The sequence below is a fragment of the Emydura macquarii genome, unplaced genomic scaffold (assembly GCF_026122565.2).
Source record: "Emydura macquarii macquarii isolate MOO-44397 ecotype Brisbane River unplaced genomic scaffold, CSIRO-AGI_Emac_v2 contig_3067, whole genome shotgun sequence".
Classification (NCBI taxonomy): Eukaryota; Metazoa; Chordata; order Testudines; family Chelidae; genus Emydura; species Emydura macquarii.
In genome coordinates this window covers 7,239-69,427 of record NW_027133204.1, presented here as the reverse complement: position 1 = coordinate 69,427, position 62,189 = coordinate 7,239, and the positions used below count along the sequence as shown (strand labels likewise).

The following is a 62,189-nucleotide window of genomic DNA, read 5'->3' as shown; positions in this document are numbered from 1 at the left end:
GGTAGGGGACTGGCCACGCTTGTCGCCCCTCCTCTCCTTCCCACCCCCGCATGACTTGGAGCAATGACGTTGCTTGCTCCTTTTTCCCCTCCTCCCCCCTCCGATCTGGTCGTTCCTCAACCAATAGGAAGGCAGCGTGTGGCAGAGCCAATAGCAGGGCTGGGAACCTGCAGCACTTTTTAAAAGTCCCAGAGGGGAGCCGGGTTAGTCTGTGCACAGCAAAACCAACTGAGTCTGTAACACCTTAAAGACGAACACATTTCTGCTTTCCTGGGCTGCAACCCAAGTAGTCAGATGCATGAAGTGGAAATCACAGATGGGGGTACATATATATATACATCTAAGGGTAAGAAACATAACAATGGGGAGGGCAAGTGCTAACCAAATCAGTTCAGTGAGGGTAGCTGAGGCCTATTCACAACCATTGATTGGGAGGAGGTGAGAATGTGTGAACAGTGATAATTACTTCTTGTAATGAGAGAACCAGTCCAAGTCCCTGTTCAGACCCAGTCTGATTGTGTCAAGTTTGCAGATCAGTTCCAGCTCTGCAGTTTCTCGCTGAAGTCTGTTTTTGAAGGTTTGTTGTAGAAGTGTGGCAACTTTCGAGTCAGCTACAGAGTGTCCTGGGAGATTGAAGTGCTCTCCCACTGGTTTATAGATGTTCCCATTTTTTATGTCTGATTTGTGTCCATTTATTCTTTTGCGCAGTGACAGTCCAGTTTGGCCAATGTACATGGCAGTGGGGCATTGCTGGCACATGATGGCATATATTACATTAGTAGATGTGCAGGTGAATGAGCTCTGATGGTGTGGCTGATGTGGTTAGGACCTGTGATGGTGTCAGTAGAGTCCATGTGCCGGCAGAGCTGGCAATGGGGTTTGTTGCAGGGATAGGTTCCTGGGTTAGTGTTTTTGTTGTATGGTGTATGGTTGCTGGTGAGTATTTGCTTCAGGTTGGGGGGCTGTCTGTAAGCAAGGATAGGCCTGACTCCCATGGCTTCAGCGAGAGACGGATCATCTTCTAGGATAGATTGTAGATCCCTAATGATGTGTTGGAGAGATTTTAGCTGGGGGCTGTAGGTGATGGCCAGTGCTGTTCTGTTGTTTTCTTTGTTGGGTCTGTCCTGTAGGAGGTACCCAGAAGCCCACGAAAGCTGATGCCTGCCGAACTTTGTTAGTCCTTAAGGTGCTACAAGACTCTTGTTGTTTTTACTTTTTAAAACGTTCACTCTTGAAGCAATCACTGACTCTGCTGGAGGGCAGCTCTCAGCCGCAGGCTTTGGGCTTAGTCTGAAGCTGCTGCAGATTTCACCGTGATCTGCCCCCACCTTCACATGCTGACATGTTAGAAAGGCTGGAGCAAGCGCCTTGTGACACCGGTAGAGACAGGGCTGCTCAGGCAGTGGAGGGAGCTGCTGCCCCAGGGGATGATTATCCTCGCAGACAGCCCAGCTTTGGAAGTTTAAGGACACCACTGGGCAGCCCAGGGGCATCTGCCCCCATCCCGCTCCCAGCTGCACCCCTGTGTGCGGGGACTAGGGGAGGGCGGGAAATAAGCCCACAGATACCTTTCCCCCTGTGGGGCAGTGCCACTGCTGCTGATAGGGGAAGAGGAGGTGCAAATGCAAGCATTGGCCCTTGGGCACCGGAGACCCACAGTGCACCAGTGCAGCAACATGATCCTATAATCCCAGGATAAATGTGTCTTACTCTGAGTACAAACTTTGCTTTTGAGCTCTATATTCAAAATGCTACATGCTCTATTTTCTCCTGTCATTGTAATTTAACAACAACCTATTTTGGTTATTGGATTTAACAATTTATTTCTTTCCTTTTATATTTTATTGAAGAAAACTGCATCTGATCCTGCTCTCAATGCATTCAAAGGGAGATTTGAGATGAATGAATTCACTGTATGTTTCTGTTTTGTAAAGTAAGTTACAAACTCATGCAAATCCAACTTTATGGGGGAGCATCTTACTCTGTCATGCCCTTTACTTAATAGCTCTGGTTATGGGACTGAATCTTTTTGCCTGTGATATGTTGAAAGAAAAGAAATAGGTAAAATAACCCAACAAGAATCTCTCTCTCTCTCTCTCTCTCTCTCTCTCTCTCTCTCTCTCTCTCTCACACACACACACACACACACACACACACACACACACACACACACACACACACACACACACACACACACACACACACACACACACACACACACACACACACACACACACACACACACCTTAACATTTTTTTCTCCATTGATGGAATTATTACTGACTCTTACACTGATCTGACTTTTTTTAATGTGGATTTTGTAGGGATGGGACAAAATCAGACTCATAAAGGAAATACATTTTCAACTTTAATTGAATGGCTGTTCTAACTCCATAGCATGAAAGAGTTCACTTAACAATATTGTTGCAGGGTCGGTTGAAGAGAGAGAAATTGAGCTGGGTGGAGTGGTAAGGATCATTTATTCGGTTACAGCTTCTAATCCACTCGTTTCTCTTTGTCATGAGTGTCCAACAAAGTGAGCCCCGAGTTCACTACTTTACAACTTTTTATCTAAAATAATAGGTAAACACACACACTTCTACAATGCCCCATAAAATCCCTATTTGGTGATATAAAAGATTATAAAATAAATATTCATGGCTAGGGGAGGCATATAATTATATCTGCCCCTGTTTGTTATTTCCCACGAAACTTGCGTAGCAGATACATTTATCTTAAGAGCAGGAATGACCATGAAGTCCCTTAACAAACGAGCAACAAGGGAAGAACTAGGAGGAGAGATCCCGAGCCTTCCCTAACAGGCATGCTGCCTGGGAAAGAGGAGAGACCAGCCTTTCACCACATTCTTTGTCCAGGTGGTGAGGGGAGGAATGGTCAGGGTTGGGGGGGAACAGAGCCTGCCCGTTACCATGGTGCCTATTGGGCAGGTTTGCCCTGTTCTGGACACTGCTAAAAAGTTGCTCTGATTTGCTCCCTTCTTCCCGAACTTCAAGACTAGAGAAGTGCTGTGGTTTGCACATGATTATTGCTTGGCTAGTACCTGGCCTTTTTAACCCAAGTCAGGGGTCCTGCAATGGACAATTTGTGTCCAAAGCCTGGGCCCAACTCCCAGCCCCCCAGGAATGCGGCCCAGCGCTGAAATCCTTTGTCCCCACGCCCACAAATATATTTACTCTTTTTTTATTTAATGTGTCCTCTTTAATGTTTGACTTCAATGATTTGATGTTAATCAGTCTTATGCTCACTATAAGTTTTTTCCCTCCTTCTTCCTGTTGTCTAGATCAAGTTGCAGTGAAGATGAAGGTTCTCTCCTTCTGCCAGAGCTTCAAAGCCAACTTCCCTCTCCCTGGTTTTATTTTTTTCTTCCTTACTTTTTACGTTCACTACATGGAATCAGGTAGGAATCCGCAATGTGTCTGTTGTTTCCAAGAGCATTGCTTCTCAACGACCAGTCCATGGACCGGAAGGGTCCCTGAGATTTCCCTGACACAGTTTAGGAAGGCTGCAAGCTGGTCCAAGCTGGTCTCTGGTATCAAAAAGGATGAGAAACACTCTCTTAGAGGATATATTTAGGTCCATGAAGTGTCATATCAACATGCTTCACTCAAAGTCAATAGACCTACACACAGTGTGTAAACTTAACCACACAGCAATATCAACACCTTCATTATTCAATTTTTGCTCTGATTGTGTTGCTCCTGGGTTATTTTATTTCCTCCTGGGACAGTGTACAGGGCTGTTTCTTAAAACAAATATTTTTAAAAGATTGTCAAGGATGTCCAAAGCAGTGGATGAACATTTATTGAAGAGTTGAATAATAATAAATAATAATAATAAAAAATCAATAAATTAAGTTAGTGGGTTTCAGATGTAAAAAAGAACAGAGCCATAGTTTGAGATTCACATGTTCTCAAAAAATCTAAGAACCAGAATATATTGATGTCATGTGACTTTTATTGTGCCTGTTACCTACTGCATATAGGTTAGGTGTAGTATACACCATATTATTAGGTATTATGTGCACAATAGTCCAATAGTATGCATTATATATATATATATATCTGTAAAGTGTGGGAAAGTTAAATTAACGGAATGTATTATGCTCTTCCCACAATTCTGTTGACCAATCTCAAATATCCCACAAAACGTTGCAAAGCTGAAGTTAGCGTTCACAAAAGAAAAAACGAAGTCTATCAAAGCCAAGACACATGAATGGTGTGTCCTAGCACTGCTTGGGATGTACCTCTACCCACCTGGTTTGTATGTAGTGTCCACACAGAGATAAGGAAGTTATTGAACACGTTGAGGAACTGGTGGGTTGGATCGTAGGTGATGTATGAAGTGCTTTTTCACTTGTAAACGTAAGTGGGTTTGGGGAGTGTGTTTTTGAAGCACAACTTCTGTGTAAAGTGAGCACACTGCCAGATGAGAATTGCTGCCAGGAGAGAGGATATGTGTGCCTCCTTTTCATAGTGAACTCTTTTCTCTTTAGGCAACACATTTGGTTAAGTTCAGTTATTTGGTCTCTTGATCGTATGAAGTATTGAACCATAATAGACCAGCCATTGGCTGTAGCAGTAGGGCTCTGTCTCAGGAGCACCTTGGTGAAAGAACACCAGATATGGCCCCCACCAACTCTGTTGAGGCCCAGCAAATTTCATAGCAGTGTCAGTAAGCATGTCTGTGCCATGCACTGCGACTGAGTGTTCTTATAACACAGCCCCACCCCCACTGCACATGAGCACTGCTCTCCCTGAAACATTCAGGCTGAAATTTTCCATGCCGGGTGTCTGCCTCTGGCTGAACTTTTTGGAAATGGAACCTGTTGGATGTGTCCTTCCTATCCAATTCCCACCTTCCTCTGAGCTACATTTGTTGTTGTCCTGGTGCTTTTTTCCAGCAAAGTTCACAGTGATTGGATCCTGTGACCCTGTCATTGCCATTCCTGGCCAGGACACTGTGTTGCCCTGTCACCTGTCCCCCAGGATGAGCGCTGCAAACATGGAGGTGAGATGGTTCCGGTCTGAGTATTTATCCTTTGTGCACCTGTATCGTGATGGGAAGGATCAGTATGAAGGGCAGATGCCAGAGTATCGGGGAAGGACGGAGCTTTCAAAAGCTGGACTCACCGATGGAAATGTTCCCTTGAGGATTCTCAGTATCAGACACTCTGATGAAGGACAATACCGCTGTTTTGTTCAAGATGACACTTTTTATGAAGAAACCCTATTGGAACTATGAGTAGCAGGTCAGTGGCTTGTGTCTGTTTTAGCTTTGTGTGGTCTTTGGGCTTTATTCTTTCCTATTACAACAACTGTGACTCCCTGCTTGTGAAATATTTCACAATAACACAGTGTATCTAAGTTTCAGCAAACAGCCACTTTCATACTAGGGGAAATATGCTGACAATTTTCCCAACTTGTTATTAAAAACATTTTCAGGATGGCCGAGGCACTTTCTTGCTATATCTTGGTTGACTCCAAAAGGGGTCTTTAGTTAAGGGGAAAGGAATTGTGGGCAAACATGGCCTTCCAGTTGCTCTGCAGTCATTTCTAGGATGTGTGGCTAAGGTGCGATTTCCAGACTTTTATGGCCGCCTGATTGGTTCACTACCGGTTGTTACTTAGGGGTGTAGTTAAAATCAGATGCAGCCTTCTTATTTGCTGAGACTGTATAATGGTAATGATGGTGGTGGGGAGTTATGTATTTATGACGCTTGGACAAGATGGAGCATTTCTCCCTTCCTGCTTTGACATTGTAACCATGAAGCTAATTAGATTTTTTTTTTCTTTTGATAAATATATCTATCCAATACACTTACTTACCCTTACTTTCAGATTTTTGAAAAGTTCACATCCCATTCGGGTATCAAAATGAAGGGGTCATATCTCCAAAGGTGCTGAGCACTCAGGTGCTCCTGTGTTGAGAGAAGAATATTTACAACTCACTCAGTCAAATCATGTTAAATATTTGTTGACTTTTTTGTGTCTCCATGAGCATTGGGATTTCAGAGATTCCAGTATCCATTGATCTCTTCAACTGGCTACCCACATGAATTAGTGCTTTCTAGTGTAAATAAGGGAACCACAAACTGTCCCCTCTCCCTTGTGCCTTATAAAATAACTCACGGAATTAACACCTTTCTGTATTTCCACCTTAGCTCTAGGCTCTGCTCCTCTCATCTCTGTTGAGGGTCACCAGGATGGAGGGATCCGGGTGGTTTGTCGATCAGCTGGTTGGTACCCAGAGCCTGAGGTGCTGTGGAAAGATCTCAATGGACGACATTTACCATCACTCTCTGAAACAAAATCCCGAGGGGATAACAACCTGTTTGACACAGAAACTGCTATCGTTGTAAAAGAACAGTCAAACCAAAACTTATCCTGTTGCATCAGAAACACCGTTCTCAATCAAGACAAGGAATCGGCAGTTTATATAGCAGGTCAGTTACCATTCAAATCCCACCCTGAACTCACCATCGCTAGAAATAAAACATGACCTAGGAAGAAAAGAACTGAAACATCTGTGCTGGGTATTTCATAATCCACATACAAAGAAAGAAGATGGGAGGCTGGTATCTTTACGTTATGGGAACAGAATTTAGGCAACTTGATTCGCTTAATTATGAGTATTCAGACTGTTTTGGATATCATGTAAATGTAATGTTAAGTCTGACTTTCTGATATTCTTACACACACGCACACGCACACACACGCGCGCACACACACACACACGCACACAGTCCACCATTTTTAGAAGAAGCTTTCACTCAATGCACTGACACAATATGTTCCTGCAACCTTAATGATTTTTTGAATGTGTTAAATTTTGTAGTGTGGCTTGTTTGTGATCTTGTCGTTACACCATCTCATTCTTCATTACTTGTGTGAAATGTCACCTAAGTCATGTGATGTTCTTTCTACTGACTTTCAATGGGACTTGTGCGCCTTGAGTCACTTTGGTCACGATCCAGAAAGGGACTCATTTTACCCTTGTCTGCACACAAAAGTTGCACTAATTAACTATTAAGTTAATCAATGCCACTTTGCTGGGTGAATGCTCAACATTAAGTTCAGAGTGCCCTATATTTTAGATTGAGTCAATTCCTTACTGAGTTCAGCTAAAAGGAGGCAGGGCACTATTAAACTGATTTATGATTTACGGTTTTGTGCATTCATTTATTTCAATTGGTGCCACCCTCATAGGTTGTCAATTCTTGAACCAATTTAAGAATGACCCCGTGAGAGGATTGTCCCAGTTTCACTAAATTAGAGCACAAACCATGTGTGGAGAAGGCCTGAGGCACATTTGAAAATTCCATCCTGGTTAAAGGACTGAATCACTGTGAACACAAGAACAGCAAATGAAAACTAATTAGTTTGCTTCACCAATGTTTGGAGGAATTGTGATTATGATTTCTCCAAATATTTAAGAGTAATAGCAGATTATTCAAAAATATTCTAATTAATCTGGAAATTTTTGAATTTTGCTAAACAGTGAGGGCCAAATTCCTTTCTGGTGTAACTCTTTTGAAGTCAGTGGGGTTTTATGAGCTGAAAATTTCCCCCTGAAGTCTATGCACAAATATCTTTAGTAATTGTGATGATGATTTCTCAGAATTCTGGAAGGTAATAGCAGACTTTTCAAAAATATTCTAATTAATCTGGCAATTTCTGAATGTTGCTGAACACGAAGGGACAAATTATTTGCTGTGTAACTGTATTGAAGTTAATGGGGTTTTATGAGCAGATAATTTGGCTCTGAAGTCTACGATCCTCTGAATAGCAATGAAGGTTAAAGGTTAATGAAGGTTAAAGGTCTTCTGGTTGGAGCCGTTTTAAAATTAGTTTCTGGTCTTTTGTGTAGTACACACATGGCCATTCTTTCACTCTTGTCTCGCACAAATTCTGCTGGGCACTATTTATGTATTTGTATGAAATAAAAACATCTGCTTTTAGTCACCGCTACTAAACTAAGGAAAGTCCTGGGTGTTTTGTTTTTCAGATCCTTTTTTCCCGAGGGCGAATCCCTGGATGGTGGCTCTGTTTGTGATCCTGATGGTTTTGTTTGGTTTCATTGGCCTCACTGTTTATCTCTTTAAAATGAAAGGTAACTATCAGAGGGAGAAATACACTGGACATGAAGGTTTTATTCTAATAAATGAATAAAGGCAATTTAGGGATTTTAGATGAAATGAATGTGTGAGCTGCTGATTTTGTCCTAAATAAAGAGGAATGTGTGTGTGTGGCGGGAAGGTGAAGGATGGGGCAGAGGTGGGGAGTAGACTAGGAGAGAGGAGAGTCTCAGGCAATGGAACTGAATAAGAGAATCAGATCATAGCAGATACAGCTGTGTTCTGCTCGGTCCTCCATCTCTCCCTCTTCCCAGGTCTCAGGGGGTTACAGCTGTCTGTCTCTGGTCCCACTTGAGAAAAAGTTCTGCAAAGTCTCGGCTCTCATATTTGTACTTCAAATCTCTTTTTTGCTAATAAAGTGTAGTGCATCTTGAAATTACAGTGATGTGCCCTATAGAAATACTCCTCTGGTAAATCAGTAAATAAGCACATTTGTTCTTCAGTTAGGAAAAAAAGATCCTGTCAACTTTCATATAATTCAGGCATCCCTGTCCATGCCCAGGGTTCACTTAATCCATTAAGAATATCTGCCCAATTTCCAAATAAATAGGACATGTCCCTCTATGCACCTAATGAATTTTGTCACTATAGCATGTGTTTTTTTTAACTTTGTTTCATGCAGCAGAAGATGAGACTAATTTGTTTATTTCTGTATTTTTTTAAGGAAAACTCACAGAAGAAGTTGGTAAGTTTCAATTTTCTTTTTTCCACAAAAACAATTTTTGACCACAGATACACAATTGTATGTAAGCTTGTTGGCTTCTTTGGTTTATTTCTGTGTGTGTGTTCGGGCAGGCAGGGGGGAAGGGGTTGATGCGTGTGTTAGACTGGACCGTTTTAGGGCTCATTTAGGGATTCCCACAGAGCCTTTCCCCTTAATAGTCCTTCCAATTAGGGAGTGAGGTTGGCCTAGCTACGTGTCTCAGGGCTGTGGATTTTTCACAGCCCTGAGAGAAGTGGCTATGCCGAGCTTTCAGTGCAGACCAGCCCTCAGTCTTGGAATTTTTCAAAATAATCTATAGAGGTCTGGCTTGTCAATGAAGGGGAATTTTCTGTAATATCAAGCCTATGTGTGCCTCAGTTTCCCCTATAAGCGGCATTGTTACCCAGTGTGGGGAAAGGACTGTTTGCTCTCAAAGCAGGCTAGGAGACATAAGTGCAGGTGCTGCCTGGCTGTCTGGGCTTTAGTCCCTATATTGATCTGAGAAGACCATGGCAAATCCAGTCAGCTGGACATTAGCACCTAGCAACCAATGACCCAGGGGCAGAAGGATTTCCCCACCCCTGAGCAGGGAAGCTGAGCAACATCCCCCAGCTGAAGAGGTGGGGACAAGAGGTGTGAGGTGGGGGATAGATGGTGGCTGCTGGAAGGAGTCGGGGTTCTCACCTGGGGTCTGACCAAGTGGGTCAGACAGAGAGACAGACAGAGCTAGGACAGTGGGGTTCACTACAGCTTGGCTGGGCTCTGGGCTGACCAGAATTGTCTGTGCTTTAACCTTCCATTCTCGGTGACAACCTGAGGGCTTCCTAGGCAGCTGTGTCCAGGTAACCAATACCCCTGACTTGCTGAGTGTCACTGTGAACTCTTGGCGAGGTGTGTTTATCCCTGACGAGTGTGTGAGTCTCTAGCAGGAGTATCTCAGTGTGACGCGCAGAACAGAGCTCACAGTGCACAGCAAGCAGTGGTTCCCAGCCCATGGCCCGGCGGCCAAAAGTGGCTCGTGGGGTCTTTCAAAGTGTCCCGCTGCTCCCCTCCCGCTGGCTGCAGAAGGGTTGTGCTGCCTAAGGACCCAGGCAGAGCACGTTGCCGCGGGGCTACAAGACCAGTACAGGCTCCTTGCTGCACCCAAGGGGATGGGAGATCAGTGCGCCCCGCCCCCAGCTGTAGCAGGGAGCATGGGAAAGTGCTCCACCTGGGTCCCTAGGTGCTGGGGTCCCTGCTGGAGGCAGAGGGAGGGGAGCACTGATCTCCTGTCCCCCTAACTGCAGAAGGGAGCCACTTGCCTAGGGACCCAGGTGGAGCGCACGGGGCTACAGGACATGTGAGGTTTCCCTGCTGCAGCCAGCGGGACGGGAGATCAGCAAGGAGGCAGCCTCCTCAGTGAACTCCTTCCGTCTGGCTGCAGTGGGGTGCTGCTAGTGGAGCAGCCAGGACCCACCATGCTTGAGGAGGGGCAGGAATCTAAAAATCAGTGCTTCCCAGTTTGGCCTGCATTTAGCAGGCCACCCACCATGACTTAGCTGCCAGGCCATGTGCTTCAGTGTGCTGTGACAGTCACTCATCTACACTAGAGCTTTGTCCGTGAGTGTGTGACACTGAGTAATTTGTAGGTGTAAAATAGTGAATGTAAAAATGAGCACAGTAGCATCAACATTTTTACATTAAATATGTAGTGATTTGTAATCCTTAATGGTGACTATGTCAATATATTTTTTATGAGTTGATGGACTGGTGGCCCTTCAGGACTATAAAAATGGTATTTGTGGCCCTCGATCCAAAAAGGTTGGGAACCCCTGAAAACAAGAGCTCTGAAGGCCCAGAGGTCTAATCTAAGGAGGTGGTGAAGCTGTGTAGCTAACCCAGGAGGAAGAGAGAAACGCCTAGGGAGTCTGGCAGACTGAAAAGTCCAGTGGCTGTTGCAAAGCTGGGGGTGTAGCACCGATCAAGTGAATCCATGACAGATGTTTAAGAACAGCTGGACCCCAGGACAGTGTTTATCTTCAACCTCTCCCTGCTGCAGTCAGCTTGGACCTGCTCTGAAGGGCCCTTGTGAGTGGCAGAGGCAGTGTTTAATTTGTGCCAGATCCCAGCACCGCTTGTCAGTTCATAGCCCCGGCACCTCTGCGCTTGCCATATCAGTTTTGATTCTAAAAAAACTGCTTGAACCCCAGCACTTAAATTGCTTGAGCCCCGGCACCTCTTTCATTACAAATAAAGCACTGGGCAGACTTTCCCTTTCAAGATTATTTCCTCAAAGTGGAGCAGGCTCTGCAGGAACGCCGTTAATACCACTTGAGACCAGAGGAGTCTTAGGCTATGGCTACACTGACGGTGGCAAACTCGCCGCCCTCAGATCAATTTCTCTGGATCGACTGAGCAGTCAGTGCAGACCTGCTCAGTCGATCCAGAAATCGACGTACTAAGACCAGCTACAAAAGTAGTGCAGCGCAGTGCAGATGGAGCGCAGAAGAGAAGCCCAGCAGTCGATGGGAGTTACGCAAGTTTTTTGCTTATTTTGTGTAACTCCCGTCAACTGCCGCCGAATCTCATAGGTAAGTGTAGACAAGGCCTGAGTCTTTTGCTCTTGGGGATGGGGCTGTGTCCCATGACAGAGCGTATTCAGCTAATTTTAAAAAATGTGAGGTTAATCTATATTAGATAAACTTCCCACCAAAATGTTGGGGGGTGGGGGAGAGGGGAAGCAATAGACAAGAGGAAGTTGAATAGAAATAATCACCCTGCCTTAATTTTTGTATTGATGATGAAGAGAAATAACACATAAGGGAAGGAAAACTCATAAACTTTTATATGTATTTCTGTTTATTTTCTAGGGAAATGAGATCTAGAAATTGATAAGTGTCATTGTCCTTCCTCTGCAAAGGACATTTTTGTGCAAAATTGGATCCTCACGTGGGAGTGTAATTGAGTCACGGGTGGGTTAGGTGACCTAGTGGTTAGTACACTTAGTGCCTCCTCCCAGTGGGCAGGTCTTGCGGTCCAGGTCCTCTTTTAGTCAGAGGAGCAGGGAGGTGGGCAGTGATAGGGGAGCCCAGGCCTGCCCACTCCACCAGGTTCTGACTCAGGGCCCTAGGAGGGTCAACAGTGTCTGGTCCCCAAAGTTGTCCTCAGAGTCCCCTCCCCGGGTCACTTCCTACCATCTGCTGTTCTCCTCCAGCTTCCGGTCCAAGATAAGGTGAAAAGAAAAAGACAAAATAATCAAACCATCAGCCTCAACCAGGCTAAGCGTACAGTCCTGCCTTGAATTTTTTTTGTACCAAAGTGGATCCTCAGATAGGAGTTTATTTCAGAGTTGTGGAGTTGTTCACTTTTAAATTTAACGTTTAAAATTGTGATGCACTATTTAATCAGGTTTTGTTGGTTTGTGTGCTTGCTTTTCATTATTATTGTTGTTTTGTGGGGGCTAGTGTAACTTTATAAAATGTGGGGAAACACTAAATTGGATAGATTTCACACCAACATGTAATTTAAAAAACTGATAAGCAAGAGAGTGACGAAGTGTAAAACCAGAAGGGGTCACTGGATCCTCTAGTCTGACGTCGTGAAGAGGAGGTTGATTTTTCTCAGCCTTCACTGTCATGTTGATGATAAAGGGACATAAAACATAAGAAAAAGCAAACACCTAACAAACAATATGTGTATTTCTGTTTAATTTTAGACTAACGAGATGTAGAAATTGGAAAGTGTCATTATCCTTCCTCTGACAAGAAAAATTTTCGTACCAAATGCTCATGTGGGAGCTTGTTTAATTATTGTAGAGTTGTTTGCTTTAAATTTTAACTTTTAGAATTTTGTTGCAGTATTAAACCTCTTTTTATTGTTTGCTTTCTTGCTTTTAATCATTATTCTTTTTTAGGGGAGTATTATTGTAACTTTATAAAATGTGGGGAAAGACTAAACTGGATAAATTTCCCAGCAAAAGCTAATTTGAGAAATTGATAAGCAATAGTGGCATAGAGTCACAGAGTTTAAGAGCAGAAGGAACCACTGAATCCTCTAATCTGGCATTTTGAGGACAAGTTTGATATCTCTCAGCTTTCACTGTCATACTGGTAATAAAGAGAAATAAATCCTAAGGAAAGGAAAATGTTTAACAAAAATATAATAATTTTTATGCAAAGGAGATATAGAAATTTAAGTGTCATTATCCTTCCTCTAACAAGAAATATTTTGTACAAAATTGGATCCTGATGAGGGAATTTGCTTTGTTGCTGTGGAGTTGTTTCCTTTTAATTTTTTTTTTTTTTTTTTATCAGTGGGGGGTGTTTGTTTAATGTAATTTCATAAAATTTGGGAAAATAATAAACTGGATGAATCTGACACCTAAAGGTACTTTGAAAATTGATCATTTTGATTCATACTGTTTAATAGCTGAAGGGAAGACTGGATTCTCTAGTCTGACATCCTGAAGAGGAGGTTTAATAAAAATAATCTCTCAGCCTTAATGTCATACTGAAGATAAAATGAAATAAAGGGAAACTTCTAACAAAAAAATTTCTTTCTTTCTTTCTTTCTTTCTTTCTTTCTTTAATTGGACACACAATGCAGAAAATGGTAAGCCTGATTCTCTGCCCTTTGATGAGAACATTTTTACATAACGTTGTGATACCTCATATGGGTAATTTGTTTTTTTAATTTCTGGAGTTGTTTCATTTTTAGAGTAACTTTTTAAAAAAATTAGGGAAAGACTAAACCTGAGGACTTCCAAACCAAAATGTAATCTGAAGTGTTTTAATGAACAATAACTGAGCTTTGTATAGCAGTGATCTCTCTGAGTGTCAGGGTTGAACAAAAGTAAGCTCGCATCTTTACCTTAATACTGACAACTTAGTACAAAAGAACTTTAGCTTATAAAAGAAGAAAGTTAAACCTGAGGTTTGACACTATGTGGATGAGCCCTATCAAAAGTGCCATTGCGGAAACAGTTAATAAATGCTTCATTTTTCCGCAGACAGGAAAGAAATTCAGAGCTATTTTGCAGCTTTCAAACTAAGCTTGTTTTGAGTCATTAGAGCCAAAATATAATTGATTCTCAAATCTTTCTGCCTCACTTCCATATAACTCAGACACAGCCCTGCACAACCCCATGAATTTAAGTCCTTTACTGTGTATTAATGCAGAAGGAAGCTCTCAATAATCATTAATATTTATTTCCATATTTTTAAAGGGAAACTTATGGCAGCATTTGGTAAGTCTCCTTTCCTCTCTTTCCACAACTACAACTTTCTACATAACTGTATCTTGATCAGGTGGAGGTTTTGGTTTGTTTGTGTGTGCACACGTCTTGATTTCTTTCTTTGATGTGGGGTAAGGCTAAGATTGATAATTTTCACATCAAAAGATAATTTGGAAAATGCAATAAACAATTAAAAGAAAGAGGTTTAAATCGAAATGAGCTCTCAGTCTTAACTTTAGTACTAACAGTACTGAGAAATGAGACAGAAGAGATAAATGTCATATAAATAAAATAGGGATTTGAATAGAAATAATCACTCATTCTTTACCTTAATAACAACAACCTAATGTAGTAAAAACATGTAATATATAAAAGAAGGGGGAATGAACCTTTTCACCTTTGTCGTAACACATGAGTCTCTCTCCATAGATTTGTTTCTACTAACCAGAGAAACAGCAAATACCCAAATCATTTTATCTAAGTATACATATTTGTAATTTAACTTTTCTTCATAATTGTAAATCTTTTCAAATAATGATTATGTCTCTGACCCTGTAAAGATTCATGACCTTAAAGTAACACAGAAAACTAGCTTTGCAAAATATTTTAAAATTTCAGAAAAGTTTTCATATGCTTGAAAAGGACCTATTTGGTTGGGGATATTTTGATTTTTTTAAAATTCTGATCAACACTGTTTATTTATTAAAATTAAAAACTTTATAAATGAATAAAAAGATATTTCACAGAATGTATTTGATTTTAAAAAGCCCCTTATAAAATATTTAAAAAATGTTCATAATACTGACAATCTTTTGTCAAGAAACAAACAAAAAATCCACAAAACATGTTTTTCTGAAAAAGGCCATTTAAAAAAAAATATTTATTATTATTTTTCTAGATTTCATGTGTTGTTTTAAGTGTCTGAGTAGAACCCTTTGAATTCAAGGGAACTACTCCTATACATGGAAGCATACAAATAGAGGGTTAGAAGGGACTTTGAGAAGTCATCGACTCCAGCCCCCTGCACTGAGGCAGGACCAAGTAAACTTAGACCATCCCTGACAGCTGTTTGTTCAACGTGTTCTTAAAAATCTCCAGTGCCAGGGATTCCACAACCTTCCCTGGAAGCCTGTTCCACTGCTTAATTACCCTTACAGTAAGAGAGATTTTCCTAAAATCTAACCTAAATCACAGGAAACTGTGATCGTAAGTGTTAATAGTTACATAGGTAATGGGACTTCTTATAATAGAAAAGTCTTTCAAATGTGTAGTCACTAGAGGAACGTCTTCACTGCGGAGTTAGTCCTGGGAATTTGCACCCGCGTCTAAGCAACTGGGTCAGTGTTGCCCAGGTGTGAGTGTCCCTATTGCAAAGCCCTACCCAAGTCATACCCGTGTTGCTTTGTCCACAATGGTGCTGTTCACACCTGTGTGTGGGGCTAGGACTTCTAGGGGGATGTCCCATGGTACTTAGCACCACACTGCGTTATGAATTCTTTCTCAGTGTATTGTGAAAGAACTTGTCTGTCCTTCCTGGGCTCTTGTGCAGAAGTGATCTTAGCCCATCAACTCAGTATAGTAACCACTTCTGGCCTGGCAAACTCGAGATATCTGCCTGCAACCCTGTTCCAGCCAGTGGCAAGGCATGGATCCAACTCAGAATGAGGAGTTGCTCCAGCTATTGGACTTAATGCAACTCTCATTTCACAACCAGAAGGCAGATGTAGGGCATGAGACAAGGTGGAGGACATTTCAGAAGCAGCTTGTCACTCTGGGAAGGTGGTGGCATGACTTGCTGAGGAGATCATGCAGACATATGCTTCTGCTGCCCATTTCTCTACATTTCCAAGCACTGCTTGTACTGCTTTGCATGCCTGCAGCAGAGTGTGCCAGAATATAGCACTGGTTTCATGTTTATTTCCCCTGCCTGCATACACACTAGAAATCCATGTGACCAGGGAGGAACGGGCAAGAAAGGAGGAAGAGGGAAAATGGAGGTTTCTTCTGACCTCAGGTGAAGTTTTGTTATCAAAGCTGACCAGCCCCCCCAGCACACAACATCCCTATGTCAGTAATGAGATTGGTTACAAACATTGTTAATATTCCCCAGAACAATACCAAATCTGGCAGCTTGCATCTTACCCAGCTGCTGCAATGCTGGCCCCTCTTCTGCATCCTTCCTGGGCCATTCTCCCATCTGCTCCCCGAAGAGGTCCTGGGACTCAGGCTTCAGGACATTCTGGCTATGCTACAAAGCATGTAGCATTTGCTCTTGCTCCTCTGGTCCCGCTTTGCCTGATCAACCACCAGCACCATCCGTAGTCCAAAGCCCATCCAGAGGGAAAGGGGGCTCTCTGCTTGGAGCAGTGCCAGGCATCTGGTCCAGCTCCTTGTAGAAAGGGCACATTCCCAGTGAGTGTCAGACTGGGGGATGTGATCCTGGCTTTTATGTAGTCTGATTTTCTCCCTACACTGTGATTCCCTCTGGTAAATTCCCTTCTCTGCCAGCTTCTTGAAGATATCCTCCTGCAACAGCTGATGTTGACTTCATCCCTCCCCAAATCATGGGTATTACGGACCTTACACAAGAAGTCCACCAGGATCTTCATATTAGTACCTGGCCAGCTGGCAGCATGCTGGGAGGATGCTCTCCCAGATGGCATATCTGTGGAAGCACTCTGGAAGTGCAGTAGAATTGTAGCAGACCACATGGAATGGTCCAGTGTAGAGACCACCAGGGTCTATACATGGGAAGGTGGCTTCTGGTACAGAAGACGGGCGTAGATAGTGACCAAGAAAATATGGCCCCAGAGGAACTGTGGGAAAGCACTGGAGGACTATCAGCATCTGAGATGATTAGCCTCCATCCACACCGCAGAGTACCCAGGTAACCAACCTGAATTAAAGTGGAGCCTGGACTATAGCCTATACCCAAAGTCTTGCCAGCCAGCCTGAGTTTAAAGGAGCAGCAAACTTGAGTCAGAGTTTTTGTGCTTGAGCAATAAACCGCTTAGGGGCAGCAGCCAGGTAAGATCCTGGGCTAACTCTGCAGTAAAGATACACCCTGGGAGAGAGAGACTCATGCAGGTCAGTGGAGGTTCTGATGATTTATATTGCAGGACACTTCTGGAAAACATAACTTTATTTTTCCCTCATTGTAAGAGTTTGTACAATATTGAATCATGAAATACTTGTTGAGATCAGCTCTCATCTCTAATGATGTGCTTGGTTTTAGGCTGGAGAAGACACGTGGCACCTATAGAAGAAGGTAATTAACGATAGTATTTTATCAAAGTCTATATGTCAGTTCCCATGAGACAATGTTCCTCTATTTCCTTGAATGTGGAAGTGGCCGTGTTAGTTCATTCCCCAGCATCGTGCATTTCACAGCACATCATGAGGTGAGGCAGGGCTGTGGTTGTGTCCTAGCACACCACAATGATCTGTAGCATATTGCAGCTACTCTTTCTGCCTCTCCACTGCCTACATGGGCTCTGCACCTGACAGAGATTTGTGAGAGCAGCTTCCACTCATTGTACAGAGCCAGTGGGAAATGCAGCTCCACAACCTCTAGCCCAGGGGGAGTTTCTTTTCTCTCCAGGTTCTGATGGCCTGTCTCCAATGCCGCTCTGTTTCTTCCTTCATCTTCTCTCTGGAGGAAGCCAGTAGCTCTGCAGTGACCTCATATTGACTTGGTGAGCAGGGAGTGTGTCTGTGGGTGATCCTTGCTCTAATCTCAAGCAGAGGGACAGAGCCTTGATCACAGACAGAGGCTCTCCTGGCTCCAATATACAGATCCAGGGAGCTCCTGTGACTGGGCTGCTAAACTAGGAGGCAGCGGAATAAAACCAGCACAGACGGGCTCTGCAACCTGTGATCTTGTCTCTTTTCTCTTCTCTCCAACTACCATGGTACCAGAATTCTCCTGTCCCTGTTAAACAGGACATCACTTCAGTCTCCCATCACTAGTATGGCCCTGTCTTTCTTTCCACCAGCCACCTACTCCACAGCTCCCCCCACACATAGCTTCTTCCTCATTCGACTATGAGCCTTCCCCTGTGTTAACCCCTCCCTCATGCTCATGTACTTTTGTGTTGCAACTGCTGCTGAGCAGTGCAGTTCTGGGCATGTTCAATCCTGCTCCTGTTTGGCCCGTTGCTGTCCGAGGACTGACATTTCAGAGCAGGCAGGATACCAGCGGGAGGGAGGCCCCAAACCAAAGGCCAGCTCAGGGGCTGCAGGGACACAGTGAGATTCAAGCTGGGGAGGGGGAGGGGAGCTCTGTCAATGTTCACTGAGTTGTACAATCTGCCAGGGCCCCAAGAGTCTCTAGGCAGGGGGGAAAGATTCCAAGTCCCAGGCTTGGCCCAGCTGATTCTTTCACTCTGTGACTGACTCGTCTCTGCCAGGCAGTGACTCTTCCCAGCACTTTGCTGAGATCTCGGAGCTGCCGGGTAAATCCTGGAGGAAGGAGATTTCCTGATTCACGCTCCAGGCGGGGCAGATTCTGTCACTGACACTCTCTCTCTCCCCGCAGTGAATGTGACTCCCATCTACCCAGTTCCAGGCCCTTCAGCTCTATGATCCCTGGAAGCTCCTTCCCCCTCCCTGCAGCACCAGGGATGGGAGGGGGAGGAGGGTGAAGAACCCCTGAAGCTGCAGGGGGAGCAGAGGGGCCGTGAGGGGCAGATGTGGGGCTGGGCAGGGGCAGAATTAACAGCTGGGCTGGGGACAGGTAGACGTGTGGGTGGCCGGACCCAGCATTAATTAATGAGGTTTGGGAGGTTGGGAGAAGCTGGAAGCTCCGCAGTGGCAGGGAGGGTTTTGTACAATCTGTGGGGTTAGATCTCACTGGGGCTCCCAGCCAGAGCTCCTGCCGCAGGGCCACAGTCACCTTCCTCTGTCGCTGCAGGGCTGGCACCACAGTAATTGTCACACACACGCAGGGGATGGGCAGGGAGAGTTCACAACTCACAGGATCACCCAGAATACAGTCTGTGTTGTTTTTTTAAAAAAAACCTTTTGGAGGTTCAATTTCATGACTTTTGGTTCTGACTCATGACTTTTAACTTCTGGGGGAGTCTCTGGGGCTAGGGTGGGTTGAACCAGAGCGAGTAGAAGAAAGAAAAGGAAAAGATAAAGTAAAACAAAATAACCAGAGAGTGCTGGAGAAGGGTGGAAAATAGCTGTGAAAACAATGAGAGGAAAACACTCTGAAGAGGGGAAAGAGCCAGAGGCAGCGACTGGGCGAAGGGAAGGGATAAACTCAGGGAGAGAATGAACGTGAGGGGGAATAATCTGTGGCAGGGACCGGAGGAGAGTGGAAGAGAGAGAAATAAATGGGGACGGGAAATAAGTGCTAGTAAAATGGTGAGTAAAAGTGAACAGTGTGAAAGGAAAGGGAGTGTGACACTGGCTGGATTAAGGGGATCATTGATCATATTATTGAACATCAATATGTCAAAATTGCAATAATTCATATGAGATAGGCTATGTCAGGTACTGTTAGAAAGGTTATAATTTCCTAAGTAGGATTATATTGTTCATGTACATGTGTCATATTTGTATTGGAAGTTATGGATATGTTTGATGTATCTGTATTTCAAATGTGTTTCTGGGTGACACCCCAGACAAGAGGGCTGCAGCACTAGCTGCTTAATGGCCCATTAGGGAAACTCAAAAGGACAATGGGCCCAGGGAGAAACCTGATGAGTCACCAGGACTTACTCCTGTGACCCTGGACTCCAGCGTATTTCTGTAAAATTTCACAACAAGCAGCATGGCAAAGGCCAAGGGACATACAAGGTAGCTGCACCACATCCATTTTGTCTTCAATCAGTCTTTAATCTTCAGCCTTCACCTACCTCTGGATCAACTCATCTGCAACTGAAGCTGTAAATCAAGGACTGAGACCCATCCAGGTACTGGATGTACACCAGAGGAACTATACAAACCTGCAACTCCATAATTCTACTGAAAACCTGATGTATATGGACTTTCATATCATTCGTATGTATCTAATTGCGTTAGTCATTTAACATTTATCTTATGGTTTGTTTCTTTCCTTTTATAATAAACTTTTAGTTTTAGTTACTAAAGGATTGGCTGGCAGCGTGGTATTTTGGGTAGGATCCAAACTTATTTTGATCTGGTACTGTGGTTGACCCTTTGGGATCAGGAGAACCTTTTTGGTAATAAGCATAGAGTTTTAAATAACTTCTCTCTTTACTGGACTTAGTGGCTGATTGGGTGCCAGAGACCGAAATGCAGTAAAGGGGGCTGTGTATATTTTGTTTTAGCTTCTTGATAATCAGTGTGGGAAATGAAAAACATTGTCTGTGGCTGGTTGGGAAGTCTGACTTCAGTGTCACACACCAGTGCTGGAAAAATCTGCTCTCCCTTTGCACCATGCCCTGACCTTGGCATTTTAGATGATCTAACCTAGGCACAGGGAGAAGAAAAGGGACAGAAAGATTTATAAAACACCACAGAAGGTGAGACTGTAACTCATTAATTTCTTATGTTACTTCCTTGGCTTCGTTACCATACTTCGTTGTCATTATAAAAAATGTTCCCCAAATCTATGGGTCTCTTTTCCATTGCTCCTTTTCACTCTGATGGTTATTTACAGTAAATAAACCATGAAGGACAATTCTGATTTGTTCTTTTTGAATTTTCCAGCTGCAATTGTTGGGGGCAGAATTGTGGGATTTGCTCCCCTACAGCATCAACAGGGACGATACCAGCATGTCTGTATGATAAGAGGTTGGGTTTTACTGTGATACGTTGCTATCCAGCCTGTGCTCTGTCTCTTGTGCTGTGCATAGCCATGTCAATCAGGAATTGCTCAGCTGTGCTCCGTGGAGAGATGACTGAATACGTGGTGCTGATTCCCCTCTTTGTTCCTAGAGTCACTGAATTTATTCAAAGGTGGCTAAAGAGATATGAAATATGTTCTTCATATTTCTTCTGCCCATCAGCAATTGCTGCAGTGTCCATGGCGGTGTTCATGGGATGGGATCTGTTCTCAGAGTCTCTGGAGGTTTGTACACACTGGGATGCAGGTGTCTCTCTCTCATTGTACAATCTGTGTGTAGACAAGGCAAGTGATGGTTTCACCTCAGTGTAACTGGTGAAGAAGAAATCTGTGGGTTGGAGGGTGTTGGAGAGGTTAGGGGTCACCTTGATTAGCTACCTTGAGGTGAAAGCCTCACTTTCCTTGTCTCCACTAGGACTGTACAATGAGATCACGGCTTCGTGTTTGCTTTTGCACAGAAAATAAACCCAAAAAAGCCTTTCCCCTAGGGTGGACATGAGCTAAAAGATGGGATGTAAAGGGAGATTCCCCACTTTTTTCCAGGGCTGTGACTTGGTCTTCTGTGAACTTCTAATTGAAATGACTGGGTGTAGGATCCATGCAGGGACTTAGGCGTTGCAATGCTGAGCATCACCGCACTTAATTTTTAGGTTCCTAGAACATCACAAGAACAACCAACCCTGTGACCCACAAAGCCTGACGAAAGCGCCTAGTCTCCTTGTACAATGGACGGAGTCCAGCAGATGCCTTAAAATGCAATCCCACAAGAGCCAGCATGCTAAGTGGGGAGCCATCTAAACTAGTCACTGGGAGATACTAACAACAGGGTGTGTCCTAAGCCCGGCCCCTCTCTCAAAGGTAAGCGCCTAAGGCTATGTTTACACTGTAGTTTGTCAGCATAATTTATGTTCTCAGAGGTGGGAATAATCCCCCCACCCCCGCATGTGACATAAGTTACACCGAGATAAGCACCGCTGTGTGCAGCGCTGATGTAGCTGCTGCTGCTCACGGAGGTGTGTTTATTAGGCCGACAGGAGAGCTCTCTCCCTTCGGCATTGAACGTCTTTTTCTGACGCGCTGCAGTGGCACAGTTGCATTGGTACAGCTCCGCTGCTGCAGCACTGGATGTGTAGACATGCCCTAAATCTGGGGGGCTACTCTGCATATCAATCCACCGCTGGAGGCATTTCCATGAGAATGACTTTGGCACCTGCTGTCCTACCCACAGCTTGTAGGTGGGGGTTGTTTCAGTATTCCTAGCCACTTTATGGCTTTCAGCCACTGGTAGCCCACTTGCCTGAGATGTGGGGGATCCAGGTTCAATATCCCCCTCTTGGCCAGAAAGGGGGAGAGGATTTGAACAGCGGTTACTCATTTTCTAGGTGCTTGCTCCAACCACGGAGCTATGGCATAATCGGATGGTGAGATTCTTCAGTCTCTCCTGTCCTCACTCACCCTGAACACAAGACCCAAACCAGCTCACAACCACCCACAAGCATCTTCCTAATTCTGGTTGGGGGATGGGAATTTTTGTCCATACATATGAAATTGCCAGCAGTGTCTGCATAACTTCCTCAGCAGAACTTCAGACAGGCTGAGACTCTGACCATGATCTTGAATGATTGTGCTGGAAGGATCCTACATTTAAAGTCCCCAGGTTTACCTTTTATTTATTTATGGCTGGTAAGACAGTTCTGGGCAGATCCTCTGCTGGTGTAAAGTTTCATAGCTCCACAGTGCTGCTGAGATCTGCCCCAGCAAGTTTACAATGCATTGAATGTCGCCTCTTCCCCAACACAGCTACATACACTAAGTCAAGCACAAGGGCTAGAACTGCATAAGGAGGAGCTGTAACGTCAGAGGAAGGATTGTCCGGGGGTCATGGCGTGAACCTGAGACTGGTGACCCCGGTTATAGTCTCTGTATTGTGGGAATTTCTGTGTGGCCTCAGGAAAGTCACTTCATTTTTCTGGGCCTCAGCCCCATCTGTGAAAAGGGGTGAGAATGTTTCCCTATTTCACACGGCTGGTGTGAGGATAAATACACTGAAGATTTGTGTATCACTCAGCTCTTGTGATCCCGGAGTCCATAAAAGAACACAAAGTAGCTAGAGCAAGTCCCCCACCCAGAGCTACCTCCCCTGCTGCACTCAGTTTCGGTCCAATCAGTTGCTCAAGTTACCCATCAGCAGCACCTCTCAAGCCCAGTATGTCACAAAGGGCAGCGCCCCTAAGAAGGGAAACCAGAACCCTGCCTCACTCCAGCACAAAAGAGCCATCAAGGCAATTCGACCAAACAGAAGAAGGTCAGCCGCATGGCCAGCGATTACATGGTCACCAAAAGCTTTGGCGATGTGATACAATAGCCGCTGACAGACATAAACTGAATATCCAGGGGATCGATAAGAAAAGATATTATACATAAAAGTGTCATGAAGCTATAGGGTAGGAATGTCCTTTGTAAGCAGAATTTAACAGGGAAACAAAGGAAAAGATGGAACGTATATATAAAACTGCAGTGTAAGCAGAAATACTAGGAAGAAACAGGAGATGTGTACCATCTGGTTTTAATATCTAAGGGACACCTCCTCCTTTAGGTAAAGGGTATATATATGTAACTAAGAGAAGCAGGAGGGGCTTGCAATCCTTTGTTTGCAAGTCTTCAGCTGAATAAAGGATTCTTTTCCTATTAACTTTGTGGGTCTGTGTAAAGCCGTGTCTGTCTCAGCTGAATGAAACCCTGATTTTATTACTTGCATGTGGGTAAACAGGTTCTATTTGCTTGGACCTGTAGCCGTAATTCATGCATGTCCCTAACAAATTGGCGACCACGCACCGGGACATCAGCTCAACTTATAACTATTCCTTGCTGTCTTGAGTCCAGATTCGAACAGCTCCCTTAAAGCCGGCAAGAGAGTTGTTTTTCTCTCTGGGAGCCTTCGGTCTGAACATCAGGAACAAGCATTGGAAACCTGAGAACGTCGATAAGGAGACAGGCGGACAGACCCGGACTGTTGGTAAGAAAACAATCTTTGTCTTTGTCTCTGTTTGTTGTCTGTCTCTGTGTTGTCTGGTAGGCTTTTTCTCTAAGGAGATTCCAAAAAGGGCACCCTAGCACCGTCCCTGACGGTGGCCATGTGTTGATCCAGATGGATCATTAACACAGAAGTCCTGGGTGGCACAAGGTCTTTTCGTGCACGGAATCTCCTTACTCTTTCTATCTGGTTTGTCTAAGGACCATTTTATCAGGTCCCTCTCCCTGGTCTCTCTGAAATACTGGGCACACAGGCTGACCTATCTGCAGGCAGTCCAGCCGGTCCGAGGCAAGTCCTCTGTGGCCGGAAACGCTGTGTGGCGGAGTTTATGTTTTCCATTCCCGCACAGAGACCGTAACTCTATCCTGCTCTGTAACTTTTGTTCTGAAACGGTAAATTCCTCAGAGGTGTCTGGATAATTCCTCAGAGGTGTAGCCTCCTTTCTCTTATAAAGGAGGACTGGAAAAGGGGCGCCCGCCCTTGGGGGTATTAATAATGGGTCAAGGAGGATCCATTCCGAGTAATAGCCCCTTGGGAAGACTTTTGGGTAACTGGGATAAACTGGAGAGTACTCATCATATTGGTATAACTAAAAAGAAATTAGTCAAATTCTGTCAAGTAGACTGGCCAGCCTACACTTCCAAAGATGGCAAATTGGCATGGCCTGTCTTGGGAAGTATAGAACCTTTAGTTTTAAAAAATTTACAGGATCGTCTGGAGGATAAGCACCCCAGGCAGATGGATTTTTGGTTTGTGTGGGCAGATGAACGAGATTGGGAACTCAAGCCTAGCAGGATAATGTCTATGAAATCAAAACCTGAACAACCCCCTGCTTATTGTCCCCCTTCAGCCCCTAACCGAGAGGATGAGGAATGGCATCCCATATATCCCTCACTAGCAGGGCTGGGACAGCAGGGTGTAGCAGCAGAAGCAGAACCTGCCTTTTCAGAGCAAAAAGATTCAGGGGGAGAGGATTATAGAGGCATAGGGGATACGGGGGACGAATCAGGCAGGGGACGCCTTGCCTCTTCGTCACCCGTGATCACCCGTGCTCGCGCACAGAATGCAAAGGTGACCTCTACCTCTGAAGCTGCAAAACAGTGCCCTCTTCGGCAGTATCCGGTTCCCTCCCAGAATGGTATTTCCTATCCTTATTCACATGTGCCTTTTAATCCTCAAGACCTCCAAGTGTGGCAGGCACAGACCCCTAAATTTCGGGATGACCCAGAGGCAGTCCTTAGAAAAATCCAAACTATAATAGCCACTCATGACCCCACTTGGGTGGACATGACTCAATTACTGGATTGCCTCCTAACTACAGCTGAAAAAATGCAAGTAATACACCAGGGGAATTTGTGGCAACAGGAGGACCAGCAAAACCGAACTGCCTGGCCGCTCCAGGATCCCCAATGGGCTATAAATGATAGAACAGATGACCGAAAAGCTTTAAAACAGGCTAGAGAAACAGTGTTAGAGGGTTTAAGGAGGGCTGGGCGAAAAACTCAGGACTGGACAAAGGTTACAGCTATAGTCCAGGGAACAACTGAACACCCCCAAGATTATTATAGCCGCCTGTTAAAGACTATAGCGGCCCACGGGGGAGAATTTGATATTAAATTACCACAAAATCAAGGAATTCTTGTGTCTACCTTTGTGGGAGGGTGTGCAGCTGATATAAAAAAATCTATTACAAAATATCATTCTGATTGGAATACTAAAACAATGCAGCAACTTCTGGATTTGGCTGTCCATGCTTTTGACCGCCGTCCAGAAGCACAGAAAGCTGAAAAACTGAAATTAAAACAACAAGAGGCAAAATTTTTGGCAGCTGCCTTAACTTCCCACTTGGGACCGGGAGGTCGAGGGCGGAGAAAACCTCGCTCCGGATGGACCCCTCGACAACCAGGTGCTGGCCCGCAGGCAGGGGACACCTGTAATTATTGTAAGCAGACAGGACATTGGAAAAGAGAGTGTCCCGTCCGCCAAAGGGGACCCCCTCCAGTAAGGGGATCAGGTGGTCTCAGTCATAAAGGGTGGCGAACCCCAGGACCGTGGTACCCACCCCGGGATCAAGGACCAATTATGGGAAATCTGATGGGGGAATCAGAATAGGAATTTGGGGGGCTTTTCCACATGTTATACTTAGGGGAAGTAGAAGCTTTTTCTTTTCAGTGTCCTACCCTATCTCCATATGTTCCAATAACGGTAGCTGGAAAAGTGTACCCGTGTTTAATAGATACTGGAGCAGATCTTTCTTCATTGAGTATGTCCCCTGAACAGGCAGGGTTACCTGTACAGGGTTTACAAAATATTATTGGGGTTACTGGGAGAGTTACTAAGGTTCCCCAAAGTCACCCGACCCATGTATCCATTGGCCCTCTCTCAGAAGAGCATGCTTTCCTTTTGGTAGAAGGGGCTCCAGCCAGCTTATTGGGAAGAGACCTCCTCTGTAAATTACATGCCACTCTGGAATGTTCACCCAGAGGAATCGTCCTGAGGTTACCAGGGCCCCAAGCGGGGGCACTCCAATCAGTATTGGTATCAGCTTCACCAGTACAGTCTCTTCCTGAGGAATTGAAAGATCTTCCCACATCTTTGTGGGGATGGTCCTCCACCGAGGTGGGCTTGCTAAAATCTGCTGATCCTGTTCGGATTCGTGTGAAGCCAGGACCTGCGCCCTCCATCCCACAATATCCTCTGTCCCAGGAAGCTGAGGCTGGATTGCAACCTCTCATTGAGAGTTACGTCTCACAAGGTATTCTTGTTGAATGTACTTCACCTTGTAATACCCCTGTATTGCCAATAAGGAAACCTAAGTTAGACCCCAAAGGAAACCCTGTTTATCGCTTTGTTCAGGATTTAAGGGCAATAAATAGTTATGTGATTCCTCGACACCCAGTTGTCCCAAATCCAGCTACTATCGTAACTTCCATCCCCATCACTGCTCGCTATTTTAGCGTCATAGACTTGTGTGCAGCCTTTTTTAGTATACCTGTGCACCCTGATTCCCAATATCTTTTTGCCTTTACTTGGAAAGGGCGTCAACTCCAATGGACACGCCTTCCCCAGGGCTACGTGGAAAGCCCCACCCTCTTTTCTCAAATACTTAGGAGAGATCTATCTACCATCATCCTGACCCCCGAGTCTGCTCTAATTCAATATGTGGATGATTTATTGGTAGCCTCTCCAACTTTAGAACAATGTCAACGAAGTACTAAAATCCTGTTGCAGGGACTGGCAGATAGGGGGCACAAGGTGTCTCCATCTAAGTTACAATACTGCCAAACCGAAGTTGAGTATTTGGGACATTTACTCAGCTATCAGAAGAGGAAGCTGTCCCCCAAGCGAATACAAACTATCCAGGACTTGCCCAGGCCTCGAACCAAGCGACAGGTGCGTGCCTTACTGGGAATGGTAGGCTATTGTCGCCCTTGGATTCCGGGTCTGGGAGAACTAACCAAGCCTTTAGTCCATGCTACTTCCCAGAGCGAACCAGATGTTATCGTGTGGACTCCTGAAATGGAGACATCATTCCACAGAATTAAACATGCTCTGATGCAAGCACCAGCCCTGGGACTGCCAGACTACAGTAAGTCATTTACCTTATTTGTACATGAAAACAAGGGCGTTGCATCAGGGGTATTGGTACAGGCATGGGCAACCTCATACAGACCAATAGCCTATTACTCGGTCCTCTTGGACCCAGTCGCCCGTGCAACTGTAACTTGTTTGCGATCAGTAGCAGCAGCTGCGACACTGGTGGGAAAAGCTCAAGAGCTAGTGCTGGGACACCCTTTAGTTGTTAAAGTACCACACGCAGTAGAAGCTTTGCTGTTGCAACATAACACTCAGCATTTTTCCAACCAAAGACTCAATAGGTATGAGGCACTACTCCTAACTGCAGATAACATCAGTATCCAGCGGTGCTCTACCCTAAACCCAGCCACTCTGTTACCTCACCCGGAGGACGGAGAGCCTCACCATGATTGCTGCGCTCTGGTAGAGTATCAGGAGAAACCCAGATCGGACCTCAGTGACTTGCCCCTACCGGATTCGGACTATGTGTTGTACACGGATGGGTCCGCCTATGTTCGAGATGGTATCAGGTATGCGGGATATGCAGTGGTGTCTAGCGATTGGGTGTGGGAGGCAAAGCCCCTGCCCCCAGGAACCAGCGCTCAATCAGCGGAACTGGTTGCTCTCAAACAAGCTTGCAAATTAACCCAGAACGCCCGAGTCACTATCTATACAGACTCAAAGTATGCTTTTGGGGTGTGCCACGCAACTGGTCAACTGTGGAAACAACGGGGTTTTCTGACCTCCACTGGCCAGCCTATTGCTAATGCCAAACAAGTCGTTGGTCTTCTATCTGCGATTCACCTCCCAGCCGCCATTGCAGTAGTACATTGCCCCGGGCACTCTAAGGAAAACACAGAGGTAGCCCAAGGAAATGACTTAGCAGACAAGGCAGCAAAAGCGGCAGCACTACAACCCCAACCATCAGGATTTCAGGGGGTACAGGCTACATTCCCGCCTTTGCATGAAGTATACTCCTCGGTTCCCAAAGATGAATATAAAGAGTGGGAAAAAAGGTGGGAAGCACAGTGCACGGATGGGGTATGGAGGGTCCCAGATGGACGACCCATTGCTCCACGTTACTTACTTCGCTCTCTAGCTCAGCAGGCACATCAGCACGGTCACTCCGGAAGGGAAGGAGTGGCCCAGCAAGTCCTTGCTACCTGGTTTGCACCTGGGATTCATGTGGAAGCAGCGCGAGTGGTCCGGACATGCCTGACGTGCCAGGCATTTAATAAATCTTCCACATCGACTAAAGAAAAAGGTGGAAGACCGTGGACTTATCTCCCTTTCCAAAAACTACAAATAGACTATATAGACTTGCCAAAAGCCAATGGGTTCAAGCATTGCCTGGTCATTGTAGACCAATTAACTGGATGGCCAGAGGCTTTCCCTGCCAGAAAAACTGATGCTGCCTCAGTAATCAAAGCATTGCTTCGAGAAATCATTCCCCGCTTTGGAATCCCCGAGGAAATTAACTCGGACTGCGGTTCACACTTTACTGAAAAAATTTTGAGGGAGGTGTATAAGGTTTTGGGTATTTCTGCTAAGTTCCATACTCCTTACCATCCCCAATCCTCAGGGCAGGTAGAAAGGACTAACCAAAGTTTAAAATCTCTTTTAGGAAAGACCTGCTCCGAGACTAAGGTAAAGTGGCCTGAGGCCCTTCCCTCGGTCCTTTTTGCACTGCGAGTTCGGCCCAGACAGCCTCTTGGACTGTCACCGTACGAACTGTTGTTTGGACACCCACCATTGGTAACTCATCGTTGGGATAATCCGCATGTCAGTTTGCTGGGAGGGGATGATAAGTTAACAGAATATGTTATTTCTTTGCAGAAAACTTTCAACTATCTCCATAGACGTGCTGCCACTACTCAGGCAGTACCTTTAGATTGCAGTTTGCACCCCTATCGACCGGCGGACTGGGTATGGGTCAAACAGCATAAAAGAAAAAATTCTTTGACCCCGGCTTGGACTGGACCATTTCAAGTACTGTTAACCACTCATTCTGCGGTGCACGTAGCAGGGAAGGACCGGTGGATACATCACACGCACGTGAAGCAGGCCTTTCAACCTAGTGGTGACCAAGGTTCCACCACTAAAGAAACGGTTCCCCCTTTGTGCCTAAGAAGAAAGGACTTGTATAATTGGGCTGTAGTAGACAGATGATCGATGGGAGTGATATAACAGTGATTGTCATTGGACTTATAATAATCCTTTCTGTGTTATGCTGCTGCTGGTGGAAAAATCGTAAGAATGACAAAGTTCCAGGAGCAGCTATTATGTGTCCTTTTTAAAGCTCTGTTATTGCTGTTCTTATGTTATTCCTCTGTGGCTAGTCCAGCTTGGAATGGCAATATACTTCTCAAGCTCACCCAGGAACTGGCGAAGGCTACTAGAAGTTCTAATTGTTGGATATGTAGCCACCTCCCAATAGATGGAGAAAGGGGAATTCCTGTAGAAGGGGTCCCTATCTATATTCCAAAGCAAACACCTTCCCCTTGGATAGAAATTCGTTTACATATAGAAGAAAAGGGAAAAATTTGGGATAATAGAACAGGTTTAACCTGGAAAATATGGATCCCTAGGGATGTAAAGAAAACCCTCTGTGTTGCCAGGCATCATGATAATAACCACACTTACTTTGTTGGTAACACCACCGGGTGTAATTTCACCCAGTGGTTCAGTGGCATACAAGGAGGGTTAACGGACAGATCTTGGCCCATTCCCTACGGAAAGGGATGGTACTGGCTTTGTGGGGGTACAGCCTATAAAGTGCTCCCGGCCAACTGGTGGGGGCTCTGCACCGTTGGCACAGTTATCCCCGAGGTGGTTGGCATCTATAACACTACCCAGGTACAGGGATGGACACGTGGCCCTCCACACCGGATAAAACGTGTCTATAATCCCCTCATAACCAGAGGTTCTGGATTTCACTCCTTTGCACGATCATTTCTCCCTTGGTTGGGGGTTAGTGAATTAGAAAAGGCCTTAGTCAATATTTCCACTGCACTGGAAAATTTTGCCAGTAGTACTGGAGATGCCTTAACAGCATTACAAGAAGAAGTAACTCAATTGTCAGGTGTAGTGGCTCAGAACCGTATTGCCCTTGACTATTTACTAGCAGCACAGGGGGGTGTGTGCGCTGTAGTAAACTCATCCTGCTGTACTTTTGTCAATCAAAAAGCCAGGGTAGAAACTGACATTAACGTTGTCCAACAGCAAGCTCTGTTGTTTCATCAGGTTACTTTAGATAACACATCATCCAGCTTTGAAAAAGTCTGGCATTGGTTCACCTCTTGGCTGCCAGACCTATCCTGGCTGAAGTACCTGTTCTTTATTTTTTGTATGATAGTCATTATAGTTGTATTAGGTTGCTGCGGCTTACAGTGTTGTATGGGTTTGTACCAAACAGGGTCAGAATGTAGTTATCGTCCACGGCTATATTAATATGAACCGTGGCCGAAAGGGGGGACTGTAAAGGAAATTATGCATGTGGAAATCATTAGCTGGAAATGTGAGAGTGGGGATCGATAAGAAAAGATATTATACATAAAAGTGTCATGAAGCTATAGGGTAGGAATGTCCTTTGTAAGCAGAATTTAACAGGGAAACAAAGGAAAAGATGGAACGTATATATAAAACTGCAGTGTAAGCAGAAATACTAGGAAGAAACAGGAGATGTGTACCATCTGGTTTTAATATCTAAGGGACACCTCCTCCTTTAGGTAAAGGGTATATATATGTAACTAAGAGAAGCAGGAGGGGCTTGCAATCCTTTGTTTGCAAGTCTTCAGCTGAATAAAGGATTCTTTTCCTATTAACTTTGTGGGTCTGTGTAAAGCCGTGTCTGTCTCAGCTGAATGAAACCCTGATTTTATTACTTGCATGTGGGTAAACAGGTTTTATTTGCTTGGACCTGTAGCCGTAATTCATGCATGTCCGAAGGGATGGATCAGCTTTAGCTCTGGGATTGGGGGGATCTGGGCTGTGGGTTGCTTGGGTCAGTTCTGGGCGCTAAACTTCCCTGAGACCACCGTACCCCTGTGCTGGGTCTCCCGCAGGATCCGGGTGTGTCTGGACTGTGACCGGGGACAGGTGACATTTTTTGATGCTGATGACAAGGCCCCGATCTTCACTTTCTCGCCGGCCTCTGTCCCCGGGGAAAGAATCCGCCCCTGGCTCTGGGTGGGGCCAGGATCCCAGCTCAGATTGTGTCCCTGAGACACGGGGTTGGAGTGGGAATGTCCCTGGAGGACTCTTGTCTCCTGAACCCCTGATACCTCATCATGACCCCCTGGAAGTGTTTTTTCCATCACACTGGTTAATCCATGCTTCTGAGAGGCGGTAGCTAGGTGAATGTCAGAATTCCTCTGTCTACACTGGGGGTTAGGTCGATGTAGCTATGGCACTCAGGGCACAGCATTACCGGACTGACGTAATTAGGTTGATCTACGTTTAAGTGTAGACCAGGCCAAAGCGGGGTTTCCCTGGAGCTAGCTGAAAACACAGGGGCCCAGGGATTAGCTGGCAGCTGTGTGCAGTGCGTGAAGCAGAAAGCCAAGAGACGCAGCCGTGAGTGTGATCCTGGCAGGAGACAGAGACAGAGCTTGCTTCAGGCACAGGATTCCCTGCAAAGGCAGACGTGGTTTCTGAGTAAGGAAACTGCCTGCTGCTGTTTGTTTCTCCTGTGCTCAGCACACAGGAATGTGTGGACATTGTTTGTAAATAACAACGATTGCACCAAGGAATACCTGACTCCATGTCATCAATTTCTCCTCCTTATGGAAGAACCTAGCAAAGACCCATATGCTGGCTAACTGCTCAGGTCAGAGGAGCCGTGGTACAACCCGAGACAAGATCTACCGGCAGCAAATGTGTTGGTGGGAAACACGTGCAGGGAGTCCCTCAGCAAAGAGCCTGTGCAGAGGAGTAGGTTGCTGCTGACTGTAGACTTCAGCATATCCAGCTTTCTGTACTGAACGGTCCTTGTTGTCCCTTCTCTCCGAGCTGACACTCCTCTCCCCAGAGCCGGACGAAGCAAAACATGGATCCCTGGCACGTATTTCCCCCTCCCCTGCCCACAAATCCAGGCCGCACAGTGATGCTGAGCTCAGTTTTGGACCAAGGAGAAGAAATGACTGGAAGAGATTGGGGCAGCTGGAAGGGGGTGGGAGGTGAGTAGGATTGTTACTTTCCCTTCTGTGTGTGGAGTGGTATGACGTTAAAACCCAAAACCTTCTTTCCAGCTCTGCCCTGGCGTTGTGAATTGGCTGTGCTGGGGCGTAGCCTTGAGTCTGCAAAGTCATAAAGCTTAGACCAGTGGTTCCCAACCTTTTTGGATTGAGGCCACAAACACCATTTTTAGAACCCTGAAGGGCCACCAGTCTATCAACTCATAAAAAATATACTGACGTGGAGACCATTAAGGACAACAAATCACTACATATTTAAAGTAAACATTTGATGCTACTCTGCTCATTTTTACATTCACTATTTTACACCTATAAATTACTCACAGTACGTCACACACTCACAGACAAGGCACTCGTGCAGCGGTTCCCAACCTGTGGTCCACAGAACCCTGGTGGTCTGCGAGGCTGCTACAGGGGGTCCACGGAAAAGAAAAATAATAACATCCTCACCAAGGAAACGTACAATTTCAAATAAAAAAGTAATTTCATATAGTTTAAAATCAACTAGGAGCATGTGGTGGTCTGCCAAGTGTTTGGAGGTTGACAAGGGGTCCTGTAGGAAGGTGCCGTGGCCTTCCTTGGAGCATGGGCCCGAGGAAGGGCCGCAACGCCCCGGCTGGACAGTACCAGGCCCATCAGGACAATCTGCCTGGCAACAGAGGGGCGGAGCTTCTGCAGGAACAGGAAGTATAAAAGTCAGGCCCCTCAGCTCAAAAGTGGAAAGGCTGCCGCCGGAGGCAGATGTGCCTTCCTGCTGGCTGCGGCTTAGGACTGACCCCAGCTGAGCAGCCGCTCTGAGCAACCGCCTCCCAGGGTGGAGGCCCCAGAACCTGCCAGACTTGCCAGACCCCAGGGACTGGACTGAGGCCCCTGGGGGTGGGTGATACTCCCTGAGGCTGGCCAGGACCTGGAGGAGCTGCCTGATGCTGGAGAATCCCAGGAGCCCTGTGACCTGGAGGAGCTGCCCTCCGCAGAGGAGCTCCCCGACTTGCCGCCACTCGACGAGGATGGACTGGTGAGACTGCCGTGTGCTGAGTACCCCAGCGACCCTGAGGACACGGAGGACTCTCAGGTACCTGGGCACCAGGGGCAGGAAGTGGCCCAGGCACAGCCAGCTGGACAGCGGCTGAATCAGGGACTAGCCTCAATCAGTGTGTTGCGGCTTGAGCCCCCCTGATTCAGTGGCAATGGCTGTGCCACTGCTAGGGCCTGGGCTGGGACGCAGTGGAGACGGGTGGGCCTGTGTCCACCTCCCCCTTCCCTGACTGCCCCGGGAGGAAGTGCTCTCCCCTGCCGCTCTAGACAGCGCATCCACTGCCTGCCTGCCTCGCCCCGCCTGAGGGCCGGAGGCCATAGACTGCGAACCTGTCTCACCCTGCGTGGGGGTTGGAGACTATAGGTACTTGTCGGCCCGCCCTGCCTGAGGGCCGGGCTCAGACTCGTGCGCAGGCACTAGAACATTCCCCTGGTAACAGGCGCTGTGGCCTTCCTCCGGGCCTGGGCCTGAGGAAGGGCCGCAATGCCCCAGGCAGACACTACCTCTGGCCCACAGCTCCACACCCTCGAACAGGTTGGGAACGGCTGCACTGGTGTGGATGAGTGACTGTCAGCACACACTGACGCACATGGCCTGGCATTCATGTCACGGTGGGTGATGTGCTAAGTGCAGGCCAAAGCGCAAGGCTCTGATTTGTAGAGTCCTGCCCCCTCTCCTCAAGCACGGTGGGTCCTGGCTGCTCCCCCCACTGCAGACAGACAGAAGGAGTTCAGTGAGCAGGCTGCCTCCTTGCTGATCTCCCGCCCCGCTGGCTGCAGCAGGAAAACGACATGTGTCCTGTAGCTCTGTGCGCTTCGCCTGGGTCCCTAGGCAAGTGGCTCCCTTCTGCAGCCAGGGGAACAGGAGATCAGTGCTCCCCTCCCACTGCCTCCAGCAGGGACCCAGCACCTAGGGACCCAAGCAGAGCACTTTGCCATGGTCCCTGCTACAGCCAGGGAGGGCAGCGCTGATCTCCCGTCCTCTTGGGTGCAGCAAGGAGCCTGCACTGGTCTTGTAGCCCCGCGGCAACATGCTCTGCCTGGGTTCTTAGGCAGCACCTCCCTTCTGCAGCCAGCGGGAGGGGAGCAGCGGGCCACTTTGGAAGACCCCATGGGCCACTCTTGGGAACCACTGGTGTAGACAGACCCTGAGATTAACCTTTTGTTTCCTTGTTTGTTTCCTTCTTTTCCACCTTTCCCTATCATTCACTTTTTGCTTCTTCACACCCTGCTGCTCCCGTTCCTTGCCTAGGGAGTTCCTGCTTCCTTCTTTTCTTATCTTTCTCCTGCTCCTCCTCCCAGCCTCTCCTCTTTCTTCACCTCATTCTGCACCTGTGCAGCTGATGTCGGTGGGACACGCCCCTCCCATTATCAGCCAAACCATTTCTGTGCAGCGGGAACAGAAGAGCAGAGATCCCAGCAGCCATAGCCTCAGCGACTCCGGTACAGGAAATCCAAGAGGAAACCAAATGTCCCATCTGCCTGGAATATCTGACGGACCCGGTGACCATACACTGTGGGCACAACTTCTGCCGAGCCTGCATCACTCAGCACTGGGAGACATGGACAGAGGGGGACTATGACCTTTTGTGCTGCACAGCTGCAGAGCCAGAATCTAGACAGGGGCTCTCCGGAACAACTGTCAGCTAGCAAATATAGTGGGAAAAAACAAATGACTGGTTTTCAAACCAGGAGGAGGGAATCTGTGTGAGAGACATAACAAAGCCCTGGAATACAAATATTGGTTATCACTGGAATTTTTCCTGTGTTGCACCCGGGGTCCTTATAAAACTCACCTGAAGCCTGATTAAGGATACGAACCTCATAATCCTTTAATTAGAGCAATTGGCAAACCTATTACCCTATTCAATAAATTAATAACCATAAAATCAGGCTACACTTGGAGAGAGGATCCTTCTCCCCAAAGCGTAAGGAGGATGTGACGGGCATTGACAGCCCCGCCTCTTTCCTGTTACTTCTCTACTTTCGCTTCCTATCTTGGTACTGGCATCGAGAGAGACACATTTCTCTTTAGTGTCCGACAAAGAATAAAGACCATTTTGACAGAAAGAGGAAGCAAGGACTGAAATTCAGCTCTTTGTCTCTATAATTTTTTATTAAGAATTAATTTTGCAGCCTCAAAACTGAAATAGTCACTGACAATGTAAACTAAGGAGAGGAGAATGGATGAGGATTTTAGAAAACCTGGGAACACTAGGGAGATCTCAGAACTGTTCCAAAGCTTATTTCCAGGATCGGGTAGGTGAGCTTCTGTCACTTGATTGCCATCTCCATTGTTCTTTTATAACCCCTAGAAATCAATTATTCCTTGGGTGAATTATTAACTGCAAAATGAGCCAATAATCCCAAAATAAATGTGTCTTATTCTAAGTATAAACTTTGTTTGAACTTTATATTCAAAAGATACATGATCTGTTTTTGGCTCTCCTTTCATTGTAATTTAACACCAAATTATATTGGTTATTTGATTTAAGAATTTATTTCTTTCCTCTTATATTTTCTTCAAGAAAACTGGACTTGATCGTGTTCTCAATGCATTCAAAGGGAGGTTCAATATGTTTCTGTTTCATAAAGTAAGTTATAAACTCATGCAAATCCAACTTTATGGTGGAGCATCTTTCTCTGTATTCCCTGTTATTTAATAGCTCTGGTTATGGGACTGAATCACTTGCCTGCAATATGTTGAAAGAAGAGAAATGGGTGAAAAGAAAAATCAAGAATCTCTTTTTCTTTTTTTTTGTAGGGATGGGACAAAATCAGACTCATAAAGGAAATATATTTTCAACTTTAATTGAATGGCTGTTCTAACTCCATAATGTGAAAAGTTCACTTAATAATGTATTTACTTATTTTTTATTTAACATGTCCTCTTTAATGTTTGACTTTAATAATTTAATGTTAATGAGGGTTATGCTCACTATGTTACGGTTTTTTTCCCTTCTTCTTCCTGTTGTCTAGATCAAGATACAGTGAAGATGAAGCTTCTCTTTTTCTGTCATGGCTCCAGAGCCAGCTCCCCGCTCCCTGGTTTTATTTTCTTCCTTATGTTTTATGTTCACAAGATGGAATCAGGTAAGAATCCGCACTGTGTCTGCTGTTTCTTAGAGGATTTATTTAGGCTCCTGAAGTGTCTTAACAACATGCTTAACTCAAAGTTAGTGGAACAACTCTCAGTGTGTAAACTTACCCAAACAGCAAGATCAGCACCTTCATTATTCAATTTTGGCTCTGATTGTGTTGCTGCTGGGTTATTTTATTTGTTTCTGGGGCAGTGTAAAGGTCTCTTTATTCACACAAGTATTTTTAAAAGACTGTCAAGAATTAACAAAGCATTAGAAGGACACGTATGGAAGAGTTTAATAATAATGATAAACAATAATTAAAAAATCAATAAATTAAATTAGTGGGTTTCAGATGTAAAAAAGATCAGAGCCATTGTCTGAGACTCACATGTGCACAAAACAGAAGAAGAATTAGAATATATTGATATCATGTGACATTTTAATTGGGCCTGTTAGTGAATACATCCACGTGAGGTGTAATATACACCATATTATTAGGTACTATGTGCACAGTGGTCCTATAATATGCATTATTTATATATATATATTTATATATATATATATATATATATAATGGAGGTATCGCTACACCCCCTTGGTTTGGAATGTGGTGTCCAAAATACAGATAGGAAAGGTAAAGAGCACGTTATGGAAGTGGTGGCTGAGATCGTAGGTGATGTATAAAGTGCTGTTTCACTTGTCATGATATAAATATAAGTGGTTTTGGGGGATGTATTTCTGAAGCAGACCCTCTGTGTACAGTAAGCACACTGCCTGATAATTGCCTCTTGGAAGGAGGGTGTGTATGTCTCCTTATCCTAGTGAACAGTTTTGTCTTTGGGCAACACACTTGGTTAAGTTTGGTTATTTGGTCTCTTGATCATGTGACGTATTGACCCGTAATAGTCCAAAAATTGGCTGTAGCAACAGGGCTCTGTCTCAGGAGCACCATGGTGAAAGAACACCAGATCTGGCCCACCTACCCTACCCTTAGTCCTGTTGAGGCCCAGCAGATTTCATGTGAATTCCAGAGCACTTAGAAAACAGGCTGTTGAATAGGAAGTGTGTCTCAACCACACACCGAGCACGTCCATTCCCAGTTCTCTGCCTCAGTTTCTCTGTTGTGTGACTGTGCCATGGACAGAACGCACCCCTCTTCAGCTTCCCACCCCGTGTCAGCACCTGTGCCATGCATTGAACCTACCTATTCCCAGCTCCCCACTCCATCCAGTGCTCTGTGCCTCTGCCATGCACCAAACTTGTCTGTTATCAGCTCCACACCCCCTCTCAGTGCTGTGTGTCTGGGCCATGCACTGTGGCTGAGTGTTCTTATAACACAGCCCCACCCCCACTGCACATGAGCACTGCTCTCCCTGAAACATTCAGGCTGAAATTTTCCATGCCGGTGTCTGCCTCTGCCTGAACTTTTTGGAAAGTTTGTATCAAATGGAACCTGTTGGATGTGTCCTTCCTATCCAATTCCCACCTTCCTCTGAGCTTGTTTTATTTTTTTCCTGATTCATTTTCCAGCAAAGTTCATAGTGACTGGACCCCGTGATCCTGTCACTGCCATCCTGGGTCAGGACACTGTGTTGCCCTGTCACCTGTCCCCCAGGATGAGCGCTGCAAACATGGAGGTGAGATGGTTCCAGTCTGAGTTTTTATCCTTTGTACACCTGTATCACGATGGGAAGGATCAGGATGAAGGGCAGATGCCAGAGTATCGGGGAAGGACAGAGCTTTCAAAAACTGGACTCACAGATGGAAATGTTCCCTTGAGGATTCTCAATATCAGACCCTCTGATGAAGGACAATACAGCTGTTTTGTTAAAGATTATACATTTTATGAAGAAACCATATTGGAACTACGGGTAACAGGTCAGTGGCTTGTGTCTCTTTACGTGGTCTGAAGGATTTATTTTTTACTATTACAACAACTGTGACTCCCTGCTTGTGAAATATTTCGCAATAACAGAGTGCATCTAAGTTTCAGCAAACAGCCACTTTCATACTAGGGGAAATATGCTGATAATTTTCCTGACATGTTAATAAAAACATTTTCAGGATGGCCGAGGCACTTTCTTGCCCAATCTTGATTGACTCCAAAAAGGGTCTTTAGTTAATGGGGAAAGGACTTGTGGACAAATATGGCCTTCCAGTTGCTCTGCAGTCATTTCTAGGTTGTGTGGCTTAAGTGGGATTTCCAGACTTTTATGGCCTTCTGCTTGGTTCACTTCCGGTTGTTACTTAGGGGTGTAGTTAAAATCAGATGCAGCCTTCTTATTTGCTGAGGCCGTACAATTGTGATGGTGGTGCTGGGGAGTTATGTATTTACCACGCTTGGACAAGACGGATCTTTCTCCCTTGCTGCTTTGACACTGTAACCATGAAGCCAATTACATTTTTTTTACAATAAATATATCTATCCAATGCACTTACTATCAGATTTTCCAAAAGTTCATATCCCATTCGGGTATCAAAATGAAGGGGTCATATCTCCAAAGGTGCTGAGCACTCAGTTCCTCCTGTATTGAGAGGACAATATTTCCCACTGACTCAGTGCTATTATTTTAAATATTTCTTCACATTTTTGTGTCCATGAGAATTGGGATTTCAGAGATTCCAGTATCCATTTAACCTTCAACTGGCTACCCACATGAATTAGTGCTTTCTAGTGTGAAGAAGGGAACTACAAACTGTCCCTCCTTCCTTATGCCTTATAAAATAATTCATGGAATTAACACCTTTATGTATTTCCCCCTTAGCTCTAGGCTCTGCTCCTCACATTTCTGTTGAGGGTCACCAGGATGGAGGGATCCGTGTGGTTTGTCGATCAGCTGGTTGGTACCCAGAGCCTGAGGTGCTGTGGAAAGATCTCAATGGGCGACATTTACCATCACTCTTTGAAACAAAATCCCGAGGGGAAAACAACCTGTTTGAAACAGAAACTGCTATCGTTGTAAAAGAACAGTCAAACCAAAACTTGTCCTGTTGCATCAGAAACACCGTTCTCAATCAAGACAAGGAATCGGCAGTTTATATAGCAGGTCAGTTACCATTCAAATCCCACCCTGATCTCACCATCGCTAGAAATAAAACATGACCTAGGAAGAAAAGAACTGAAACATCTGTGCTGGGTATTTCATAACCCACATACAAACAAAGAAGATGGGAGGCAGGTATCTTTACGGGGTCACAGTTTAGGCAGCCTAATTCCCTTAATTGTGAGTATTAAGACCATGAACGTTTTGCATTTCATGTACATTTAATTTTGTCTGACTTTCCTGATATTCTAGTGCACGTGCGCACACACACAGACACACTCACACAAAACTTCCACCAGTTTTTAGGTGAAACTTTCACTCAATGCATTGACACAAGATATTCCTGCAACCTTAAATTCATATTAATGATTTATTTAAATGTGGTAAATTTTGTACTGTGGCTCGTTTGTGATCTCGTCGCTGCACCAATTCATTCTTCATTCATCGTTGTGCATAATGGTATCTAAGTCATGGGATGTTGTTTCTACTGACTTTCAATGGGACTTGTGCTCCTTAAGTCACTCTGGTCCAGATCCACAAAGGGACTCAATTTACCCTGGTCTACACAAAAAAATTGCACATTTTAACAATTAAGTTAATCAATTCCATTTGCTTGGGTGAGCGCTCATACAAGTTTCAGCGTGCCCTGTATAGATTTATCTCGAGTCAATTCCTTACCGACTTCAGCTAAATGGAGGCTAAATGGAAGCAGGGCACTATTAAGTTGATTTATTATGGAAGGTTTTGTGCAGTAATTTATAGAAATTGGTGGAACCCACAGAGGTTGTCAACTCTTGAACCAATTAAAAAATGATTTCATAAGAGGATGGCCCCAGTTTCACTAACTAGGAGCACAAACCATGTGCAGAGAAGGCCTGAGGCACATTTGAAAAGTCCAACCTGGTTATATCCATCATGGAGTCTTTAAACCATGATCTGAGGACTTCAATAACTCAGTCATAGGTTAGGGGTCTATTACAGGAGTGGGTGGGTGAGGTTCTGTGGTCTGCGTTGTGCAGGAGTCAGAGTAGATGAACATATTGGTCCCTTCTGACCTTAAAGTCTGTGAGTCTGTGACTGAATCACTGTGAACACAAGACCAGCAAATGAAAATTAGTTAGTTTGCTGCACCAATATCTTTAGGAATTGTGATTGTGATTTCTACAAATATTTGAAGGTAATAGGGGATTTTTCAAAAATATGCTAATTAAAATGGCAATTTCTGAATGTTGCTGAACACTAAGGGACAAATTATTTGCTGGTGTAACTCTATTGAGGTTAATGGGGTTTTATGGGCAGATAATTTGGCCCTGAAGTCTACGATCCTCTGAATATCAATGAATCAAACCAGGCCTGTTTTTCAAGGATAAATCAGTGTTAAAGCTGTGGTGGTTGGAGCCATTTTTAAGATCAGTTTCTGGTCGTTTGTGTAGTACACACATGGCCATTCTTTCACTCTTGTCTCGCACAAATCCTGCTGGGCACTATCTATGTATTTGTATGAAATAAAAACATTTGCCTTTAGTCACCGCTTCCAAACTAAGGCAAGTCCTGGGTCTTTTGTTTTTCAGATCCCTTTTTCCCGAGGGTGAATCCCTGGATGGTGGCTCTGTTTGTGATCCTGATGGTTTTTTTTGGTTTCATTGGCCTCACTGTTTATCTCTTTAAAATGAAAGGTAAGTATCAGGGGGAGAAATACACTGGACATGAAGGTTTTATTCTAATAAATGAATAAGAGAAATTTAGGAATTGAACATGAAATGAATGTGTGACCTGCTGATCTATTCCAAATAAAGAAGAACAGATGTGTATTTATTGATAGAGGGTGGTGGCAGAGGTGGGTGGGAGAGAGAATAGAAAGTGAACCAGACACTCAGATCATAGCAGACACAACTGTGTTCTGCTTGGTCCTCCATTTCCCCCTCTTTCCCAGTTCTCAGGGGGTTACAGCTGTCTGTCTCTGGTCCCACTCGAGACAAGGTTCTGCAAAGCCTAGGCCCCCATATGTGTACTTCAAATCCCTTTTTTGCTAATGAAGTGTAGTGCACCTTGACATTACAGTGATGGGCCCTATAAAAACGCCCTGTGGTAAATCAGTAAATGACACATTTGTTCTTCAGTCGGGGAAAAAAATCATATCAACTTTTACATAACTCAGACATCCCTGTCCATGCCTCGGTTCACTTAATCCATAAAGAATATCTGCCCAATTTCCAAATAAATGGGACATGTCCCTCTATGCTCCTAATGAATTTTCTTACTAGAGCATGTCGTGTTCTAACTCTCATGAAGCACGAGATGAGAATAATTTGTTTCTTTCTGTATTTTTAAGGGAAACTCACTGAAGAAGTTGGTAAGTTTCAATTTTCCTTTTTCCACAAATACAATTTTTGACGATAGTTACACATTTGTTTATAGGCTTGGTTGTTTCTTTGATTTATTTTTATTTTTGTGTGTGTGTGTCGGAGTGTGAGGGCGGAAGATGTTAGTGTGTGTGTGATTAGCTGAACCTTTTAGGGTCTGTTCAGGTGTTTCCAGAGACCCTTTCCCCTAAAGTCCTTCTAATGAGGGAATGAGCTCAGCAGAGGCGTGTGTCTCAGGGTTGTGGATTTTTCACACACCTGAGAGAAGTGGCTATGCCAAGTTTTCAGTGCAGACGAGACCTCAATCTCAGAATTTTTCACAAGAATCTACAGAGGTCTGGCTTGTTAATGAAGGTGTGCTGATGTGGGAATTTTCTGTAATATGTTTATCAAGCATATGTGTGCCTCAGTTTCCCCTATAAGAAGCATTGTTACCCAATAGGGGGGGAAGGACTGTTTGCTCTCAGAGCAGGCTAGGAGACATAAGTACAGGTGCTGCCTGGCTGTCTGGGCCTTAGTCCCTATATTGATAGAGCATCTGAGAAGACCATGGCAACTCCAGTCACCTGGACATTGGCACCTAGCAACCAATGACCCCAGAGGCAGATGGATTTCCTCAGCTCTAAGCAGGGAAATTGAGCAACATCCCCCAGCTGAAGTAGCAAAGGACTGGAGAGGTGTGAGGTGGGGGATAGGAGGTGGCTGCTAGAAGGAGTCGGGGCTCTCACCTGGGGTCTGACCAAGGGGGTCAGACAGACATAGAGACAGACAGAGCTAGGACAGTGGGGTTCACTGCAGCTTGGCTGGGCTCTGGGCTGACCAGAACAGTCTGTGCTTTAACCTTCCATTCTCGGTGACAATGTGAGGGCTTCCTAGGCAGCTGTGTCCAGGTAACTAATACACCCGACTGTTCTGACAGCGCTCTTTGAGTGTCACTGCGAACGCTCGGTGATGTGTGTTTATCCCTTGAGAATGTGCAGAGGGAGTCTGGACAGCTGGACCCCAGGACAGGGTTTGTCTTCAACCACTCCCTGCTGCAGTCAGCTTGGACCTGGTCTGAAGTGCCCTTTTGAGTAGCAAACGTTCACAAGTTGTCTTCCTACCAGCGGCTCTGTCACAAGAATCACCTACCTCTGAGTTCCAGCAGCCTTCCTCCTGGCTGCCACCCCCTTCCTGTGACAAACTCTCCCTTTCATGATCATGTCCTCCAAGTGGAGCAGGCCCTGCAGCTACGCCTGGTTAATGCCACTTGAGCCCAGAGCAGTTTTCGTCTTTTCCCATCTGTGATGGGGTGTGGCCCCTTGACAGAGTCCAGTTTTATAAAATTTGGAGTAAGTCTAAATTAGATAAACTTCACAGCACAATGTTATTTGGGGTGTGGGACGAAGCAATGGAAAAGAAGTTGAATAGAAATAATCACCCTGCCTGATCTTTGTATTGATGATAAAGAGAAACAACACAGAAGGGAAGGAAAACTCATAAACTTTGATATGTATTTCTGTTTATTCTGTAGGGAAACGAGATCTAGAAATTGGTAAATGTCATTGTCCTTCCTCTGATAAGAAATGTTTGTACCTAATTGGATCCTCACGTGGGAATTCGTTTAAACGTGGTGGTGGTGTTTGTATTTAAATTGAACTTTTAAAATAGTTGCAATATGAAACCTTTTTTTGTTTCTCTTCTTGCTTTATTATTACTATTATTATTCTGGTAGATTGTGGGGGGTTGTTTTTTAATGTAATTTCCCCATTGTTGTTCCTTAAACTTGGATGTATGTATATACCTGCCTTTTGATTCCTATTTCTTGCATCTGAAGAAGTGGGTTCCAGCCCACGAAAGTTTATACCTAGAAAAATTAAATTTGTTAGTCTTTCAAGTGCTACAGGACTCTAGTTCTTTTTGCTGTATGCAGACTAATACGGCTACCCCTCTGGAACTTTCTAAACTGGATGAATTTCAGTTCGCACCAAAAGCTAATTTGAAAAACTGATAAACTCTGTGACTATACAACTCTATTGCTTAAGACCAGAACAGATGACAAGATCCTCTAGTTTCTCCTTCTGAAAAGGAGACTGAATAGAAGTAATTTCTCAGCCTTTACTGTCGTACTGATGATAAAAAGCAATAAAAGATAAGAAAAGGGAAATACCTGGTGACCCATCTGTGCCTAAGGTAGCCACTTGCAAATTCCAAGGTCAGGAATGGAGGCTGCAAAAGGAGAGCAGATTCTCCCAGACTGGCGGGTGACACTGCAGTTAGATTCCCCAACCAGTTATTAACAGTGCTTCTGATCCCCACACTGATTATCATGAAGTTACAACAGAAAACACACAGCCCCCTTTATTGCATTTCAGTCTCTGGCCCCCAATTAGCAGCTAGGTCCAGTAAAGAGATAAGTGATTAAAACTCTATTCCCTTTACCAAAAATGTTCTCCTGACCCCCAAAGGGTCAGGCACATTACCAAATCAATAAAAGTTTGGATCTTACCCGAAATACCATGCTGCCAGCCAATCCTTCAGTAACTAAAACTAAAGGTTTATTTAAAAAGGAAAGAAATGATGAGAGATGATTAAATGGCCAAAGCAATCAGTTACATAAAAATGACTTAAAAGTCCATATATATTAGATTCTGAGTAGAACTGTGGAATTGAAGGCTCGTACAGTCCCTCTGTTATTCCTCCAGTACCTGGATGGGTCTCGGTCCTTTGTTTCACAGCTTCAGTTGTAGATGAGTTGCTCCAGAGGTAGGAAGCAGGAAAGAAGACAAGATGGGGATGGTGCAGCTGCCTTTTTTGTCCCTTTGCCATGCGGCTTGTCCCAAACACAGCCACACAGCACATGGCATGGAAAAGCTTCAGAGTCCCCTGTCCACAGGAATGTTCTTACATGTCCTGGTGACTTGTAAGGTGTAGCCCCTGGGTTCTTTCACTGGGCTCATTGTACCTGTGAGTTCCCTGCATGGGCCATTAAACAGGCTTAGTGCTGCTGCCATCCTGTCTGGGGTGTCACCCAGAAACCCAGCACAAGTTTGAAATACAAATATACCAGACATCTTTAGAACTCATAATGCAAAACTGAGACATACATAGAAACGTGCTTATCAATCTCAGCCAATCATGACTTTTCAACTGGTACCTGACATGGCATATCTTGTACGAATTATTGTAATTTAGCAATATTGATATCAATAATATTATAAATGGTCACCCCTAATCTAGACATCATCACGCACCTAACAAACAATACATGTCTTTTTGTTTACCTTTTAGGCAAACGAGATATAGAAATTGGTAAGTGTCATTATCCTTCCTCTGACAAGAATTTCTTTTGTACCAAATTGGATCCTCATGTGGGAGTTTGTTTAATTGGTGTGAAATTGTTTTAAATTCCACCTTTAAAATTTTGTTGCAATATTTAACTTATTTTTGTTTATTTGTGTGCTTGCTTTTCGTTATTACTGTTTCTTTGGTTGGGGGGTTAGTGTGACCTGAAAAAATGTGGGGAGACTCAAACCTGTACAGGTTTCACACCAAAATATAATTTGAAATACTGATAAGTAATAGAGTCACAGAGTGTAAAACCAGAAGGGATCATTAGATCCTCTATCATCTGATGTCCTGAAGAGGAGGCTGATTTCTCTCAGCCTTAACTGTCACATTGATATAGGGAAATAAAACATAAGAAAAGGGAAAGTCCTAACAAACAATATGTGTGTTTCTGTTTAATTTTTAGGCAAACGAGATGTAGAAATTGGTGTCATTAACCTTCCTCTGACAATAAATTTTCATACCAAATCCTCATGTGGGAGCTTGTTTAATTATTGTAGAGTTGTTTGCTTTTAATTTTAACTTTAACTGGACTATAGCCTGTACCCAAAGTCTTGCCAGCTAGCCTGAGTTTAAAGGAGCAGCAAACTTGAGTCAGAGTTTTTGTGTTTGAGCAATAAACAGCTTAGGGGTAGCAGTCAAGTAAGATGCTGGGCTAACACTGCAGTGAAGATACACCCTGGGAGAGAGAGACTCATGCAGGTCAGTGGAGGTTCTGATGATTTATATTACAGGATACTTCTGGAAAACTTAACTTTATTTTTCCCTCACTGTAATAGTTTGTACAATATTGAATCATGAAATACTTGTTGAGATCAGCTCTCATCTCTAATGATGTGCTTGGTTTTAGGCTGGAGAAGACACGTGGCACCTATAGAAGAAGGTAATTAACGATAGTATTTTATCAATGTCTATATATCAGTTCCCATGAGACAATGTTCCTCTATTTCCTTGAATGTGGAAGTGGCCGTGCTAGTTCATTCCCCAGCATCCTCCATTTCACAGCACATCATGAGGTGAGGCAGGGCTGTGATTGTGTCCTAGCACAGCACAATGATCTGTATCATATTGCAGCTACTCTTCCTGCCTCTCCACTGCCTACATGGGCTCTGCACCCGACAGAGATTTGTGAGAGCAGCTTCCACTCATTGCACAGAGCCAGTGGGAAATGCAGCTCCACAACCTCTAGCCCAGGGGGAGTTTCTTTTCTCTCCAGGTTCTGATGGCCTGTCTCCAATGCCGCTCTGTTTCTTCCTTCATCTTCTCTCTGGAGGAAGCCAGTAGCTCTGCAGTGACCTCATATTGACTTGGTGAGCAGGGAGTGTGTCTGTGGGTGATCCTTGCTCTAATCTCAAGCAGAGGAACAGAGCCTTGATCACAGACAGAGGCTCTCCTGGCTCCAATATACAGACCCAGGGAGCTCCTGTGATCAGGCTGCTAAACTAGGAGGCAGCAGAATAAAACCAGCACAGACGGGCTGTGCAACCTGGGATCTTGTCTCTTTTCTCTTCTCTCCAACTACCATGATACCAGAATTCTCCTGTCCCTGTTAAACAGGACATCACTTTAGTCTCCCATCACTAGCATGGCCCTGTCTTTCTTTCCACCAGCCACCTACTCCACAGCTCCCCCCACACATCGCTTCTTCCTCATTCAACTAGGAGCCTTCCCCTGTGTTAACCCCTCCCTCATGCTCATGTACTTTTGTGTTGCAACTGCTGCTGAGCAGTGCAGTTCTGGGCATGTTCAATCCTGCTCCTGTTTGGCCCGTTGCTGTCCGAGGACTGACATTTCAGAGCAGGCAGGATACCAGCGGGAGGGAGGCCCCAAACCAAAGGCCAGCTCAGGGGCTGCAGGGACACAGTGAGATTCAAGCTGGGGAGGGGGAGGGGAGCTCTGTCAATGTTCACTGAGTTGTACAATCTGCCAGGGCCCCTAGAGTCTCTAGGCCCCTCAGTGGGGAGAGGTCAGGGCAGAGGGGGAAAGATTCCAAGTCCCAGGCTTGGCCCAGCTGATTCTTTCACTCTGTGACTGACTCGTCTCTGCCAGGCAGTGACTCTCCCCAGCACTTTGCTGCCATCTCAGAGCTGCCGGGTAAATCCTGGAGGAAGGAGATTTCCTGATTCACGCTCCAGGCGGGGCAGATTCTGTCACTGACACCATCAAACCCTCCCCCAGGGCTGAGCTCTGCCCCTAACGCTCTGATTCTCTCTCCCCAGCGAATGTGACTCTGGATCCAGACACGGCTCATCCCAAACTCGTCGTGTCTGGGGATGGGAAAAGTGTGAGCTGGGCAGACACATGGCAGGATCTACCCGACAACCCCGAGAGATTTGACACTGAGCTCTGTGTGCTGGGCTGTGAGGGATTCACCTCGGGGAGACATTGCTGGGAGGTGGAGGTGGGGGATGGGCGAGACTGGGCTGTGGGGGTGGCCAGAGAGTCTGTGAGGAGGAAGGGATGGATCAAGTTTAGCCCTGAGGAGGGGATCTGGGCTGTGGAGCTGTGCTGGGATCAGTTCCAGGCTCTCACCTCCCCTGAGACCCCCCTGCACCTGCGCCGGGTCCCCAGCAGGATCCGGGTGTGTCTGGACTGTGACCGGGGACAGGTGACATTTTTCGTTGCTGGTGACCAGGACCCGATCTTCACTTTCCCACCGGCCTCTGTCCCTGGCGGGAGAATCCGCCCCTGGCTCCTGGTGTGGCCAGGATCCCCGCTCAGACTGTGTCCCTGAGACGCTCGGGACCATCTCTAGCCTCACACACCCTAGTCTCTATGACCCTGGAGGACTCCCATCTACCCAGTTCCAGGCCCTTCAGCTCTATGATCCCTGGAAGCTCCTTCCCCCTCCCTGCAGCACCAGGGATGGGAGGGGGAGGAGGGTGAAGAACCCCTGAAGCTGCAGGGGGAGCAGAGGGGCCCTGAGGGGCAGATGTGGGGCTGGGCAGGGGCAGAATTATCAGCCGGGCTGGGTTCAGGCAGACGTGGGGGTGGCTGGACCCAGCATTAATTAATGCGGGTTTGGGGGGTTGGGAGAAGCTGGAAGCTCCGCAGCGGCAGGGAGGGTTTGTACAATCTGTGGGGTTAGATCTCACTGGGGCTCCCAGCCAGAGCTCCTGCCGCAGGGCCACAGTCACCTTCCTCTGTCGCTGCAGGGCTGGCACCACAGTAATTGTCACACACACGCAGGGGATGGGCAGGGAGAATTCACAAATCACAGGATCACCCAGATACAGTCTGTGTTGTTTTGAAACCTCATGTTTTCAAGGTTCAATTTCACGACTTTCAGTACTGACTCATGATTTTTAACTTCTGGGGTTGGCAGAGCCCCTGGGGCCAGGGTGGGTTGAACCAGAGCGAATAGAGGAAAGAAAAGGGAAAGATAAAGTAAAACAAAATAATCTGCGAGTCCTGGAGAAAGGGTGAAAAATAGCTATTAAAATGAGAGGAAAACACTCTGAAGAGGGGAACCAGCCAGAGGCAGGTAGTGTGAGTAGAAGAGATAAACTCAGGGAGAGAATGGAGAACATGAGTGGTGAATGATCTGTGACAGGGATCAGAGGAAAGTGAAAGAGAAAGAGAAATAAACAGGAATGGGAAATGTGGGCTAGAAATATGGTGAGTAAGAGTGAACAGTGTGAAAGAAAAGGGAGGAGAAAAGGAAACACAAAAGGGACAGAGAGATTTAAAAAACGTCACTGAAGATGAGACTGCCACTCATTAATTGCACATGTCACTTCCTTGACTTTGTTGCCATTTTAGTGTCATTAAAAAAACTGTTCCCAAAATCTGTGTCTCTTTTCCATTGCTGGGGTTATTGAAGCTACTTCTTGGCTCCTTTTCAATCTGACGAGTATTTACATTAAATTACATCACATTAAAGCCTGCAAGACAATTCTGATTTATTTTGTTAATATCCCAGATGCAATTGTTGAGAGTAGAATCGTGGGATTTGCTTCCCTACTTGGTTGGGAACCTCCAGCACCAACAGGGAATATACCCGCATGTCCCTATGATGAGAGCTGAGGCTTTACTGTGATATGTCACTAGCCAGCCTGTGCTCTGCCTCTTGTCCTGTATCTACTCACATCAATCAGGAGTTGCTCAGCTGTGCTCTGCAGAGAGGTGACTGGTTGCACAGGGTGCAATCCATGAATGGACTTAGGTGTTGCAATGCTGAGTGTCTCAGGGTCTAATTTTTAGGCAGCTAGAAAATCACGAGAACAACAGTTATCTTCAGCGCTGAACTGGGTGACTAAACTCCCTGTACAATGCAGGGGCGACACAGGTACCTTACAGCGTGATTCACAAAAGCCAGCTCACAAGGTGGGGAGCCATGTAAGCCAGCTAATGGGAGGGGCCAACAAAGGGGGAAAGGAGTCCTAATTCCTGCCCCTCTTTCACAGATAGGTGCCTAAATCTATGCTGCAGTGGGGCGACTATCTCTGCTTAGCAATCCACAAATGGGAACCCAGGGCCTCATGTCAGATGGCTCAGGCGCCTAAAGCGTTTCTTTCTGGAGTGAGTTAGGCACCTGCCTCGCTCCATACAAAATGTGTGCGCGGGAGGGGGAAGGAGGTTGTGGTTTTGGTGATGTCACCCACTTTATAACTTTTATTTCTTGCTTTGAAAAGAGTAAAGTAGAATTTAGTTTCTCAAACTCCCCGTGTCCCTGGTTTTGAATAATGGGGGGGGGGGGGAATGGTCTTCAATGGACACAGAGGCTGTCTGGGAAGCCTCTTCGAGGTGTTATTTTGCCAGCCCTGAGTTCCACAGACGGCAGATTCTGGATATGATGTTTTCTTAGATTGCCCAGGATTGTGCATCACCTTGTTACCCCCCTGCCTCAGCGAGAGGAGACGAACTTCTGCTTAAGTGGGTGTCGGTTCCCTGTCACCCTCAGCCATTTAGCTCCCCACACAATCTCCCTAGGGCTAGACTAGTCCTGACTGTGCCTTGCAGGTTAACAATAAAGTGCAATCTAGTCATTGAGCTCCTCTGAAGTGTCCTCCTGTAGTGTCCAGCCCCTCTCCACCGGACACTCAGAAATTCCCAGGTAAGTGTCCCCAAAGGGACAACAAGTGCACCAGATTGTTTGATTCAACTTAGGATCAGCTCCAGTGTAACATCAACGTGCTGAGATATATTTTTAGTGAAAACAAACAGGAGTTTCTTAACTAAGATTTAAAAAAGTGAGCAAAGGAATAAGACCAGCAGGTTAGATATAAAACACAAGGTATAACAGGACTGAGATAGTCTGAGCTTAACTTGAACAAGTAAAATCCATGTCCAAAGTATTCTCCTGGAGTCACCAACCACCACGGCTGGGATCCCTTTTCCATGAATGCAAAACATGCTCTCCTGTTTGCTTCCTCACGGAAGGATGGCAGCTCTTCTTGTCCTCCAGTTCTAGTCCGGTAAACCCCTAGAGTGCATCCTTCCACCCCCGGCACCCCCATTGTTTGTTCTGGGTGCTCTTTCTTTTGTTTCTATAAGAAAACTGGGCTTCAGCTGTGTTCACCTACAATGCTAATCTACATATGAACCGTGGGAGACAGATGACTAGATATCCCTTTGTCTGGCAAAACCTGTTTGTCAACCCTGCTTTGATTCACACTTTAAAACATATATATAAACATAGTTCCTTAAAGATCATCTGCCCCTACATCTCCTAATGATTAGGAGGATCTGTATGACAGAAGCCTTCATTAGAGACCTCACATGACCCGTTGTGGATAAACAGTATGAAAGCAATGCATTGGGTGTAATGAGTTTGTCAGACCTGATCGGCGTTGCTGTCCTAGAACGAGGCACCCTTTTCCAGTAGCCACTGAGGGGTTCTTCGGGTCATACGAGAGCTGCTAACTCCTCAGGTTTTCAGACTCTTCTATGGGTCTGGTAGGAAAATCCATCAACTGCAATGGAAATCCCCACTGGCTGTCATCTCCCATTTCCCTGCCTCCTGTGGAAGTAGAACCAATGAGGCTGGGGAGGCATTTTGTTCACCTCGGTGGCGCAGTTGTGGATAGAAATGGTAACAGTGTGTTTTGTAAGGGGCTCGGAGGTCTACTGATGAAAAGTGCTATCGAGGAGCCAGGCAGTGTTTTGATTTATTTTTGGCCTGGCAAAGTGAGGCCCAGCACTTAACTCGACGGCCTTTGTCTCTTTGTGGGCGGTGCAAAAGCTTTGGATTGCGGCATCTGATCCATTCAAAACTTTCAGGGAACGTTCTAGGCAGCCATGGGGAGAAGGCTGATGAGTTGGGTGAAAACTGGAAAACTATAGGGGGCAATGGGGGCACTTGGGGCACAGCAGACCCATCTGCGTCAGCCAGGTCTGCCATTGTCAACAGATCCAAGATCTGGTGGATGGCGGCCGCTAAGGCCTGGCTGAACAAATGGACTTTGGTGTTGCAAAGGCCAACTTTTGGTGTCTAGAAAATCCCTGGAACAACAGTTGGATCCACAAAGCCCGAGCTGGTCACCCAGGCTGCCCTAGGGAGCTCCATGACAAGTGGAGAGACAGGTACTGGGAACAGGAGTCACAACACCCTAGTCTAGTAGGGACAGTCTAGCCGGGAGCTGCCTAAAGCAGCCAAGAGGAGATGCTGAGGGGAGGGCACTGTCTGATCCCCGCCCCTCTGCCGGATATAAACCCTTCCCAGAGCAGGCGTCTCTCTCTGACTGTGAATCCACAGCTGGAAACCCCTCTCCTGCAGTCAGGTGTCTGAACGCTTGTGAGAAGGAGTGAGGCAGGCACCTAGCTCCACACAAAACCCCCGCAGGAGGTAAGTGTGCCGGGTGATTCCTCCTTTACATGTTTAGCCCAGGGCTTAGCCCCGGTTAGATTCTCCCCTGTGCCCGATGGGGAGAAAAGATTTGAACAGGGGCCTCCCACACCACTCAGGTCCGTGCCCTGCCCAGGGCCCCTGGGATCTTCTGATGGGGGGGGGGGGAGGCTCCCTCAATCTCTCCTGTTGAACCTGTGACACTTTGGGTGAGTCATGACAGAGTCCTTGGAAAGGGGACTGGGCCCTCCTGGGCGGGTGCCCAACCACCGGCCTGCAGAGTCAATCTCGCTCTCTGGCCCAGTGAACGTCCGCACCAGGGCTGGGCCCAGAGGGGGTTTTAATGAAGGTCTCCCCCCAGCGCAGACCCCACTGGGGGAGCAGCAGCTGCTCAGTTCGGGCTCCCAGATCCCAATGGAGGACGCAACAGCTCCTGACCCAGGATGAAAACCAGCGACAGATCAAGTGCAGCCTCCTCTCTCTGAGCAGGGACCAGACCCCCCTGGACACGCTGCTGAATCGGGGGTGAGGGTGGCTGGGCAAATGAGATCAGGCCCTGCCTGACTGTCTCTGGGGGCCAGAGATCTGCGTCTCCTCCGGCAGGAGAGACCTTGGGTAAACCCCTCGGTTCCCCGCCCAGCTGCCTGGCGCGCAGACAGACGCCCGCCAATCTCTATCTGACAGGACACTGCGCCAGTGGCTCCCGCTCACTCCAGAGGCATTGCCCTGCATGGACAGCTAGCGGAGCTGGGGGACTGGCGGCCATGCTCCCTCAGAGGGGCGGGGCTGAGGGCAGACCCTCCTCATCTCCCATTGGCTGGCACAGGTGTCTCCCCGCCTAGTGCGCTGGCTGCTGTGACCGCCAATCTCCCTCCCTCCACATTCATGGTGCAGGGCAGCCTGGGGCCGAACTCAGGCTCGCTGGATCCCGCTGTTGTGCCGGGATTTTTCTCGGCGTCCCAGTTGGGTGTTGGGACGCGGCTCACGCCGCCCTTTGTGTGTCCGGGCCTCCCTGCCTTGACGCGCGGAAGCATGGCCCAGGCGTTGGGATGTTAGTCCGGGACCTGCAAAACCCGGCTTTGGTTCCCCACCACCTCGGGTGAGTCTCTTAGTCCAGCTTGTCCAGGGTATCGCGGTTGTGTAAGTGCCACTGAAATGACCCTGGGCCTCGGTTCCCATCTGTGCCGGGGGTAACCCAGGGAGCGCGGCCCTGTCTTGTCGGGCTGAACACATGGAAGGTCGGGTGACGAGATGCTGGTGTGATGGGTCCATTGCGGAGCTGAGCAGATGGGAGCTCGGGGGTCGCGCAGTGCGACTGCAGCTTCATGGGGTGGTGCTGAATTGTGAATCGTCCGGAGAAAGAGCCTGGTTTGGCAAACAGAGGATATTTTACTGGTGTGCAGAGTGTGCTGGAGGAGCAGGCAGTGTGTGTGTGTGTGTGTGTGTGTGGGGGGGGGGGTAGAGGGGCAGGGTTTCCTCCCCAGAGGCGGTGAAGGAAATGATGGCAGCTAACCCACAGCCCAGGCCCACCCGTGCGGACCCGCAGGGAGCAGCGGGGGAGGCCCAGGAGCAGGCGAATGATGGTTACTCGGGGGCATCTGTTCTTACCAGCCCCGGCGCTGCGCACAGATGCACCCTGGGCTCAGAGGGGTTGCAGGAGACCCGGGCCGGGCACCTCCGCTGTTCCCCGCAGGAAGGGGCGAGGCAGCAGCCACAGGTGGCCCATTGGGGAGTTGCTCATTGATCCGCCCCAGCCTGGGCAGGCTGCCGGGCCCTGCTCTCCCTGCCCATCCTGCTGGGCGCCGCCTGGATTGTACAGGTCCTGCCCCTGCCCCAGGACCCGGGGAAACCTCTCCCCACTCCCTGGACTGCAGCTAATTCTCTGCCAGCCTCTTTCTCCGGTCAGTGGTTTGCAACTTATTGTTCTTTGGCTGAAGCAAAACCGCCATCGGCCGAACCCTGGAGCTCAGACGGGCTTGAGTCCTGCTGTCACCACCCTGCTGGGCGCGGCCTTATCGCTTCAGGTCCTGCCCAGGGCTTCAGAACCCGGGGAGACCCCCGAGTCTGTGCGGGCCTGGCTGGAGCCGCCTGGGGGTGACTCCGGCTCCGAGCACTGCTGGGATCGGCCAGGGCCGCTGTTCACTTTGGCATTTCATTGGTGCTGCCCCCGAGCCAGGTTCGCCCCGCCTCCTGCCAAACCTAAAACAACGGGTAGCCAATCAGAGCAGGGGAAGGAGTCAAAACGGTCTGCCTATAATTAGTGGTGCATTTGGGGGGTATCTCTCTCTCTACTCCTCCAAAGGGGCTCCTAGTCCGGCATTGGGGCTGCTCTGCAAACCCAGGTGGAATTAACCCTTCCGTTGCTGCCTGTCCTGCGCGGAGCTGGCTGGAGGCTGCGGACCAGGTGAGCAGGGAACTGCAGAGGGGGCGGGGAGTCGGGCTGGCTCCGTCCTGTCTCCCCCCTGCTGTGTCTGTGAATCCAGTTTAGCTCCCAGCTCATTTGCAGAGATACGGACCAGTCACCAGGGGTAGCAGGAGAGCAAGACACGCGGGGAATCCTTGGGAAAACACTCATAGTGATCCCAGCCGGTCCCCTGCGAATCCCCCCTCCCAAGGCGACTGCCCATCGGCGCCGCCCCCCGCGAGACCCCCCCCCCCCTCCCATCGCAAGGTGGCCGCCCGTCGGCGCCCCCCGCTCGGTGCAGCCCGTTCCCCCGGAGCTAGTGCCACAGTTGCTATCTCACCTCCTGGTTTGTTGGCTCCCGCCCTGGGACAGAGGATTCCTGGGGCTGTTCCTCAAGACCCTGCTCCTGCCCCACACATTCCCTGCACCTGGGCTCTCTGTGTCGGATGCACTGACTGACGTTATTTCCCCCCGGCAGATCTCTGAGCACTTGGGACACCTTTGCCATGCGCCAGGAAGCATCACTTACCGGGTGTCTGGTGGGACAGGGGCAGCACAACAATGAGCCCTTTGCCTGCCCTGTGTCACTCTGAGATTAGCAGTCTGGCCTTCCCGCATCTTCAGGGCATGCCTGGGGGTGGGCGCCAGGCGCTGCAGTGTTGTTGAAATGAGCCAGAGAATTCAATTATCACCGCCATCAATGCGGCGTTGAAACCCCCCAGTCACTGATCTTGGCCATGAGGGTCCCTTAGCACCGGTCACTGCCCCAGTCTGCACAGACAGCGTAGGCTAGGTCACAGGGCGGCTGTTGGTGAATTTGAACCCTGCTGTATCTGCCGATCGTCTGAGGAAGGGGATGCTGTGACATGGGCACAGAGTGGGAGTTCTCTCTTGCCCTGGGATCTGATCACTGGGCCCCAGGAGCGTTTAGCAGCTGGTGGAGGGGATTGAATCCTGCTCAGCCTGCGTTAGGAATCCTCAGTGCTGATGTCATGACATCAGTGCAGCTGAGCTGGGGCAAACGGCTAAAGCAGACGTGCTGCGCTGGTGCAGAAAGGAGCTTGCCTCGGTGCAGTTCTCTGCAGGACGTTAGCAGAGTGACCGCGCTGCTCCAGCACATCCGCAGGAGGTGTTTGCCCTGATGTAGCTGCAGCACTGTGATTACACTGGTGCAGATGGCCCTGATACAGATGGGCCTTGAACCCAGCTCCCTGCTGTAATGACAGCTATTGCAATGGGCAGCACTGGCACTGGGTAAGGTGGGATGTAGGAGCTTAGGGTTGGTCACACACCTACATGTGCAGGGAGCTCCGCAGAACATGCGGCATCTGAGCTGGAGATGGATGGGAGACACCCTGTGCCACCCACTGTTAGTCACTGACTTCTCTACAGTCAGCTCTGTGGGGGAGGGGGTGGGTGACTATGCACTGCCAGGCAAATTTACTGTGACAAACGTTTCCAGCAGCCTGTGTGGGATTGCACTGGACAGTCCCTGGACGTGGGTCCCAGTGGGGTGGGCAAGCCTTGACCGCAGTCAAATTGTCCAAGAACACGCTGGTGCAGGAGGCAGCCTGCCTCTTCGATTGCGTCATGGAGCCATGCTCGTGTTTTTCAGAACTTCCTTTCATTGTTTCAGTTTTTTTCTGAGTTAAAATATCTGTTAGGTAAATTTTTTTAATTAGGCCTAAGTATCTATCTAAAGCTAAACCTACTGGAGACCAGAAAGTCTCACTCTTCTCTGTTACCATTCTAATAAATTGGTGTTTTACAATATTTGACCATTTTTGCCCTATTTGACTGGTCAATTGACCCATTATTTTTGTAGCAGACAAATGTCCAACTCTAGGTGCAACTCTTACCCCACGTGTTACATTCTCGTTCTCCAGCGAAGCCTTCATCAGCTGACCTGGGCCCCCCTGCTGGCCCCACGTGCCCAGATGACTGGGTCGCTTACCTGAGGAAATGCCACTATTTCTCAGAGACCGAAGGGAACTGGACCTACTGCCAGAGCAGCTGCTCTTCACTGGGCGCCTCCCTGGCTGGGATCGGCAGCAGGCAGGAATTGGTGAGAGACTCGCTAATTGCCGTGTCCTGGCCTAGGCACAGCGCTGACAGCTGCAGTAGAATCGGGGCTCTGCCCTGTGGGGCGGGGAGCAGCTGTGACTCCTCTCATGCTGGGAGGTCAGAGCGAATGAACTTCCAGCAGCTGAATCCCAGCCCTGGGAGCTGGGCCCTGGTGTCTGGGTTTGATCACAGGGATCCCCACTCACCCCAAACGGGGGGGCAGCCCTCTCTAGGGCAGCGCTGGCTCCAGCATCTCCCGGCCTGCTGGCTGCGTGGGGTGTTACTGAGAGCACGGCCAGCGCTGCTGTTTCAGGGGTGGGAAAGGAGCAGCCAGCGGAGGACGAGGGGGCTCCTCTGGCACTGCCCCTGGCCTGAGGATGGGGGTTTGGGGGCCTCCTCTTGGCGTTGATCCCTCCAGGTTCAGATTGTCTCTCTCCCTCCTCGCTGTGGGGAGGGGCGGCTGCTCTGTGAGAGGAGACGTCTGTGCAAAGAGCTTAGACCCAGCAGCTGTCCCCAGCCCAGGTGAACTTGGGGTGCAGGTGACTGGGAGCACATGGGCGGGGCTGTGTGAAGTGGGAGGGGTAATACTTACTGTCTGGATGACCTTGTGCTTTGCAAGAGGGAGGGGGAAATCCCTGCCCCTCCTGTAAATAAACTGAGCGCCCGTCAAGGTGTGACTGGGATTCTCTGCCGCACAGGGCCCTGGGGGGAGGGGGGAGCACCAGAGCTGGGGCTGATCCAGGCCGTCCCTCTGCTTTCTTTGACTTTCCTGCTGCGCTATAAGGGAGTCCTTGACCACTGGATCAGCCTCCACAGGGGGCAGGGCCAGCCTTGGAAATGCATCAACAGCACCGCATTTGACAGCCAGTGAGTCTCTCCCCCTCTGTGTTGATGCCCTGGGTTAGGGGATTGTGGTGTGTGAGCTGTTGAGTTCAGGTAGCTCCACCATTCAGTGTGAGTGAAGCAGACAGACACGGCCCTGCTCCATTTGCTTGCTGTGTGCATAACAGACACAGGGAAGTGATGTGTCCCCAGAACTCTCAGCTCCTCCACACAGCGCGGTGCTGGCCTGATGCTGGGCCCGCCATAGTCAGAGGTGCCCTCGGAGGCCCTGAACTGGGTACGGGTCCTGCTGGAGGATTGCAGCAGGTTTGAGTTACTTGGCCAGTGAGGCCCCTGAACCTGAAACAAGGTAGGACATCAAAGGAGCCTGCTGCTCACAGGGGCTGGGCGCCTGGGCTCCTGTAGGCTGGGGTAGAAGAGTGGTGGCTGCCCAGACAACACCCCATGATCTAGCTCTAGTCCGCCAAGGTAACTGCCATCGTGTTTTGATCCAATAGTCGTATCTGAGCCATGGAATGGCAGACCAGGCTCAGTCAGAAAAATTATGGTTCCAACTACACCTCTGAGAATGTTCTTCCAATGAGCAGGAGCTTCCAAACACTGGTTTTCCATTGGGGTATCAATTCTGCCACTAACTTTCTTTCGGGCAGGGTAGTTGCTAACTGACAATGTATGCTGCTCACTCAGTGCACGATTGGTAATGTATGCAGTATTCTTCCAATCAGGGAAGCCTTCGCTGAACATTCCCCACTTTTTGGTATCAGAAAACAGGCGGCAATAAAAACAGCACACTTTCTTACAAGGCGAATAAATGAGCCATTCTCGCTGGCCCATCTGGTTGTTAGGCTTCATTATTCAAACGTTGATTTGGTCAGATAACGATTCTGATTGGTGTACTCTCGCTTTGTCAATGAAAGTCAGCAACTACATTCTGGCAATTCTGTGGGCCCTTCGCAGTCCAATATACACTGAGAGCTTGAGAAGTCATGTCCCACTCGCCTGGATCGCTGGTGAAGGATATTTTTGTATGACTGTCACTGGGAAAGTCTTCAGAAGACTGGGATGAGACTGCAGCTAGAGAAGGCACAGACGGCTGCCCCTTTTATCAGACGCAGCAAGTCCATTTGGGCTGGATTTTGTCTGGACTTCCTCCCCACCGGACTTAATAGAAGGAAAAAATGTTAGGGAAGAAGGAGTACCTTTCAGCATGACATCTTGTCTTTGCCGTCTGTCTTTGGTCTCCTTCTATTTCTGCCCTCCTCCTTTTTTGACATGGCTTTTATTATCCAGTGTGGGCCTACTGTCTACAAAGTTCAAGTTTGGTTGGGCCCCATAAACATTTACTTAGCCCACAAAGACAAAATCACAACCACCATAGATTGAATTCATAATCTTGATCAATTAATTTGTACAAAGCAATATATTTCCCATGACCCCGCTGCCGTTGCTCAGCTGTTACTGCAGCATGGAATGGAGGGCCTCAAGTAGGACCTAGGAATAGGAGGGCCTAAGGCTATACCCTTATTAGCCTATGGGTTAATCTGGCCCTGGTCATGAGGCTGCAAAATTAATGTTTTTAGAGGTGTATGTAATGATCCGCCGTCACATGAACAAGCCTGGAAACAGTAGGGAAGCCCTGACTGCATGAATATAGTTAATAGACAGACAAGGTGGGGGAAGTCATCTCTTTTATTGGGCCAACTTGTGCTAGGGAGATAGACCAGCTTTCACAGCTCTTCGACAGGACCAGTCACAGTCGAGGGGCTGTTAACAGCACTGCAGCCATAGGACAAAAAGAGGGGGTTAGTGGGTTACAGCTGGTTGTAATGAGCCATAAATCCAGTGTGTCTGTTCTGTCAGTGATTGCTAGTGTCTAGCCTGCTAGACTTACAAAACGCTCCTGCCGGGGCAGAGTTTCCAGCTTGTCCCCGAAGCCCCAAACGGTATTTAATTAATTCTGTGTCCCAGGCACACCCAAATCTTCCGGTCTCCAGCCCAGCTACTAATTCAGACCCTTGCCCAGCTCCCACATCTGCCTGTCAGCACCACGGCAGTCTTAGCTCTGTGTGTCTGTGCCCTGCCCCCAGCGTGCCTCATCCCAGCTCTGAGCTGAGCCAGCCTGCCTGGTGCTGCTGGGCAGGGGTCCAGCCAGCTGGGCCCCACAGAGACCTGACCCAGCCCATCTAGGACTCTGTCAACCTGGTCCCACCCACATCATCATCCCGTACTTCCTCCCTCCCACGCAGCACTGCCCCCAGCCTGTGCCAGGGATGGACCTGGGCTCCCAGCTGGATGGCACTGGGGGTGTGACCAACATCACAGAATTGAGGACAATTCAAGATACTTTTAACTAATTTGAGAAATTTGGGGGAAATTTGTTTCTGTATCAATTTCCCACCTTTCACCATCAACCCCCCATCTCCTCCCCCGACATCTCTCCCTCCCATGTCATCGAGGGAGCCTTTCCCTGTAGGAACTGAAGGATGCCAATTAAGCAGGGATGCTTTCTGTTTGTAATGAATTTTCCCTCTTGCTATTTTTAACTTAAGGAAAGATATTTGTCCTTCTTCTGTTTGGTCGAATTGCCTTGATGGTTGTGTTGTGGTGGGGAGGGAGCTGGGGTTCTGGTTTCTCTTCTCAGGGGTGCTGTCCACTGTAAAATACTTGGCTAAGGCAGAAGAAACAACTTGAGAGTTGCTGCTAATGGGTAACTTGAGTAACTGATTGGACCCAAACTGAGTGCAGCAGGGGAGGTGGCTCTGGGTGTGCGTTTCTCTCTAGCAACGTTAGGTTCTTTTATGGTCTCCACAATCATAAGAGCTGAGTGATACACAAACCTTCAATGTATTTATCCTCACACCAGCCGTGTGAAATAGGGAAACATTCTCACCCTGTAGCAAGGCGCTGTAGCCTTCCTCAGAGCCTGTGCCCGAGGAAGAGTCTCGACACCCCCGCTGGACAGAACCAGGCCCTGCAGGCCAACCTATCGATGGGCGGAGCCAGGGCCAGGGAGGGAAGTATAAAAGGCAGGCCCAGCAGCTCAGTCAGGGGTAAGCTGCTGCTGGAGGCAGACGTGTCTTCCCAGAGGCTGCGGTCTAGGCTGGATCCAGGCCCTGCAGCTGTTGGGTCAACCGCATTGCTGACTGGAGCCTCCAAAGCCTCCCTGACCTGCCAGGCCCGAGTGACTGGAGAGGGCTGCCGGACCCTGGGATCTGGGAGCAGCTGCCTGAGCCCACTGGGTGGGAGAAACCCCGTGAGGCTGGCCCTGACCTGGAGGAGCTGCCTGATGTGGAGGACCCACCGGCGTGGACCGGAAGAACCCCTGGGGCCCTGCCCTGGAGGAGCTACCCTCTGTGGATGACCCAGAGGCGTTTCCAGACCTGCCACTAGTTGACAGTGAGGGACTTGCAGGATGCCCCCTCGCCGCCTTCCCCAGTGACCCGGAGGGAGCTATGTGGATGCAGGTACCATGGGATTGGGTGGGAGGAAGTAGCCCAGGGACAGCCGACCAGAGAGTGGCTGAGTGTGACTGAGTCAGTCAGTGTGTTGCGGCTGGATCCCCGATGACTCAGTGACAAAACGCTGTGCCACTGATAGGGCCCTGGCCTGGGACGCAGTGGAGTCGGGTGGGCCTGCGTCCCCCTCCCCCCTTCCCTAACTACCCTGGGAGTGCTTGGCGTCCTCTACACTGTTGGCCAGAGGACCCTGAGATTTGCCAGCCCCACCTGACTGTAAGGCCGGGGGCTACAGACCACTGTGCCTGCCCTGCCCGCTTGAGGGCCATGGGCTGCAATCTGCTTACGTGCCCCGCCTGCTTGAGGGCCAGAGGCCATTGACTCTTTCGCCAGCCCTGCCCAGCTTGAGGGCCAGGGGCTGTAGACTGTACCGGCTCCACCTACTTGAGGACCGGGGGCACCAGGCTGCTTGTCTGCTCGGCCCCACCTGGGGGCACCGGACTACTCACCACCCCGCTCCCTGTTTGAGGGCCGGGGACCATAGGACCTTGGTACTTTCCAGCCCCACTTGCGAGCCGGGGCTAAAGACTCCGTTGCCTGCCCCACCCTGTCTGAGGGCCCGGGGCAATAGACTACTGGTCCACCCCACCTGTTGGAAGGCTGCCCTTCCCTACGTGAGGGCCAGGGGGCTACAGACAGACAGGGATGCCCGGCCCACCTGGGGGCCAGGGCTACAGACTCCTAAACGGGGAGCTAATTCCCCTTGGAGAAAGGTGCTGTGGCCTTCCTCGGAACCTGGACCTGAGGAAGGGTTGCGATGCCGCTGGCTGAACTGTGCCACCAGCCTACACACCCCTTTTCACAGATGGGGGCTGAGGTCCAGAGAAATGAAGTGACTTGCCTGAGGCCACACAGAGAGAGAGTCTTGAAAAACAGACAATATAATCTGGGTCACCAGTCGCAGGTTCACCCCTTGACCCCTGGCCAACTTCTGAAGTTACAGCTCTGCCTTATGCAGTTCTAGCCGTTGTAGTTGTGTTGGGGAAGAGGTGCCGTTCAATGCACTGTAAACTTGCTGGGGGAGATCTCAGC

At 47.4% G+C, this 62,189-nt stretch overlaps 1 long non-coding RNA gene and 1 pseudogene across 1 annotated transcript; both read left to right on the top strand.

Moving 5' to 3' along the window:
- The first annotated feature begins 3,306 nt into the window (after window positions 1–3,306).
- LOC137141486 (butyrophilin subfamily 1 member A1-like) lies at window positions 3,307–48,430 on the top strand (annotated as a pseudogene).
- LOC137141487 (uncharacterized) lies at window positions 13,227–17,923 on the top strand. The gene is made up of 3 exons (XR_010916653.1): window positions 13,227–13,448; window positions 14,062–14,082; window positions 17,306–17,923. It is a non-coding gene; the product is annotated as an uncharacterized lncRNA (long non-coding RNA).
- Window positions 48,431–62,189: the final 13,759 nt, after the last annotated feature.